We start from the raw sequence: 72,089 nt of genomic DNA, 5'->3' as shown, positions 1-72,089 counted from the left end.
TTTGTAGACATTCTTTTTCCCAATATAGGCCTCCTAGCGCTCAGAATGTCCAATTGCAGTTTCTACAGAAAGAGTATTTCAGAACGGCTCAATCAAAAGTAAGGTTCAACTCTGTTAGTTGAATGCACAGAACAGAAAGAAGTTTCATACAATGCTTCTGTGTAGTTTATATTTGAACATATTCTTTTTTCCACTATTACCCACTTAGCGCTACGAATGTCCAGTTGCATTTTCTACAGACAGACTGTTTCAAAACTGCTCAATCAAAAGTATGGTTTAACTCTGTTAGCTGAATGCTCAGATCAGAAAGAAGTTTCACAGAATGCTTCTGTGTAGTTTATATTTGAATATATTCCTTTTTCCACTACTACGCTCTTAGCGCTCCAAATGTCCAGTTGCATTTTCTACAGAAAGAGTGTTCAGATCTGCTCAATAAAAAGTATGGTTTAACTCTGTTAGCTGAATGCACAGATCAGAAAGAAGTTTCACCGAATGATTCTGTGTAGTTTATATTTGAAGACATTCCTTTTTCCACTATTACCCTCTTAGCGCTCCGAATCTCCACTTGCATTTTCTACAAAAAGAGTGTTTCATAACTGCTCAATCAAAAATATGCTTTATCTCTGTTAACTGAATTTACAGATCAGAAATAAGTTTCACAGAATGCATCTGTGTAGTTTTTATTTGAAGATATTCTTTTTCCCAATGTAGGCCTCTTAGCGCTTAGCATGTCCAATTGCAGTTTCTACAGAAAGCGTGTTTCAGAACGGCTCAATCAAAAGTAAGGTTCAACTCTGTTAGTTGAATGCACAGAACAGAAAGAATTTTCACAGAATGCTACTGTGTAGTTTATATTTGAATATATTCCTTTTTCCACTATTACCCTCTTAGCGCTCCGAATGTCCACTTGCATTTTCTACAGAAAGAGTGTTCAGAACTGCGCAATCAAAAGTATGGTTTAACTCTGTTAGCTTAATGAACATATCAGAAATAAGTTTCACACAATGCATCTGTGTAGTTTTTATTTGAAGATATTATTTTTCCCAATAGAGGCCTCTTAGCGCTCAGAATGTCCAATTGCAGTTTCTACAGAAAGAGTGTTTCAGAAAGGCTCAATCAAAAGTAAGGTTCAACTCTGTTAGTTGAATGCACAGAACAGAAAGAAGTTTCATACAATGCTTCTGTGTAGTTTATATTTGAACGTATTCTTTTTTCCACTATTACCCACTTAGCGCTACGAATGTCCAGTTGCATTTTCTACAGACAGAGTGTTTCAAAACTGCTCAATCAAAAGTATGGTTTAACTCTGTAAGCTGAATGCTCAGATCAGAAAGAAGTTTCACAGAATGCTTCTGTGTAGTTTATATTTGAATATATTACTTTTTCCACTACTACTCTCTTAGCGCTCCAAATGTCCAGTTGCATTTTCTACAGAAAGAGTGTTCAGATCTGCTCAATCAAAAGTATGGTTTAACTCTGTTAGCTGAATGCACAGATCAGAAAGAAGTTTCACAGAATGATTCTGTGTAGTTTATATTTGGAGACATTCCTTTTTCCACTATTACCCTCTTAGCGCTCCGAATCTCCACTTGCATTTTCTACAGAAAGAGTGTTTCAGAACGGCTCTATCAAAACTAAGTTTCAACTCTTTTAGATGAACAAACAGAACAGAAAGTAGTTTCACACAATTCTTCTGTGTAGTTTTTATTTGTAGACATTCTTTTTCCCAATATAGGCCTCCTAGCGCTCAGAATGTCCAATTGCAGTTTCTACAGAAAGAGTGTTTCAGAAAGGCTCAATCAAAAGTAAGGTTCAACTCTGTTAGTTGAATGCACAGAACAGAAAGAAGTTTCATACAATGCTTCTGTGTAGTTTATATTTGAACATATTCTTTTTTCCACTATTACCCACTTAGCGCTACGAATGTCCAGTTGCATTTTCTACAGACAGAGTGTTTCCAAACTGCTCAATCAAAAGTATGGTTTAACTCTGTTAGCTGAATGCTCAGATCAGAAAGAAGTTTCACAGAATGCTTCTGTGTAGTTTATATTTGAATATATTCCTTTTTCCACTAGTACTCTCTTAGCGCTCCAAATGTCCAGTTGCATTTTCTACAGAAAGAGTGTTCAGATCTGCTCAATCAAAAGTATGGTTTAACTCTGTTAGCTGAATGCACAGATCAGAAAGAAGTTTCACAGAATGATTCTGTGTAGTTTATATTTGGAGACATTCCTTTTTCCACTATTACCCTCTTAGCGCTCCGAATCTCCACTTGCATTTTCTACAGAAAGAGTGTTTCAGAACGGCTCAATCAAAACTAAGTTTCAACTCTTTTAGTTGAACAAACAGAACAGAAAGTAGTTTCACACAATTCTTCTGTGTAGTTTTTATTTGTAGACATTCTTTTTCCCAATATAGGCCTCCTAGCGCTCAGAATGTCCAATTGCAGTTTCTACAGAAAGAGTGTTTCAGAAAGGCTCAATCAAAAGTAAGGTTCAACTCTGTTAGTTGAATGCACAGAACAGAAAGAAGTTTCATACAATGCCTCTGTGTAGTTTATATTTGAACATATTCTTTTTTCCACTATTACCCACTTAGCGCTACGAATGTCCAGTTGCATTTTCTACAGACAGAGTGTTTCAAAACTGCTCAATCAAAAGTATGGTTTAACTCTGTTAGCTGAATGCTCAGATCAGAAAGAAGTTTCACAGAATGCTTCTGTGTAGTTTATATTTGAATATATTCCTTTTTCCACTAGTACTCTCTTAGCGCTCCAAATGTCCAGTTGCATTTTCTACAGAAAGAGTGTTCAGATCTGCTCAATCAAAAGTATGGTTTAACTCTGTTAGCTGAATGCACAGATCAGAAAGAAGTTTCACAGAATGATTCTGTGTAGTTTATATTTGGAGACATTCCTTTTTCCACTATTACCCTCTTAGCGCTCCGAATCTCCACTTGCATTTTCTACAGAAAGAGTGTTTCAGAACGGCTCAATCAAAACTAAGGTTCAACTCTTTTAGTTGAACAAACTGAAGAGAAAGAAGTTTCACACAATTCTTCTGTGTAGTTTTTATTTGTAGACATTCTTTTTCCCAATATAGGCCTCCTAGCGCTCAGAATGTCCAATTGCAGTTTCTACAGAAAGAGTATTAAAGAACGGCTCAATCAAAAGTAAGGTTCAACTCTGTTAGTTGAATGCACAGAACAGAAAGAAGTTTCATACAATGCTTCTGTGTAGTTTATATTTGAACATATTCTTTTTTCCACTATTACCCACTTAGCGCTACGAATGTCCAGTTGCATTTTCTACAGACAGACTGTTTCAAAACTGCTCAATCAAAAGTATGGTTTAACTCTGTTAGCTGAATGCTCAGATCAGAAAGAAGTTTCACAGAATGCTTCTGTGTAGTTTATATTTGAATATATTCCTTTTTCCACTATTACGCTCTTAGCGCTCCAAATGTCCAGTTGCATTTTCTACAGAAAGAATGTTCAGATCTGCTCAATCAAAAGTATGGTTTAACTCTGTTAGCTGAATGCACAGATCAGAAAGAAGTTTCACCGAATGATTCTGTGTTGTTTATATTTGAAGACATTCCTTTTTCCACTATTACCCTCTTAGCGCTCCGAATCTCCACTTGCATTTTCTACAAAAAGAGTGTTTCATAACTGCTCAATCAAAAATATGTTTTATCTCTGTTAACTGAATTTACAGATCAGAAATAAGTTTCACAGAATGCATCTGTGTAGTTTTTATTTGAAGATATTCTTTTTCCCAATGTAGGCCTCTTAGCGCTTAGCATGTCCAATTGCAGTTTCTACAGAAAGAGTATTTCAGAACGGCTCAGTCAAAAGTAAGGTTCAACTCTGTCAGTTGAATGCACAGAACAGAAAGAATTTTCACAGAATGCTACTGTGTAGTTTATATTTGAATATATTCCTTTTTCCACTATTACCCTCTTAGCGCTCCGAATGTCCACTTGCATTTTCTACAGAAAGAGTGTTCAGAACTGCGCAATCAAAAGTATGGTTTAACTCTGTTAGCTTAATGAACATATCAGAAATAAGTTTCACACAATGCTTCTGTGTAGTTTTTATTTGAAGATATTATTTTTCCCAATAGAGGCCTCTTAGCGCTCAGAATGTCCAATTGCAGTTTCTACAGAAAGAGTGTTTCAGAAAGGCTCAATCAAAAGTAAGGTTCAACTCTGTTAGTTGAATGCACAGAACAGAAAGAAGTTTCATACAATGCTTCTGTGTAGTTTATATTTGAACATATTCTTTTTTCCACTATTACCCACTTAGCGCTACGAATGTCCAGTTGCATTTTCTACAGACAGAGTGTTTCAAAACTGCTCAATCAAAAGTATGGTTTAACTCTGTTAGCTGAATGCTCAGATCAGAAAGAAGTTTCACAGAATGCTTCTGTGTAGTTTATATTTGAATATATTCCTTTTTCCACTACTACGCTCTTAGCACTCCAAATGTCCAGTTGCATTTTCTACAGAAAGAGTGTTCAGTTCTGCTCAATCAAAAGTATGGTTTAACTCTGTTAGCTGAATGCACAGATCAGAAAGAAGTTTCACTGAATGATTCTGTGTTGTTTATATTTGAAGACATTCCTTTTTCCACTATTACCCTCTTAGCGCTCCGAATCTCCACTTGCATTTTCTACAAAAAGAGTGTTTCATAACTGCTCAATCAAAAATATGTTTTATCTCTGTTAACTGAATTTACAGATCAGAAATAAGTTTCACAGAATGCATCTGTGTAATTTTTATTTGAAGATATTCTTTTTCCCAATGTAGGCCTCTTAGCGCTTAGCATGTCCAATTGCAGTTTCTACAGAAAGAGTATTTCAGAACGGCTCAATCAAAAGTAAGGTTCAACTCTGTCAGTTGAATGCACAGAACAGAAAGAATTTTCACAGAATGCTACTGTGTAGTTTATATATGAATATATTCCTTTTTCCACTATTACCCTCTTAGCGCTCCGAATGTCCACTTGCATTTTCTACAGATAGAGTGTTCAGAACTGCGCAATCAAAAGTATGGTTTAACTCTGTTAGCTTAATGAACATATCAGAAATAAGTTTCACACAATGCTTCTGTGTAGTTTTTATTTGAAGATATTATTTTTCCCAATAGAGGCCTCTTAGCGCTCAGAATGTCCAATTGCAGTTTCTACAGAAAGAGTGTTTCAGAAAGGCTCAATCAAAAGTAAGATTCAACTCTGTTAGTTGAATGCACAGAACAGAAAGAAGTTTCATACAATGCTTCTGTGTAGTTTATATTTGAACGTATTCTTTTTTCCACTATTACCCACTTAGCGCTACGAATGTCCAGTTGCATTTTCTACAGACAGAGTGTTTCAAAACTGCTCAATCAAAAGTATGGTTTAACTCTGTTAGCTGAATGCTCAGATCAGAAAGAAGTTTCACAGAATGCTTCTGTGTAGTTTATATTTGAATATATTCCTTTTTCCACTACTACTCTCTTAGCGCTCCAAATGTCCAGTTGCATTTTCTACAGAAAGAGTGTTCAGATCTGCTCAATCAAAAGTATGGTTTAACTCTGTTAGCTGAATGCACAGATCAGAAAGAAGTTTCACAGAATGATTCTGTGTAGTTTATATTTGGAGACATTCCTTTTTCCACTATTACCCTCTTAGCGCTCCGAATATCCACTTGCATTTTCTACAGAAAGAGTGTTTCAGAACGGCTCAATCAAAACTAAGTTTCAACTCTTTTAGTTGAACAAACAGAACAGAAAGTAGTTTCACACAATTCTTCTGTGTAGTTTTTATTTGTAGACATTCTTTTTCCCAATATAGGCCTCCTAGCGCTCAGAATGTCCAATTGCAGTTTCTACAGAAAGAGTGTTTCAGAAAGGCTCAATCAAAAGTAAGGTTCAACTCTGTTAGTTGAATGCACAGAACAGAAAGAAGTTTCATACAATGCTTCTGTGTAGTTTATATTTGAACATATTCTTTTTTCCACTATTACCCACTTAGCGCTACGAATGTCCAGTTGCATTTTCTACAGACAGAGTGTTTCAAAACTGCTCAATCAAAAGTATGGTTTAACTCTGTTAGCTGAATGCTCAGATCAGAAAGAAGTTTCACAGAATGCTTCTGTGTAGTTTATATTTGAATATATTCCTTTTTCCACTAGTACTCTCTTAGCGCTCCAAATGTCCAGTTGCATTTTCTACAGAAAGAGTGTTCAGATCTGCTCAATCAAAAGTATGGTTTAACTCTGTTAGCTGAATGCACAGATCAGAAAGAAGTTTCACAGAATGATTCTGTGTAGTTTATATTTGGAGACATTCCTTTTTCCACTATTACCCTCTTAGCGCTCCGAATCTCCACTTGCATTTTCTACAGAAAGAGTGTTTCAGAACGGCTCAATCAAAACTAAGGTTCAACTCTTTTAGTTGAACAAACTGAAGAGAAAGAAGTTTCACACAATTCTTCTGTGTAGTTTTTATTTGTAGACATTCTTTTTCCCAATATAGGCCTCCTAGCGCTCAGAATGTCCAATTGCAGTTTCTACAGAAAGAGTATTTCAGAACGGCTCAATCAAAAGTAAGGTTCAACTCTGTTAGTTGAATGCACAGAACAGAAAGAAGTTTCATACAATGCTTCTGTGTAGTTTATATTTGAACATATTCTTTTTTCCACTATTACCCACTTAGCGCTACGAATGTCCAGTTGCATTTTCTACAGACAGACTGTTTCAAAACTGCTCAATCAAAAGTATGGTTTAACTCTGTTAGCTGAATGCTCAGATCAGAAAGAAGTTTCACAGAATGCTTCTGTGTAGTTTATATTTGAATATATTCCTTTTTCCACTACTACGCTCTTAGCGCTCCAAATGTCCAGTTGCATTTTCTACAGAAAGAATGTTCAGATCTGCTCAATCAAAAGTATGGTTTAACTCTGTTAGCTGAATGCACAGATCAGAAAGAAGTTTCACCGAATGATTCTGTGTTGTTTATATTTGAAGACATTCCTTTTTCCACTATAACCCTCTTAGCGCTCCGAATCTCCACTTGCATTTTCTACAAAAAGAGTGTTTCATAACTGCTCAATCAAAAATATGTTTTATCTCTGTTAACTGAATTTACAGATCAGAAATAAGTTTCACAGAATGCATCTGTGTAATTTTTATTTGAAGATATTCTTTTTCCCAATGTAGGCCTCTTAGCGCTTAGCATGTCCAATTGCAGTTTCTACAGAAAGAGTATTTCAGAACGGCTCAATCAAAAGTAAGGTTCAACTCTGTCAGTTGAATGCACAGAACAGAAAGAATTTTCACAGAATGCTACTGTGTAGTTTATATTTGAATATATTCCTTTTTCCACTATTACCCTCTTAGCGCTCCGAATGTCCACTTGCATTTTCTACAGAAAGAGTGTTCCGAACTGCGCAATCAAAAGTATGGTTTAACTCTGTTAGCTTAATGAACATATCAGAAATAAGTTTCACACAATGCTTCTGTGTAGTTTTTATTTGAAGATATTATTTTTCCCAATAGAGGCCTCTTAGCGCTCAGAATGTCCAATTGCAGTTTCTACAGAAAGAGTGTTTCAGAAAGGCTCAATCAAAAGTAAGGTTCAACTCTGTTAGTTGAATGCACAGAACAGAAAGAAGTTTCATACAATGCTTTTGTGTAGTTTATATTTGAACATATTCTTTTTTCCACTATTACCCACTTAGCGCTACGAATGTCCAGTTGCATTTTCTACAGACAGAGTGTTTCAAAACTGCTCAATCAAATGTATGGTTTAACTCTGTTAGCTGAATGCTCAGATCAGAAAGAAGTTTCACAGAATGCTTCTGTGTAGTTTATATTTGAATATATTCCTTTTTCCACTACTACGCTCTTAGCGCTCCAAATGTCCAGTTGCATTTTCTACAGAAAGAGTGTTCAGATCTGCTCAATCAAAAGTATGGTTTAACTCTGTTAGCTGAATGCACAGATCAGAAAGAAGTTTCACCGAATGATTCTGTGTAGTTTATATTTGAAGACATTCCTTTTTCCACTATTACCCTCTTAGCGCTCAGAATCTCCACTTGCATTTTCTACAAAAAGAGTGTTTCATAACTGCTCAATCAAAAATATGCTTTATCTCTGTTAACTGAATTTACAGATCAGAAATAAGTTTCACAGAATGCATCTGTGTAGTTTTTATTTGAAGATATTCTTTTTCCCAATGTAGGCCTCTTAGCGCTTAGCATGTCCAATTGCAGTTTCTACAGAAAGAGTGTTTCAGAACGGCTCAATCAAAAGTAAGGTTCAACTCTGTTAGTTGAATGCACAGAACAGAAAGAATTTTCACAGAATGCTACTGTGTAGTTTATATTTGAATATATTCCTTTTTCCACTATTACCCTCTTAGCGCTCCGAATGTCCACTTGCATTTTCTACAGAAAGAGTGTTCAGAACTGCGCAATCAAAAGTATGGTTTAACTCTGTTAGCTTAATGAACATATCAGAAATAAGTTTCACACAATGCTTCTGTGTAGTTTTTATTTGAAGATATTATTTTTCCCAATAGAGGCCTCTTAGCGCTCAGAATGTCCAATTGCAGTTTCTACAGAAAGAGTGTTTCAGAAAGGCTCAATCAAAAGTGAGGTTCAACTCTGTTAGTTGAATGCACAGAACAGAAAGAAGTTTCATACAATGCTTCTGTGTAGTTTATATTTGAACGTATTCTTTTTTCCACTATTACCCACTTAGCGCTACGAATGTCCAGTTGCATTTTCTACAGACAGAGTGTTTCAAAACTGCTCAATCAAAAGTATGGTTTAACTCTGTTAGCTGAATGCTCAGATCAGAAAGAAGTTTCACAGAATGCTTCTGTGTAGTTTATATTTGAATATATTCCTTTTTCCACTACTACTCTCTTAGCGCTCCAAATGTCCAGTTGCATTTTCTACAGAAAGAGTGTTCAGATCTGCTCAATCAAAAGTATGGTTTAACTCTGTTAGCTGAATGCACAGATCAGAAAGAAGTTTCACAGAATGATTCTGTGTAGTTTATATTTGGAGACATTCCTTTTTCCACTATTACCCTCTTAGCGCTCCGAATCTCCACTTGCATTTTCTACAGAAAGAGTGTTTCAGAACGGCTCTATCAAAACTAAGTTTCAACTCTTTTAGATGAACAAACAGAACAGAAAGTAGTTTCACACAATTCTTCTGTGTAGTTTTTATTTGTAGACATTCTTTTTCCCAATATAGGCCTCCTAGCGCTCAGAATGTCCAATTGCAGTTTCTACAGAAAGAGTGTTTCAGAAAGGCTCAATCAAAAGTAAGGTTCAACTCTGTTAGTTGAATGCACAGAACAGAAAGAAGTTTCATACAATGCTTCTGTGTAGTTTATATTTGAACATATTCTTTTTTCCACTATTACCCACTTAGCGCTACGAATGTCCAGTTGCATTTTCTACAGACAGAGTGTTTCAAAACTGCTCAATCAAAAGTATGGTTTAACTCTGTTAGCTGAATGCTCAGATCAGAAAGAAGTTTCACAGAATGCTTCTGTGTAGTTTATATTTGAATATATTCCTTTTTCCACTAGTACTCTCTTAGCGCTCCAAATGTCCAGTTGCATTTTCTACAGAAAGAGTGTTCAGATCTGCTCAATCAAAAGTATGGTTTAACTCTGTTAGCTGAATGCACAGATCAGAAAGAAGTTTCACAGAATGATTCTGTGTAGTTTATATTTGGAGACATTCCTTTTTCCACTATTACCCTCTTAGCGCTCCGAATCTCCACTTGCATTTTCTACAGAAAGAGTGTTTCAGAACGGCTCAATCAAAACTAAGTTTCAACTCTTTTAGTTGAACAAACAGAACAGAAAGTAGTTTCACACAATTCTTCTGTGTAGTTTTTATTTGTAGACATTCTTTTTCCCAATATAGGCCTCCTAGCGCTCAGAATGTCCAATTGCAGTTTCTACAGAAAGAGTGTTTCAGAACGGCTCAATCAAAAGTAAGGTTCAACTCTGTTAGTTGAATGCACAGAACAGAAAGAAGTTTCATACAATGCCTCTGGGTAGTTTATATTTGAACATATTCTTTTTTCCACTATTACCCACTTAGCGCTACGAATGTCCAGTTGCATTTTCTACAGACAGAGTGTTTCAAAACTGCTCAATCAAAAGTATGGTTTAACTCTGTTAGCTGAATGCTCAGATCAGAAAGAAGTTTCACAGAATGCTTCTGTGTAGTTTATATTTGAATATATTCCTTTTTCCACTAGTACTCTCTTAGCGCTCCAAATGTCCAGTTGCATTTTCTACAGAAAGAGTGTTCAGATCTGCTCAATCAAAAGTATGGTTTAACTCTGTTAGCTGAATGCACAGATCAGAAAGAAGTTTCACAGAATGATTCTGTGTAGTTTATATTTGGAGACATTCCTTTTTCCACTATTACCGTCTTAGCGCTCCGAATCTCCACTTGCATTTTCTACAGAAAGAGTGTTTCAGAACGGCTCAATCAAAACTAAGGTTCAACTCTTTTAGTTGAACAAACTGAAGAGAAAGAAGTTTCACACAATTCTTCTGTGTAGTTTTTATTTGTAGACATTCTTTTTCCCAATATAGGCCTCCTAGCGCTCAGAATGTCCAATTGCAGTTTCTACAGAAAGAGTATTAAAGAACGGCTCAATCAAAAGTAAGGTTCAACTCTGTTAGTTGAATGCACAGAACAGAAAGAAGTTTCATACAATGCTTCTGTGTAGTTTATATTTGAACATATTCTTTTTTCCACTATTACCCACTTAGCGCTACGAATGTCCAGTTGCATTTTCTACAGACAGACTGTTTCAAAACTGCTCAATCAAAAGTATGGTTTAACTCTGTTAGCTGAATGCTCAGATCAGAAAGAAGTTTCACAGAATGCTTCTGTGTAGTTTATATTTGAATATATTCCTTTTTCCACTATTACGCTCTTAGCGCTCCAAATGTCCAGTTGCATTTTCTACAGAAAGAATGTTCAGATCTGCTCAATCAAAAGTATGGTTTAACTCTGTTAGCTGAATGCACAGATCAGAAAGAAGTTTCACCGAATGATTCTGTGTTGTTTATATTTGAAGACATTCCTTTTTCCACTATTACCCTCTTAGCGCTCCGAATCTCCACTTGCATTTTCTACAAAAAGAGTGTTTCATAACTGCTCAATCAAAAATATGTTTTATCTCTGTTAACTGAATTTACAGATCAGAAATAAGTTTCACAGAATGCATCTGTGTAGTTTTTATTTGAAGATATTCTTTTTCCCAATGTAGGCCTCTTAGCGCTTAGCATGTCCAATTGCAGTTTCTACAGAAAGAGTATTTCAGAACGGCTCAATCAAAAGTAAGGTTCAACTCTGTCAGTTGAATGCACAGAACAGAAAGAATTTTCACAGAATACTACTGTGTAGTTTATATTTGAATATATTCCTTTTTCCACTATTACCCTCTTAGCGCTCCGAATGTCCACTTGCATTTTCTACAGAAAGAGTGTTCAGAACTGCGCAATCAAAAGTATGGTTTAACTCTGTTAGCTTAATGAACATATCAGAAATAAGTTTCACACAATGCTTCTGTGTAGTTTTTATTTGAAGATATTATTTTTCCCAATAGAGGCCTCTTAGCGCTCAGAATGTCCAATTGCAGTTTCTACAGAAAGAGTGTTTCAGAAAGGCTCAATCAAAAGTAAGGTTCAACTCTGTTAGTTGAATGCACAGAACAGAAAGAAGTTTCATACAATGCTTCTGTGTAGTTTATATTTTAACATATTCTTTTTTCCACTATTACCCACTTAGCGCTACGAATGTCCAGTTGCATTTTCTACAGACAGAGTGTTTCAAAACTGCTCAATCAAAAGTATGGTTTAACTCTGTTAGCTGAATGCTCAGATCAGAAAGAAGTTTCACAGAATGCTTCTGTGTAGTTTATATTTGAATATATTCCTTTTTCCACTACTACGCTCTTAGCACTCCAAATGTCCAGTTGCATTTTCTACAGAAAGAGTGTTCAGTTCTGCTCAATCAAAAGTATGGTTTAACTCTGTTAGCTGAATGCACAGATCAGAAAGAAGTTTCACTGAATGATTCTGTGTTGTTTATATTTGAAGACATTCCTTTTTCCACTATTACCCTCTTAGCGCTCCGAATCTCCACTTGCATTTTCTACAAAAAGAGTGTTTCATAACTGCTCAATCAAAAATATGTTTTATCTCTGTTAACTGAATTTACAGATCAGAAATAAGTTTCACAGAATGCATCTGTGTAATTTTTATTTGAAGATATTCTTTTTCCCAATGTAGGCCTCTTAGCGCTTAGCATGTCCAATTGCAGTTTCTACAGAAAGAGTATTTCAGAACGGCTCAATCAAAAGTAAGGTTCAACTCTGTCAGTTGAATGCACAGAACAGAAAGAATTTTCACAGAATGCTACTGTGTAGTTTATATATGAATATATTCCTTTTTCCACTATTACCCTCTTAGCGCTCCGAATGTCCACTTGCATTTTCTACAGATAGAGTGTTCAGAACTGCGCAATCAAAAGTATGGTTTAACTCTGTTAGCTTAATGAACATATCAGAAATAAGTTTCACACAATGCTTCTGTGTAGTTTTTATTTGAAGATATTATTTTTCCCAATAGAGGCCTCTTAGCGCTCAGAATGTCCAATTGCAGTTTCTACAGAAAGAGTGTTTCAGAAAGGCTCAATCAAAAGTAAGATTCAACTCTGTTAGTTGAATGCACAGAACAGAAAGAAGTTTCATACAATGCTTCTGTGTAGTTTATATTTGAACGTATTCTTTTTTCCACTATTACCCACTTAGCGCTACGAATGTCCAGTTGCATTTTCTACAGACAGAGTGTTTCAAAACTGCTCAATCAAAAGTATGGTTTAACTCTGTTAGCTGAATGCTCAGATCAGAAAGAAGTTTCACAGAATGCTTCTGTGTAGTTTATATTTGAATATATTCCTTTTTCCACTACTACTCTCTTAGCGCTCCAAATGTCCAGTTGCATTTTCTACAGAAAGAGTGTTCAGATCTGCTCAATCAAAAGTATGGTTTAACTCTGTTAGCTGAATGCACAGATCAGAAAGAAGTTTCACAGAATGATTCTGTGTAGTTTATATTTGGAGACATTCCTTTTTCCACTATTACCCTCTTAGCGCTCCGAATCTCCACTTGCATTTTCTACAGAAAGAGTGTTTCAGAACGGCTCAATCAAAACTAAGTTTCAACTCTTTTAGTTGAACAAACAGAACAGAAAGTAGTTTCACACAATTCTTCTGTGTAGTTTTTATTTGTAGACATTCTTTTTCCCAATATAGGCCTCCTAGCGCTCAGAATGTCCAATTGCAGTTTCTACAGAAAGAGTGTTTCAGAAAGGCTCAATCAAAAGTAAGGTTCAACTCTGTTAGTTGAATGCACAGAACAGAAAGAAGTTTCATACAATGCCTCTGTGTAGTTTATATTTGAACATATTCTTTTTTCCACTATTACCCACTTAGCGCTACGAATGTCCAGTTGCATTTTCTACAGACAGAGTGTTTCAAAACTGCTCAATCAAAAGTATGGTTTAACTCTGTTAGCTGAATGCTCAGATCAGAAAGAAGTTTCACAGAATGCTTCTGTGTAGTTTATATTTGTATATATTCCTTTTTCCACTAGTACTCTCTTAGCGCTCCAAATGTCCAGTTGCATTTTCTACAGAAAGAGTGTTCAGATCTGCTCAATCAAAAGTATGGTTTAACTCTGTTAGCTGAATGCACAGATCAGAAAGAAGTTTCACAGAATGATTCTGTGTAGTTTATATTTGGAGACATTCCTTTTTCCACTATTACCCTCTTAGCGCTCCGAATCTCCACTTGCATTTTCTACAGAAAGAGTGTTTCAGAACGGCTCAATCAAAACTAAGGTTCATCTCTTTTAGTTGAACAAACTGAAGAGAAAGAAGTTTCACACAATTCTTCTGTGTAGTTTTTATTTGTAGACATTCTTTTTCCCAATATAGGCCTCCTAGCGCTCAGAATGTCCAATTGCAGTTTCTACAGAAAGAGTATTAAAGAACGGCTCAATCAAAAGTAAGGTTCAACTCTGTTAGTTGAATGCACAGAACAGAAAGAAGTTTCATACAATGCTTCTGTGTAGTTTATATTTGAACATATTCTTTTTTCCACTATTACCCACTTAGCGCTACGAATGTCCAGTTGCATTTTCTACAGACAGACTGTTTCAAAACTGCTCAATCAAAAGTATGGTTTAACTCTGTTAGCTGAATGCTCAGATCAGAAAGAAGTTTCACAGAATGCTTCTGTGTAGTTTATATTTGAATATATTCCTTTTTCCACTATTACGCTCTTAGCGCTCCAAATGTCCAGTTGCATTTTCTACAGAAAGAATGTTCAGATCTGCTCAATCAAAAGTATGGTTTAACTCTGTTAGCTGAATGCACAGATCAGAAAGAAGTTTCACCGAATGATTCTGTGTTGTTTATATTTGAAGACATTCCTTTTTCCACTATTACCCTCTTAGCGCTCCGAATCTCCACTTGCATTTTCTACAAAAAGAGTGTTTCATAACTGCTCAATCAAAAATATGTTTTATCTCTGTTAACTGAATTTACAGATCAGAAATAAGTTTCACAGAATGCATCTGTGTAGTTTTTATTTGAAGATATTCTTTTTCCCAATGTAGGCCTCTTAGCGCTTAGCATGTCCAATTGCAGTTTCTACAGAAAGAGTATTTCAGAACGGCTCAATCAAAAGTAAGGTTCAACTCTGTCAGTTGAATGCACAGAACAGAAAGAATTTTCACAGAATGCTACTGTGTAGTTTATATTTGAATATATTCCTTTTTCCACTATTACCCTCTTAGCGCTCCGAATGTCCACTTGCATTTTCTACAGAAAGAGTGTTCAGAACTGCGCAATCAAAAGTATGGTTTAACTCTGTTAGCTTAATGAACATATCAGAAATAAGTTTCACACAATGCTTCTGTGTAGTTTTTATTTGAAGATATTATTTTTCCCAATAGAGGCCTCTTAGCGCTCAGAATGTCCAATTGCAGTTTCTACAGAAAGAGTGTTTCAGAAAGGCTCAATCAAAAGTAAGGTTCAACTCTGTTAGTTGAATGCACAGAACAGAAAGAAGTTTCATACAATGCTTCTGTGTAGTTTATATTTGAACATATTCTTTTTTCCACTATTACCCACTTAGCGCTACGAATGTCCAGTTGCATTTTCTACAGACAGAGTGTTTCAAAACTGCTCAATCAAAAGTATGGTTTAACTCTGTTAGCTGAATGCTCAGATCAGAAAGAAGTTTCACAGAATGCTTCTGTGTAGTTTATATTTGAATATATTCCTTTTTCCACTACTACGCTCTTAGCACTCCAAATGTCCAGTTGCATTTTCTACAGAAAGAGTGTTCAGTTCTGCTCAATCAAAAGTATGGTTTAACTCTGTTAGCTGAATGCACAGATCAGAAAGAAGTTTCACTGAATGATTCTGTGTTGTTTATATTTGAAGACATTCCTTTTTCCACTATTACCCTCTTAGCGCTCCGAATCTCCACTTGCATTTTCTACAAAAAGAGTGTTTCATAACTGCTCAATCAAAAATATGTTTTATCTCTGTTAACTGAATTTACAGATCAGAAATAAGTTTCACAGAATGCATCTGTGTAATTTTTATTTGAAGATATTCTTTTTCCCAATGTAGGCCTCTTAGCGCTTAGCATGTCCAATTGCAGTTTCTACAGAAAGAGTATTTCAGAACGGCTCAATCAAAAGTAAGGTTCAACTCTGTCAGTTGAATGCACAGAACAGAAAGAATTTTCACAGAATGCTACTGTGTAGTTTATATATGAATATATTCCTTTTTCCACTATTACCCTCTTAGCGCTCCGAATGTCCACTTGCATTTTCTACAGATAGAGTGTTCAGAACTGCGCAATCAAAAGTATGGTTTAACTCTGTTAGCTTAATGAACATATCAGAAATAAGTTTCACACAATGCTTCTGTGTAGTTTTTATTTGAAGATATTATTTTTCCCAATAGAGGCCTCTTAGCGCTCAGAATGTCCAATTGCAGTTTCTACAGAAAGAGTGTTTCAGAAAGGCTCAATCAAAAGTAAGATTCAACTCTGTTAGTTGAATGCACAGAACAGAAAGAAGTTTCATACAATGCTTCTGTGTAGTTTATATTTGAACGTATTCTTTTTTCCACTATTACCCACTTAGCGCTACGAATGTCCAGTTGCATTTTCTACAGCCAGAGTGTTTCAAAACTGCTCAATCAAAAGTATGGTTTAACTCTGTTAGCTGAATGCTCAGATCAGAAAGAAGTTTCACAGAATGCTTCTGTGTAGTTTATATTTGAATATATTCCTTTTTCCACTACTACTCTCTTAGCGCTCCAAATGTCCAGTTGCATTTTCTACAGAAAGAGTGTTCAGATCTGCTCAATCAAAAGTATGGTTTAACTCTGTTAGCTGAATGCACAGATCAGAAAGAAGTTTCACAGAATGATTCTGTGTAGTTTATATTTGGAGACATTCCTTTTTCCACTATTACCCTCTTAGCGCTCCGAATATCCACTTGCATTTTCTACAGAAAGAGTGTTTCAGAACGGCTCAATCAAAACTAAGTTTCAACTCTTTTAGTTGAACAAACAGAACAGAAAGTAGTTTCACACAATTCTTCTGTGTAGTTTTTATTTGTAGACATTCTTTTTCCCAATATAGGCCTCCTAGCGCTCAGAATGTCCAATTGCAGTTTCTACAGAAAGAGTGTTTCAGAAAGGCTCAATCAAAAGTAAGGTTCAACTCTGTTAGTTGAATGCACAGAACAGAAAGAAGTTTCATACAATGCTTCTGTGTAGTTTATATTTGAACATATTCTTTTTTCCACTATTACCCACTTAGCGCTACGAATGTCCAGTTGCATTTTCTACAGACAGAGTGTTTCAAAACTGCTCAATCAAAAGTATGGTTTAACTCTGTTAGCTGAATGCTCAGATCAGAAAGAAGTTTCACAGAATGCTTCTGTGTAGTTTATATTTGAATATATTCCTTTTTCCACTAGTACTCTCTTAGCGCTCCAAATGTCCAGTTGCATTTTCTACAGAAAGAGTGTTCAGATCTGCTCAATCAAAAGTATGGTTTAACTCTGTTAGCTGAATGCACAGATCAGAAAGAAGTTTCACAGAATGATTCTGTGTAGTTTATATTTGGAGACATTCCTTTTTCCACTATTACCCTCTTAGCGCTCCGAATCTCCACTTGCATTTTCTACAGAAAGAGTGTTTCAGAACGGCTCAATCAAAACTAAGGTTCAACTCTTTTAGTTGAACAAACTGAAGAGAAAGAAGTTTCACACAATTCTTCTGTGTAGTTTTTATTTGTAGACATTCTTTTTCCCAATATAGGCCTCCTAGCGCTCAGAATGTCCAATTGCAGTTTCTACAGAAAGAGTATTTCAGAACGGCTCAATCAAAAGTAAGGTTCAACTCTGTTAGTTGAATGCACAGAACAGAAAGAAGTTTCATACAATGCTTCTGTGTATTTTATATTTGAACATATTCTTTTTTCCACTATTACCCACTTAGCGCTACGAATGTCCAGTTGCATTTTCTACAGACAGACTGTTTCAAAACTGCTCAATCAAAAGTATGGTTTAACTCTGTTAGCTGAATGCTCAGATCAGAAAGAAGTTTCACAGAATGCTTCTGTGTAGTTTATATTTGAATATATTCCTTTTTCCACTACTACGCTCTTAGCGCTCCAAATGTCCAGTTGCATTTTCTACAGAAAGAAAGTTCAGATCTGCTCAATCAAAAGTATGGTTTAACTCTGTTAGCTGAATGCACAGATCAGAAAGAAGTTTCACCGAATGATTCTGTGTTGTTTATATTTGAAGACATTCCTTTTTCCACTATAACCCTCTTAGCGCTCCGAATCTCCACTTGCATTTTCTACAAAAAGAGTGTTTCATAACTGCTCAATCAAAAATATGTTTTATCTCTGTTAACTGAATTTACAGATCAGAAATAAGTTTCACAGAATGCATCTGTGTAATTTTTATTTGAAGATATTCTTTTTCCCAATGTAGGCCTCTTAGCGCTTAGCATGTCCAATTGCAGTTTCTACAGAAAGAGTATTTCAGAACGGCTCAATCAAAAGTAAGGTTCAACTCTGTCAGTTGAATGCACAGAACAGAAAGAATTTTCACAGAATGCTACTGTGTAGTTTATATTTGAATATATTCCTTTTTCCACTATTACCCTCTTAGCGCTCCGAATGTCCACTTGCATTTTCTACAGAAAGAGTGTTCAGAACTGCGCAATCAAAAGTATGGTTTAACTCTGTTAGCTTAATGAACATATCAGAAATAAGTTTCACACAATGCTTCTGTGTAGTTTTTATTTGAAGATATTATTTTTCCCAATAGAGGCCTCTTAGCGCTCAGAATGTCCAATTGCAGTTTCTACAGAAAGAGTGTTTCAGAAAGGCTCAATCAAAAGTAAGGTTCAACTCTGTTAGTTGAATGCACAGAACAGAAAGAAGTTTTATACAATGCTTTTGTGTAATTTATATTTGAACATATTCTTTTTTCCACTATTACCCACTTAGCGCTACGAATGTCCAGTTGCATTTTCTACAGACAGAGTGTTTCAAAACTGCTCAATCAAATGTATGGTTTAACTCTGTTAGCTGAATGCTCAGATCAGAAAGAAGTTTCACAGAATGCTTCTGTGTAGTTTATATTTGAATATATTCCTTTTTCCACTACTACGCTCTTAGCGCTCCAAATGTCCAGTTGCATTTTCTACAGAAAGAGTGTTCAGATCTGCTCAATCAAAAGTATGGTTTAACTCTGTTAGCTGAATGCACAGATCAGATAGAAGTTTCACCGAATGATTCTGTGTAGTTTATATTTGAAGACATTCCTTTTTCCACTATTACCCTCTTAGCGCTCAGAATCTCCACTTGCATTTTCTACAAAAAGAGTGTTTCATAACTGCTCAATCAAAAATATGCTTTATCTCTGTTAACTGAATTTACAGATCAGAAATAAGTTTCACAGAATGCATCTGTGTAGTTTTTATTTGAAGATATTCTTTTTCCCAATGTAGGCCTCTTAGCGCTTAGCATGTCCAATTGCAGTTTCTACAGAAAGAGTGTTTCAGAACGGCTCAATCAAAAGTAAGGTTCAACTCTGTTAGTTGAATGCACAGAACAGAAAGAATTTTCACAGAATGCTACTGTGTAGTTTATATTTGAATATATTCCTTTTTCCACTATTACCCTCTTAGCGCTCCGAATGTCCACTTGCATTTTCTACAGAAAGAGTGTTCAGAACTGCGCAATCAAAAGTATGGTTTAACTCTGTTAGCTTAATGAACATATCAGAAATAAGTTTCACACAATGCTTCTGTGTAGTTTTTATTTGAAGATATTATTTTTCCCAATAGAGGCCTCTTAGCGCTCAGAATGTCCAATTGCAGTTTCTACAGAAAGAGTGTTTCAGAAAGGCTCAATCAAAAGTGAGGTTCAACTCTGTTAGTTGAATGCACAGAACAGAAAGAAGTTTCATACAATGCTTCTGTGTAGTTTATATTTGAACGTATTCTTTTTTCCACTATTACCCACTTAGCGCTACGAATGTCCAGTTGCATTTTCTACAGACAGAGTGTTTCAAAACTGCTCAATCAAAAGTATGGTTTAACTCTGTTAGCTGAATGCTCAGATCAGAAAGAAGTTTCACAGAATGCTTCTGTGTAGTTTATATTTGAATATATTCCTTTTTCCACTACTACTCTCTTAGCGCTCCAAATGTCCAGTTGCATTTTCTACAGAAAGAGTGTTCAGATCTGCTCAATCAAAAGTATGGTTTAACTCTGTTAGCTGAATGCACAGATCAGAAAGAAGTTTCACAGAATGATTCTGTGTAGTTTATATTTGGAGACATTCCTTTTTCCACTATTACCCTCTTAGCGCTCCGAATCTCCACTTGCATTTTCTACAGAAAGAGTGTTTCAGAACGGCTCAATCAAAACTAAGTTTCAACTCTTTTAGTTGAACAAACAGAACAGAAAGTAGTTTTACACAATTCTTCTGTGTAGTTTTTATTTGTAGACATTCTTTTTCCCAATATAGGCCTCCTAGCGCTCAGAATGTCCAATTGCAGTTTCTACAGAAAGAGTGTTTCAGAAAGGCTCAATCAAAAGTAAGGTTCACCTCTGTTAGTTGAATGCACAGAACAGAAAGAAGTTTCATACAATGCTTCTGTGTAGTTTATATTTGAACATATTCTTTTTTCCACTATTACCCACTTAGCGCTACGAATGTCCAGTTGCATTTTCTACAGACAGAGTGTTTCAAAACTGCTCAATCAAAAGTATGGTTTAACTCTGTTAGCTGAATGCTCAGATCAGAAAGAAGTTTCACAGAATGCTTCTGTGTAGTTTATATTTGAATATATTCCTTTTTCCACTACTACGCTCTTAGCACTCCAAATGTCCAGTTGCATTTTCTACAGAAAGAGTGTTCAGTTCTGCTCAATCAAAAGTATGGTTTAACTCTGTTAGCTGAATGCACAGATCAGAAAGAAGTTTCACTGAATGATTCTGTGTTGTTTATATTTGAAGACATTCCTTTTTCCACTATTACCCTCTTAGCGCTCCGAATCTCCACTTGCATTTTCTACAAAAAGAGTGTTTCATAACTGCTCAATCAAAAATATGTTTTATCTCTGTTAACTGAATTTACAGATCAGAAATAAGTTTCACAGAATGCATCTGTGTAATTTTTATTTGAAGATATTCTTTTTCCCAATGTAGGCCTCTTAGCGCTTAGCATGTCCAATTGCAGTTTCTACAGAAAGAGTATTTCAGAACGGCTCAATCAAAAGTAAGGTTCAACTCTGTCAGTTGAATGCACAGAACAGAAAGAATTTTCACAGAATGCTACTGTGTAGTTTATATATGAATATATTCCTTTTTCCACTATTACCCTCTTAGCGCTCCGAATGTCCACTTGCATTTTCTACAGATAGAGTGTTCAGAACTGCGCAATCAAAAGTATGGTTTAACTCTGTTAGCTTAATGAACATATCAGAAATAAGTTTCACACAATGCTTCTGTGTAGTTTTTATTTGAAGATATTATTTTTCCCAATAGAGGCCTCTTAGCGCTCAGAATGTCCAATTGCAGTTTCTACAGAAAGAGTGTTTCAGAAAGGCTCAATCAAAAGTAAGATTCAACTCTGTTAGTTGAATGCACAGAACAGAAAGAAGTTTCATACAATGCTTCTGTGTAGTTTATATTTGAACGTATTCTTTTTTCCACTATTACCCACTTAGCGCTACGAATGTCCAGTTGCATTTTCTACAGCCAGAGTGTTTCAAAACTGCTCAATCAAAAGTATGGTTTAACTCTGTTAGCTGAATGCTCAGATCAGAAAGAAGTTTCACAGAATGCTTCTGTGTAGTTTATATTTGAATATATTCCTTTTTCCACTACTACTCTCTTAGCGCTCCAAATGTCCAGTTGCATTTTCTACAGAAAGAGTGTTCAGATCTGCTCAATCAAAAGTATGGTTTAACTCTGTTAGCTGAATGCACAGATCAGAAAGAAGTTTCACAGAATGATTCTGTGTAGTTTATATTTGGAGACATTCCTTTTTCCACTATTACCCTCTTAGCGCTCCGAATATCCACTTGCATTTTCTACAGAAAGAGTGTTTCAGAACGGCTCAATCAAAACTAAGTTTCAACTCTTTTAGTTGAACAAACAGAACAGAAAGTAGTTTCACACAATTCTTCTGTGTAGTTTTTATTTGTAGACATTCTTTTTCCCAATATAGGCCTCCTAGCGCTCAGAATGTCCAATTGCAGTTTCTACAGAAAGAGTGTTTCAGAAAGGCTCAATCAAAAGTAAGGTTCAACTCTGTTAGTTGAATGCACAGAACAGAAAGAAGTTTCATACAATGCTTCTGTGTAGTTTATATTTGAACATATTCTTTTTTCCACTATTACCCACTTAGCGCTACGAATGTCCAGTTGCATTTTCTACAGACAGAGTGTTTCAAAACTGCTCAATCAAAAGTATGGTTTAACTCTGTTAGCTGAATGCTCAGATCAGAAAGAAGTTTCACAGAATGCTTCTGTGTAGTTTATATTTGAATATATTCCTTTTTCCACTAGTACTCTCTTAGCGCTCCAAATGTCCAGTTGCATTTTCTACAGAAAGAGTGTTCAGATCTGCTCAATCAAAAGTATGGTTTAACTCTGTTAGCTGAATGCACAGATCAGAAAGAAGTTTCACAGAATGATTCTGTGTAGTTTATATTTGGAGACATTCCTTTTTCCACTATTACCCTCTTAGCGCTCCGAATCTCCACTTGCATTTTCTACAGAAAGAGTGTTTCAGAACGGCTCAATCAAAACTAAGGTTCAACTCTTTTAGTTGAACAAACTGAAGAGAAAGAAGTTTCACACAATTCTTCTGTGTAGTTTTTATTTGTAGACATTCTTTTTCCCAATATAGGCCTCCTAGCGCTCAGAATGTCCAATTGCAGTTTCTACAGAAAGAGTATTTCAGAACGGCTCAATCAAAAGTAAGGTTCAACTCTGTTAGTTGAATGCACAGAACAGAAAGAAGTTTCATACAATGCTTCTGTGTATTTTATATTTGAACATATTCTTTTTTCCACTATTACCCACTTAGCGCTACGAATGTCCAGTTGCATTTTCTACAGACAGACTGTTTCAAAACTGCTCAATCAAAAGTATGGTTTAACTCTGTTAGCTGAATGCTCAGATCAGAAAGAAGTTTCACAGAATGCTTCTGTGTAGTTTATATTTGAATATATTCCTTTTTCCACTACTACGCTCTTAGCGCTCCAAATGTCCAGTTGCATTTTCTACAGAAAGAATGTTCAGATCTGCTCAATCAAAAGTATGGTTTAACTCTGTTAGCTGAATGCACAGATCAGAAAGAAGTTTCACCGAATGATTCTGTGTTGTTTATATTTGAAGACATTCCTTTTTCCACTATAACCCTCTTAGCGCTCCGAATCTCCACTTGCATTTTCTACAAAAAGAGTGTTTCATAACTGCTCAATCAAAAATATGTTTTATCTCTGTTAACTGAATTTACAGATCAGAAATAAGTTTCACAGAATGCATCTGTGTAATTTTTATTTGAAGATATTCTTTTTCCCAATGTAGGCCTCTTAGCGCTTAGCATGTCCAATTGCAGTTTCTACAGAAAGAGTATTTCAGAACGGCTCAATCAAAAGTAAGGTTCAACTCTGTCAGTTGAATGCACAGAACAGAAAGAATTTTCACAGAATGCTACTGTGTAGTTTATATTTGAATATATTCCTTTTTCCACTATTACCCTCTTAGCGCTCCGAATGTCCACTTGCATTTTCTACAGAAAGAGTGTTCAGAACTGCGCAATCAAAAGTATGGTTTAACTCTGTTAGCTTAATGAACATATCAGAAATAAGTTTCACACAATGCTTCTGTGTAGTTTTTATTTGAAGATATTATTTTTCCCAATAGAGGCCTCTTAGCGCTCAGAATGTCCAATTGCAGTTTCTACAGAAAGAGTGTTTCAGAAAGGCTCAATCAAAAGTAAGGTTCAACTCTGTTAGTTGAATGCACAGAACAGAAAGAAGTTTTATACAATGCTTTTGTGTAGTTTATATTTGAACATATTCTTTTTTCCACTATTACCCACTTAGCGCTACGAATGTCCAGTTGCATTTTCTACAGACAGAGTGTTTCAAAACTGCTCAATCAAATGTATGGTTTAACTCTGTTAGCTGAATGCTCAGATCAGAAAGAAGTTTCACAGAATGCTTCTGTGTAGTTTATATTTGAATATATTCCTTTTTCCACTACTACGCTCTTAGCGCTCCAAATGTCCAGTTGCATTTTCTACAGAAAGAGTGTTCAGATCTGCTCAATCAAAAGTATGGTTTAACTCTGTTAGCTGAATGCACAGATCAGATAGAAGTTTCACCGAATGATTCTGTGTAGTTTATATTTGAAGACATTCCTTTTTCCACTATTACCCTCTTAGCGCTCAGAATCTCCACTTGCATTTTCTACAAAAAGAGTGTTTCATAACTGCTCAATCAAAAATATGCTTTATCTCTGTTAACTGAATTTACAGATCAGAAATAAGTTTCACAGAATGCATCTGTGTAGTTTTTATTTGAAGATATTCTTTTTCCCAATGTAGGCCTCTTAGCGCTTAGCATGTCCAATTGCAGTTTCTACAGAAAGAGTGTTTCAGAACGGCTCAATCAAAAGTAAGGTTCAACTCTGTTAGTTGAATGCACAGAACAGAAAGAATTTTCACAGAATGCTACTGTGTAGTTTATATTTGAATATATTCCTTTTTCCACTATTACCCTCTTAGCGCTCCGAATGTCCACTTGCATTTTCTACAGAAAGAGTGTTCAGAACTGCGCAATCAAAAGTATGGTTTAACTCTGTTAGCTTAATGAACATATCAGAAATAAGTTTCACACAATGCTTCTGTGTAGTTTTTATTTGAAGATATTATTTTTCCCAATAGAGGCCTCTTAGCGCTCAGAATGTCCAATTGCAGTTTCTACAGAAAGAGTGTTTCAGAAAGGCTCAATCAAAAGTGAGGTTCAACTCTGTTAGTTGAATGCACAGAACAGAAAGAAGTTTCATACAATGCTTCTGTGTAGTTTATATTTGAACGTATTCTTTTTTCCACTATTACCCACTTAGCGCTACGAATGTCCAGTTGCATTTTCTACAGACAGAGTGTTTCAAAACTGCTCAATCAAAAGTATGGTTTAACTCTGTTAGCTGAATGCTCAGATCAGAAAGAAGTTTCACAGAATGCTTCTGTGTAGTTTATATTTGAATATATTCCTTTTTCCACTACTACTCTCTTAGCGCTCCAAATGTCCAGTTGCATTTTCTACAGAAAGAGTGTTCAGATCTGCTCAATCAAAAGTATGGTTTAACTCTGTTAGCTGAATGCACAGATCAGAAAGAAGTTTCACAGAATGATTCTGTGTAGTTTATATTTGGAGACATTCCTTTTTCCACTATTACCCTCTTAGCGCTCCAAATCTCCACTTGCATTTTCTACAGAAAGAGTGTTTCAGAACGGCTCAATCAAAACTAAGTTTCAACTCTTTTAGTTGAACAAACAGAACAGAAAGTAGTTTTACACAATTCTTCTGTGTAGTTTTTATTTGTAGACATTCTTTTTCCCAATATAGGCCTCCTAGCGCTCAGAATGTCCAATTGCAGTTTCTACAGAAAGAGTGTTTCAGAAAGGCTCAATCAAAAGTAAGGTTCACCTCTGTTAGTTGAATGCACAGAACAGAAAGAAGTTTCATACAATGCTTCTGTGTAGTTTATATTTGAACATATTCTTTTTTCCACTATTACCCACTTAGCGCTACGAATGTCCAGTTGCATTTTCTACAGACAGAGTGTTTCAAAACTGCTCAATCAAAAGTATGGTTTAACTCTGTTAGCTGAATGCTCAGATCAGAAAGAAGTTTCACAGAATGCTTCTGTGTAGTTTATATTTGAATATATTCCTTTTTCCACTAGTACTCTCTTAGCGCTCCAAATGTCCAGTTGCATTTTCTACAGAAAGAGTGTTCAGATCTGCTCAATCAAAAGTATGGTTTAACTCTGTTAGCTGAATGCACAGATCAGAAAGAAGTTTCACAGAATGATTCTGTGTAGTTTATATTTGGAGACATTCCTTTTTCCACTATTACCCTCTTAGCGCTCCGAATCTCCACTTGCATTTTCTACAGAAAAAGTGTTTCAGAACGGCTCAATCAAAACTAAGGTTCAACTCTTTTAGTTGAACAAACAGAACAGAAAGAAGTTTCACACAATTCTTCTGTGTAGTTTTTATTTGTAGACATTCTTTTTCCCAATATAGGCCTCCTAGCGCTCAGAATGTCCAATTGCAGTTTCTACAGAAAGAGTGTTTCAGAACGGCTCAATCAAAAGTAAGGTTCAACTCTGTTAGTTGAATGCACAGAACAGAAAGAAGTTTCATACAATGCTTCTGTGTAGTTTATATTTGAACATATTCTTTTTTCCACTATTACCCACTTAGCGCTACGAATGTCCAGTTGCATTTTCTACAGACAGACTGTTTCAAATCTGCTCAATCAAAAGTATGGTTTAACTCTGTTAGCTGAATGCTCAGATCAGAAAGAAGTTTCACAGAATGCTTCTGTGTAGTTTATATTTGAATATATTCCTTTTTCCACTACTACGCTCTTAGCGCTCCAAATGTCCAGTTGCATTTTCTACAGAAAGAATGTTCAGATCTGCTCAATCAAAAGTATGGTTTAACTCTGTTAGCTGAATGCACAGATCAGAAAGAAGTTTCACCGAATGATTCTGTGTTGTTTATATTTGAAGACAATCCTTTTTCCACTAATACCCCCTTAGCGCTCCGAATCTCCACTTGCATTTTCTACAAAAAGAGTGTTTCATAACTGCTCAATCAAAAATATGTTTTATCTCTGTTAACTGAATTTACAGATCAGAAATAAGTTTCACAGAATGCATCTGTGTAGTTTTTATTTGAAGATATTCTTTTTCCCAATGTAGGCCTCTTAGCGCTTAGCATGTCCAATTGCAGTTTCTACAGAAAGAGTGTTTCAGAACGGCTCAATCAAAAGTAAGGTTCAACTCTGTTAGTTGAATGCACAGAACAGAAAGAATTTTCACAGAATGCTACTGTGTAGTTTATATTTGAATATATTCCTTTTTCCACTATTACCCTCTAAGCGCTCCGAATGTCCACTTGCATTTTCTACAGAAAGAGTGTTCAGAACTGCGCAATCAAAAGTATGGTTTAACTCTGTTAGCTTAATGAACATATCACAAATATGTTTCACACAATGCTTCTGTGTAGTTTTTATTTGAAGATATTATTTTTCCCAATAGAGGCCTCTTAGCGCTCAGAATGTCCAATTGCAGTTTCTACAGAAAGAGTGTTTCAGAAAGGCTCAATCAAAAGTAAGGTTCAACTCTGTTAGTTGAATGCACAGAACAGAAAGAAGTTTCATACAATGCTTCTGTGTAGTTTATATTTGAACATATTCTTTTTTCCACTATTACCCACTTAGCGCTACGAATGTCCAGTTGCATTTTCTACAGACAGAGTGTTTCAAAACTGCTCAATTAAAAGTAAGGTTTAACTCTGTTAGCTGAATGCTCAGATCAGAAAGAAGTTTCACAGAATGCTTCTGTGTAGTTTATATTTGAATATATTCCTTTTTCCACTAGTACTCTCTTAGCGCTCCAAATGTCCAGTTGCATTTTCTACAGAAAGAGTGTTCAGATCTGCTCAATCAAAAGTATAGTTTAACTCTGTTAGCTGAATGCACAGATCAGAAAGAAGTTTCACAGAATGATTCCGTGTAGTTTATATTTGGAGACATTCCTTTTTCCACTATTACCCTCTTAGCGCTCCGAATCTCCACTTGCATTTTCTACAGAAAGATTGTTTCAGAACGGCTCAATCAAAACTAAGGTTCAACTCTTTTAGTTGAACAAACAGAACAGAAAGAAGTTTCACACAATTCTTCTGTGTAGTTTTTATTTGTAGACATTCTTTTTCCCAATATAGGCCTCCTAGCGCTCAGAATGTCCAATTGCAGTTTCTACAGAAAGAGTGTTTCAGAAAGGCTCAATCAAAAGTAAGGTTCAACTCTGTTAGTTGAATGCACAGAACAGAAAGAAGTTTCATACAATGCTTCTGTGCAGTTTATATTTGAACATATTCTTTTTTCCACTATTACCCACTTAGCGCTACGAATGTCCAGTTGCATTTTCTACAGACAGAGTGTTTCAAAACTGCTCAATCAAAAGTATGGTTTAACTCTGTTAGCTGAATGCTCAAATCAGAAAGAAGTTTCACAGAATGCTTCTGTGTTGTTTATATTTGAATATATTCCTTTTTCCACTACTACGCTCTTAGCGCTCCAAATGTCCAGTTGCATTTTCTACAGAAAGAGTGTTCTGATCTGCTCAATCAAAAGTATCGTTTAACTCTGTTAGCTGAATGCACAGATCAGAAAGAAGTTTCACCGAATGATTCTGTGTAGTTTATATTTGAAGACATTCCTTTTTCCACTATTACCCTCTTAGCGCTCCGAATCTCCACTCGCATTTTCTACAAAAAGAATCTTTCATAACTGCTCAATCAAAAATATGTTTTATCTCTGTTAACTGAATTTACAGATCAGAAATAACTTTCACAGAATGCATCTGTGTAGTTTTTATTTGAAGATATTCTTTTTCCCAATGTAGGCCTCTTAGCGCTTAGCATGTCCAATTGCAGTTTCTACAGAAAGAGTGTTTCAGAACGGCTCAATCAAAAGTAAGGTTCAACTCTGTTAGTTGAATGCACAGAACAGAAAGAATTTTCACAGAATGCTACTGTGTAGTTTATATTTGAATATATTCCTTTTTCCACTATTACCCTCTTAGCGCTCCGAATGTCCACTTGCATTTTCTACAGAAAGAGTGTTCAGAACTGCGCAATCAAAAGTATGGTTTAACTCTGTTAGCTTAATGAACATATCAGAAATAAGTTTCACACAATGCTTCTGTGTAGTTTTTATTTGAAGATATTATTTTTCCCAATAGAGGCCTCTTAGCGCTCAGAATGTCCAATTGCAGTTTCTACAGAAAGAGTGTTTCAGAAAGGCTCAATCAAAAGTGAGGTTCAACTCTGTTAGTTGAATGCACAGAACAGAAAGAAGTTTCATACAATGCTTCTGTGTAGTTTATATTTGAACGTATTCTTTTTTCCACTATTACCCACTTAGCGCTACGAAGGTCCAGTTGCATTTTCTACAGACAGAGTGTTTCAAAACTGCTCAATCAAAAATATGGTTTAACTCTGTTAGCTGAATGCTCAGATCAGAAAGAAATTTCACAGAATGCTTCTGTGTAGTTTATATTTGAATATATTCCTTTTTCCACTACTACTCTCTTAGCGCTCCAAATGTCCAGTTGCATTTTCTACAGAAAGAGTGTTCAGATCTGCTCAATCAAAAGTATGGTTTAACTCTGTTAGCTGAATGCACAGATCAGAAAGAAGTTTCACAGAATGATTCTGTGTAGTTTATATTTGGAGACATTCCTTTTTCCACTATTACCCTCTTAGCGCTCCGAATCTCCACTTGCATTTTCTACAGAAAGAGTGTTTCAGAACGGCTCAATCAAAACTAAGTTTCAAATCTTTTAGTTGAACAAACAGAACAGAAAGTAGTTTCACACAATTCTTCTGTGTAGTTTTTATTTGTAGACATTCTTTTTCCCAATATAGGCCTCCTAGCGCTCAGAATGTCCAATTGCAGTTTCTACAGAAAGAGTGTTTCAGAAAGGCTCAATCAAAAGTAAGGTTCACCTCTGTTAGTTGAATGCACAGAACAGAAAGAAGTTTCATACAATGCTTCTGTGTAGTTTATATTTGAACATATTCTTTTTTCCACTATTACCCACTTAGCGCTACGAATGTCCAGTTGCATTTTCTACAGACAGAGTGTTTCAAAACTGCTCAATCAAAAGTATGTTTTAACTCTGTTAGCTGAATGCTCAGATCAGAAAGAAGTTTCACAGAATGCTTCTGTGTAGTTTATATTTGAATATATTCCTTTTTCCACTAGTACTCTCTTAGCGCTCCAAATGTCCAGTTGCATTTTCTACAGAAAGAGTGTTCAGATCTGCTCAATCAAAAGTATGGTTTAACTCTGTTAACTGAATGCACAGATCAGAAAGAAGTTTCACAGAATGATTCTGTGTAGTTTATATTTGGAGACATTCCTTTTTCCACTATTACCCTCTTAGCGCTCCGAATCTCCACTTGCATTTTCTACAGAAAGAGTGTTTCAGAACGGCTCAATCAAAACTAAGGTTCAACTCTTTTAGTTGAACAAACAGAACAGAAAGAAGTTTCACACAATTCTTCTGTGTAGTTTTTATTTGTAGACATTCTTTTTCCCAATATAGGCCTCCTAGCGCTCAGAATGTCCAATTGCAGTTTCTACAGAAAGAGTGTTTCAGAACGGCTCAATCAAAAGTAAGGTTCAACTCTGTTAGTTGAATGCACAGAACAGAAAGAAGTTTCATACAATGCTTCTGTGTAGTTTATATTTGAACATATTCTTTTTTCCACTATTACCCACTTAGCGCTACGAATGTCCAGTTGCATTTTCTACAGACAGACTGTTTCAAATCTGCTCAATCAAAAGTATGGTTTAACTCTGTTAGCTGAATGCTCAGATCAGAAAGAAGTTTCACAGAATGCTTCTGTGTAGTTTATATTTGAATATATTCCTTTTTCCACTACTACGCTCTTAGCGCTCCAAATGTCCAGTTGCATTTTCTACAGAAAGAATGTTCAGATCTGCTCAATCAAAAGTATGGTTTAACTCTGTTAGCTGAATGCACAGATCAGAAAGAAGTTTCACCGAATGATTCTGTGTTGTTTATATTTGAAGACAATCCTTTTTCCACTAATACCCCCTTAGCGCTCCGAATCTCCACTTGCATTTACTACAAAAAGAGTGTTTCATAACTGCTCAATCAAAAATATGTTTTATCTCTGTTAACTGAATTTACAGATCAGAAATAAGTTTCACAGAATGCATCTGTGTAGTTTTTATTTGAAGATATTCTTTTTCCCAATGTAGGCCTCTTAGCGCTTAGCATGTCCAATTGCAGTTTCTACAGAAAGAGTGTTTCAGAACGGCTCAATCAAAAGTAAGGTTCAACTCTGTTAGTTGAATGCACAGAACAGAAAGAATTTTCACAGAATGCTACTGTGTAGTTTATATTTGAATATATTCCTTTTTCCACTATTACCCTCTAAGCGCTCCGAATGTCCACTTGCATTTTCTACAGAAAGAGTGTTCAGAACTGCGCAATCAAAAGTATGGTTTAACTCTGTTAGCTTAATGAACATATCAGAAATAAGTTTCACACAATGCTTCTGTGTAGTTTTTATTTGAAGATATTATTTTTCCCAATAGAGGCCTCTTAGCGCTCAGAATGTCCAATTGCAGTTTCTACAGAAAGAGTGTTTCAGAAAGGCTCAATCAAAAGTAAGGTTCAACTCTGTTAGTTGAATGCACAGAACAGAAAGAAGTTTCATACAATGCTTCTGTGTAGTTTATATTTGAACATATTCTTTTTTCCACTATTACCCACTTAGCGCTACGAATGTCCTGTTGCATTTTCTACCGACAGACAGTTTCAAAACTGCTCAATCAAAAGTATGGTTTAACTCTGTTAGCTGAATGCTCAGATCAGAAAGATGTTTCACAGAATGCTTCTGTGTAGTTTATATTTGAATATATTCCTTTTTCCACTACTACGCTCTTATCGCTCCAAGTGTCCAGTTGCATTTTCTACAGAAAGAATGTTCAGATCTGCTCAATCAAAAGTATGGTTTAACTCTGTTAGCTGAATGCACAGATCAGAAAGAAGTTTCACCGAATGTTTCTGTGTTGTTTATATTTGAAGACATTCCTTTTTCCACTATTACCCTCTTAGCGCTCCGAATCTCCAATTGCATTTACTACAGAAAGAGTGTTTCAGAACGGATCAATCAAAACTAAGGTTCAACTCTTTTAGTTGAATGAACAGAACAGAAAGAAGTTTCACAGAATGCTTCTGTGTAGTTTTCATTTGTAGATATTCTTTTTCCCAATATAGTCCTCTTAGAGCTCAGAATGTCCAATTGCAGTTTCTACAGAAAGAGTGTTTCAGAACGGCTCAATCAAAAGTAAGGTTCAACCGTGGTAGTTGAATGCACAGAACAGAAAGAAGTTTCACAGAATGCTTCTGTGTAGTTTATATTTGAATATATTCCTTTTTCCACTATTACCATCTTAGCGCTCCGAATGTCCACTTGCATTTTCTACAGAAAGAGTGTTCTGAACTTCGCAATCAAAAGTATGGTTTAACTCTGTTAGCTGAATGCACATATCAGAAATAAGTTTCAAACAATGCTTCTGTGTAGTTTTTATTTGAAGATATTATTTTTCCAAATATAGGCCTCTTAACGCCCAGAATGTCCAATTGCTGTTTCTACAGAAAGAGTGTTTCAGAACGGCTCAATCAAACGTAAGGTTCAACACTCTTAGTTGAATGCACAGAACAGAAAGAAGTTTCATACAATGCTTCTGTGTAGTTTATATTTGAACATATTGTTTTTTCCACTACTACCCTCTTAGCGCTCCAAATGTCCAGTTGCATTTTCTACAGAAAGAGTGTTCAGATCTGCTCAATCAAAATTATGTTTTAACTCTGTTAGCTGAATGCACAGATCAGAAAAAAGTTATACAGAATGATTCTGTGTAGTTTATATTTGAAGACATTCCTTTTTCCACTATTACCCTCTTAGCGCTCCAAATCTCCACTTGCATTTTCTACAGAAAGAGTGTTTCAGAATGGCTCAATCAAAACTAAGGTTCAAATCTTTTAGTTGAATGAACAGAACAGAAAGTAGTTTCACAGAATAGTTCTGTGTAGTTTTTATTTGTAGACATTCTTTTTCCCAATATAGGCCTCTTAGCGCTCAGAATGTCCAATTGCATTTTCTACAGAAAGAGTGTTTCAGAACGGCTCAATCAAAAGTAAGGTTCAACTCTGTTTGTTGAATGCAGAGAACAGAAAGAAGTTTCATACAATGCTTCTGTGTAGTTTATATTTGAACATATTCTTTTTTCCACTATTACCCAGTTAGCGCTACGAATGTCCAGTTGCATTTTCTACAGACAGAGTGTTTCAAAACTGCTCAATCAATCGTATGGTTTAACTCTGTTAGCTGAATGCTAAGATCAGAAAGAAGTTTCACAGAATGCTTCTGTGTAGTTTATATTTGAATATATTACTTTTTCCACTACTACGCTCTTAGCGCTCCAATTGTCCAGTTGCATTTTCTACAGAAAGAGTGTTCAGATCTGATCAATCAAAAGTATGGTTTAAATCTGTTAGCTGAATGCACAGATCAGAAAGAAGTTTCATAGAATGATTCTGTGTAGTTTATATTTGAAGACATTCCTTTTTCCACTATTACCCACTTAGCGCTCCGAATATCCACTTGCATTTTCTACAGAAAGAGTGTTTCAGAACGGCTCAATCAAAACTAAGGTTCAACTCTTTTAGTTGAATGAACTGAACAGAAAGGAGTTTCACAGAATGCTTCTGTGTAGTTTTTATTTGTAGATATTCTTTTTCCCAATATAGGCCTCTTAGCGCTCAGAATGTCCAATTGCAGTTTCTACAGAAAGAGTGTTTCAGAACGGCTCAATCAAAAGTAAGGTTCAACCCTGGTAGTTGAATGCACAGAACAGAAAGAAGTTTCACAGAATGCTTCTGTGTAGTTTATATTTGAATATATTCCTTTTTCCACTATTACCCTCTTAGCGCTCCGAATGTCCACTTGCATTTTCTACAGAAAGAGTGTTCTGAACTGCGCAATCAAAAGTATGGTTTAACTCTGTTAGCTGAATGCACATATCAGAAATATGTTTCAAAAAATGCTTCTGTGTAGTTTTTATTTGAAGATATTATTTTTCCCAATATAGGCCTCTTAGCGCTCAGAATGTCCAATTGCAGTTTCTACAGAAAGAGTGTTTCAGAACGGCTCAATCAAATGTAAGGTTCAACTCTCTTAGTTGAATGCACAGAACAGAAAGAAGTTTCACAGAATGATTCTGTGTAGCATTTAGTTGAAGATACTCCTTTTTGGACTATTACCCACTTAGCGCTCCGAATATCCACTGGCAGTTTCTACACAAAGAGTGTTTCAGAACTGCTCCTTCAAAAGTAAGGCTCAACTCTGTTATTTGAATGCGGAGAACAGAAAGGTGTTTCAGAGAATGCTTCTCTGTAGTTTTTAATTGGAGATATTCTTTTTCCTCTATTACAATCTTAGCGCTCCGAATGTCCACTTGCATTTTCTACAAAAAGAGAGTTTCATAACTGCTCAATCAAAAATATGGTTTAGCTCTGTTAACTGAATTTACAGATCAGAAATAAGTTTCACAGAATGCATCTGTGTAGTTTTTATTTGAAGATATTCTTTTTCCCAATGTAGGCTCCTTAGCGCTTAGCATGTCCAATTGCAGTTTCTACAGAAAGAGTGTTTCAGAACGGCTCAATCAAAAGTAAGGTTCAACTCTGTTAGATGAATGCACAGAACAGAAAGAAGTTTCACAGAATGCTACCGTGTAGTTTATATTTGAATATATTGCTTTTTCCACTATTAACCTCTTAGCGCTCCGAATGTCCACTTGCCTTTTCTACGGAAAGATTGTTCGGAACTGCGCAATCAAAAGTATGGTTTAACTCTGTTAGCTGAATGCACAGATCAGAAATATGTTTCAAAAAATGCTTCTGTGTAGTTTTTATTTGAAGATATTATTTTTCCCAATATAGGCCTCTTAGCGCTCAGAATGTCCAATTGCAGTTTCTACAGAAAGACGGTTTCAGAACGGCTCAATCAAAAGTAAGGTTCAACTCTGTTAGTTGAATGCACAGAACAGAAAGAAGTTTCATACAATGCTTCTGTGTAGTTTATATTTGAACATATTCTTTTTTCCACTATTACCCACTTAGCGCTACGAATGTCCAGTTGCATTTTCTACAGACAGTGTGTTTCAAAACTCCTCAATCAAAAGTATGGTTTAACTCTGTTAGCTGAATGCTCAGATCAGAAAGAAGTTTCACAGAATGCTTCTGTGTAGTTTATATTTGAATATATTCCTTTTTCCACTACTACCCTCTTAGCGCTCCAAATGTCCAGTTGCATTATCTACAGAAAGAATGTTCAGATCTGCTCAATCAAAAGTATGGTTTAAATCTGTTAGCTGAATGCACATATCAGAAATAAGTTTCACACAATGCTTCTGTGTACTTTTTATTTGAAGATATTATTTTTCCCAATATAGGCCTCTTAGCGCTCAGAATGTCCAATTGCAGTTTCTACAGAAAGAGTATTTCAGAACGGCTCAATCAAATGTAAGGTTCAACTCTCTTAGTTGAATGCACAGAACAGAAAGTTGTTTCACAGAATGCTTCTGTGTAGTTTATATTTGAATATATTCCTTTTTCCACTAGTACTCTCTTAGCGCTCCAAATGTCCAGTTGCATTTTCTACAGAAAGAGTGTTCAGATCTGCTCAATCAAAAGTATGGTTTAACTCTGTTAGCTGAATGCACAGATCAGAAAGAAGTTTCACAGAATGATTCTGTGTAGTTTATATTTGGAGACATTCCTTTTTCCACTATTACCCTCTTAGCGCTCCGAATCTCCACTTGCATTTTCTACAGAAAGAGTGTTTCAGAACGGCTCAATCAAAACTAAGGTTCAACTCTTTTAGTTGAACAAACAGAACAGAAAGAAGTTTCACACAATTCTTCTGTGTAGTTTTTATTTGTAGACATTCTTTTTCCCAATATAGGCCTCCTAGCGCTCAGAATGTCCAATTGCAGTTTCTACAGAAAGAGTGTTTCAGAACGGCTCAATCAAAAGTAAGGTTCAACTCTGTTAGTTGAATGCACAGAACAGAAAGAAGTTTCATACAATGCTTCTGTGTAGTTTATATTTGAACATATTCTTTTTTCCACTATTACCCACTTAGCGCTACGAATGTCCAGTTGCATTTTCTACAGACAGACTGTTTCAAATCTGCTCAATCAAAAGTATGGTTTAACTCTGTTAGCTGAATGCTCAGATCAGAAAGAAGTTTCACAGAATGCTTCTGTGTAGTTTATATTTGAATATATTCCTTTTTCCACTACTACGCTCTTAGCGCTCCAAATGTCCAGTTGCATTTTCTACAGAAAGAATGTTCAGATCTGCTCAATCAAAAGTATGGTTTAACTCTGTTAGCTGAATGCACAGATCAGAAAGAAGTTTCACCGAATGATTCTGTGTTGTTTATATTTGAAGACAATCCTTTTTCCACTAATACCCCCTTAGCGCTCCGAATCTCCACTTGCATTTTCTACAAAAAGAGTGTTTCATAACTGCTCAATCAAAAATATGTTTTATCTCTGTTAACTGAATTTACAGATCAGAAATAAGTTTCACAGAATGCATCTGTGTAGTTTTTATTTGAAGATATTCTTTTTCCCAATGTAGGCCTCTTAGCGCTTAGCATGTCCAATTGCAGTTTCTACAGAAAGAGTGTTTCAGAACGGCTCAATCAAAAGTAAGGTTCAACTCTGTTAGTTGAATGCACAGAACAGAAAGTATTTTCACAGAATGCTACTGTGTAGTTTATATTTGAATATATTCCTTTTTCCACTATTACCCTCTAAGCGCTCCGAATGTCCACTTGCATTTTCTACAGAAAGAGTGTTCAGAACTGTGCAATCAAAAGTATGGTTTAACTCTGTTAGCTTAATGAACATATCAGAAATAAGTTTCACACAATGCTTCTGTGTAGTTTTTATTTGAAGATATTATTTTTCCCAATAGAGGCCTCTTAGCGCTCAGAATGTCCAATTGCAGTTTCTACAGAAAGAGTGTTTCAGAAAGGCTCAATCAAAAGTAAGGTTCAACTCTGTTAGTTGAATGCACAGAACAGAAAGAAGTTTCATACAATGCTTCTGTGTAGTTTATATTTGAACATATTCTTTTTTCCACTATTACCCACTTAGCGCTACGAATGTCCAGTTGCATTTTCTACAGACAGAGTGTTTCAAAACTGCTCAATTAAAAGTATGGTTTAACTCTGTTAGCTGAATGCTCAGATCAGAAAGAAGTTTCACAGAATGCTTCTGTGTAGTTTATATTTGAATATATTCCTTTTTCCACTAGTACTCTCTTAGCGCTCCAAATGTCCAGTTGCATTTTCTACAGAAAGAGTGTTCAGATCTGCTCAATCAAAAGTATAGTTTAACTCTGTTAGCTGAATGCACAGATCAGAAAGAAGTTTCACAGAATGATTCCGTGTAGTTTATATTTGGAGACATTCCTTTTTCCACTATTACCCTCTTAGCGCTCCGAATCTCCACTTGCATTTTCTACAGAAAGATTGTTTCAGAACGGCTCAATCAAAACTAAGGTTCAACTCTTTTAGTTGAACAAACAGAACAGAAAGAAGTTTCACACAATTCTTCTGTGTAGTTTTTATTTGTAGACATTCTTTTTCCCAATATAGGCCTCCTAGCGCTCAGAATGTCCAATTGCAGTTTCTACAGAAAGAGTGTTTCAGAAAGGCTCAATCAAAAGTAAGGTTCAACTCTGTTAGTTGAATGCACAGAACAGAAAGAAGTTTCATACAATGCTTCTGTGCAGTTTATATTTGAACATATTCTTTTTTCCACTATTACCCACTTAGCGCTACGAATGTCCAGTTGCATTTTCTACAGACAGAGTGTTTCAAAACTGCTCAATCAAAAGTATGGTTTAACTCTGTTAGCTGAATGCTCAAATCAGAAAGAAGTTTCACAGAATGCTTCTGTGTAGTTTATATTTGAATATATTCCTTTTTCCACTACTACGCTCTTAGCGCTCCAAATGTCCAGTTGCATTTTCTACAGAAAGAGTGTTCTGATCTGCTCAATCAAAAGTATCGTTTAACTCTGTTAGCTGAATGCACAGATCAGAAAGAAGTTTCACCGAATGATTCTGTGTAGTTTATATTTGAAGACATTCCTTTTTCCACTATTACCCTCTTAGCGCTCCGAATCTCCACTCGCATTTTCTACAAAAAGAATCTTTCATAACTGCTCAATCAAAAATATGTTTTATCTCTGTTAACTGAATTTACAGATCAGAAATAACTTTCACAGAATGCATCTGTGTAGTTTTTATTTGAAGATATTCTTTTTCCCAATGTAGGCCTCTTAGCGCTTAGCATGTCCAATTGCAGTTTCTACAGAAAGAGTGTTTCAGAACGGCTCAATCAAAAGTAAGGTTCAACTCTGTTAGTTGAATGCACAGAACAGAAAGAATTTTCACAGAATGCTACTGTGTAGTTTATATTTGAATATATTCCTTTTTCCACTATTACCCTCTTAGCGCTCCGAATGTCCACTTGCATTTTCTACAGAAAGAGTGTTCAGAACTGCGCAATCAAAAGTATGGTTTAACTCTGTTAGCTTAATGAACATATCAGAAATAAGTTTCACACAATGCTTCTGTGTAGTTTTTATTTGAAGATATTATTTTTCCCAATAGAGGCCTCTTAGCGCTCAGAATGTCCAATTGCAGTTTCTACAGAAAGAGTGTTTCAGAAAGGCTCAATCAAAAGTGAGGTTCAACTCTGTTAGTTGAATGCACAGAACAGAAAGAAGTTTCATACAATGCTTCTGTGTAGTTTATATTTGAACGTATTCTTTTTTCCACTATTACCCACTTAGCGCTACGAAGGTCCAGTTGCATTTTCTACAGACAGAGTGTTTCAAAACTGCTCAATCAAAAATATGGTTTAACTCTGTTAGCTGAATGCTCAGATCAGAAAGAAATTTCACAGAATGCTTCTGTGTAGTTTATATTTGAATATATTCCTTTTTCCACTACTACTCTCTTAGCGCTCCAAATGTCCAGTTGCATTTTCTACAGAAAGAGTGTTCAGATCTGCTCAATCAAAAGTATGGTTTAACTCTGTTAGCTGAATGCACAGATCAGAAAGAAGTTTCACACAATAATTCTGTGTAGTTTATATTTGGAGACATTCCTTTTTCCACTATTACCCTCTTAGCGCTCCGAATCTCCACTTGCATTTTCTACAGAAAGAGTGTTTCAGAACGGCTCAATCAAAACTAAGGTTCAACTCTTTTAGTTGAACAAACAGAACAGAAAGTAGTTTCACACAATTCTTCTGTGTAGTTTTTATTTGTAGACATTCTTTTTCCCAATATAGGCCTCCTAGCGCTCAGAATGTCCAATTGCAGTTTCTACAGAAAGAGTGTTTCAGAAAGGCTCAATCAAAGGTAAGGTTCAACTCTGTTAGTTGAATGCACAGAACAGAAAGAAGTTTCATACAATGCTTCTGTGTAGTTTATATTTGAACATATTCTTTTTTCCACTATTACCCACCTAGCGCTACGAATGTCCTGTTGCATTTTCTACCGACAGACTGTTTCAAAACTGCTCAATCAAAAGTATGGTTTAACTCTGTTAGCTGAATGCTCAGATCAGAAAGATGTTTCACAGAATGCTTCTGTGTAGTTTATATTTGAATATATTCCTTTTTCCACTACTACGCTCTTAGCGCTCCAAGTGTCCAGTTGCATTTTCTACAGAAAGAATGTTCAGATCTGCTCAATCAAAAGTATGGTTTAACTCTGTTAGCTGAATGCACAGATCAGAAAGAAGTTTCACCGAATGTTTCTGTGTTGTTTATATTTGAAGACATTCCTTTTTCCACTATTACCCTCTTAGCGCTCCGAATCTCCACTTGCATTTACTACAGAAAGAGTGTTTCAGAACGGATCAATCAAAACTAAGGTTCAACTCTTTTAGTTGAATGAACAGAACAGAAAGAAGTTTCACAGAATGCTTCTGTGTAGTTTTCATTTGTAGATATTCTTTTTCCCAATATAGTCCTCTTAGAGCTCAGAATGTCCAATTGCAGTTTCTACAGAAAGAGTGTTTCAGAACGGCTCAATCAAAAGTAAGGTTCAACCGTGGTAGTTGAATGCACAGAACAGAAAGAAGTTTCACAGAATGCTTCTGTGTAGTTTATATTTGAATATATTCCTTTTTCCACTATTACCATCTTAGCGCTCCGAATGTCCACTTGCATTTTCTACAGAAAGAGTGTTCTGAACTTCGCAATCAAAAGTATGGTTTAACTCTGTTAGCTGAATGCACATATCAGAAATAAGTTTCAAACAATGCTTCTGTGTAGTTTTTATTTGAAGATATTATTTTTCCAAATATAGGCCTCTTAACGCCCAGAATGTCCAATTGCTGTTTCTACAGAAAGAGTGTTTCAGAACGGCTCAATCAAACGTAAGGTTAAACACTCTTAGTTGAATGCACAGAACAGAAAGAAGTTTCATACAATGCTTCTGTGTAGTTTATATTTGAACATATTGTTTTTTCCACTACTACCCTCTTAGCGCTCCAAATGTCCAGTTGCATTTTCTACAGAAAGAGTGTTCAGATCTGCTCAATCAAAATTATGTTTTAACTCTGTTAGCTGAATGCACAGATCAGAAAAAAGTTATACAGAATGATTCTGTGTAGTTTATATTTGAAGACATTCCTTTTTCCACTATTACCCTCTTAGCGCTCCAAATCTCCACTTGCATTTTCTACAGAAAGAGTGTTTCAGAATGGCTCAATCAAAACTAAGGTTCAAATCTTTTAGTTGAATGAACAGAACAGAAAGTAGTTTCACAGAATAGTTCTGTGTAGTTTTTATTTGTAGACATTCTTTTTCCCAATATAGGCCTCTTAGCGCTCAGAATGTCCAATTGCATTTTCTACAGAAAGAGTGTTTCAGAACGGCTCAATCAAAAGTAAGGTTCAACTCTGTTTGTTGAATGCAGAGAACAGAAAGAAGTTTCATACAATGCTTCTGTGTAGTTTATATTTGAACATATTCTTTTTTCCACTATTACCCAGTTAGCGCTACGAATGTCCAGTTGCATTTTCTACAGACAGAGTGTTTCAAAACTGCTCAATCAATCGTATGGTTTAACTCTGTTAGCTGAATGCTAAGATCAGAAAGAAGTTTCACAGAATGCTTCTGTGTAGTTTATATTTGAATATATTACTTTTTCCACTACTACGCTCTTAGCGCTCCAATTGTCCAGTTGCATTTTCTACAGAAAGAGTGTTCAGATCTGATCAATCAAAAGTATGGTTTAAATCTGTTAGCTGAATGCACAGATCAGAAAGAAGTTTCATAGAATGATTCTGTGTAGTTTATATTTGAAGACATTCCTTTTTCCACTATTACCCACTTAGCGCTCCGAATATCCACTTGCATTTTCTACAGAAAGAGTGTTTCAGAACGGCTCAATCAAAACTAAGGTTCAACTCTTTTAGTTGAATGAACTGAACAGAAAGGAGTTTCACAGAATGCTTCTGTGTAGTTTTTATTTGTAGATATTCTTTTTCCCAATATAGGCCTCTTAGCGCTCAGAATGTCCAATTGCAGTTTCTACAGAAAGAGTGTTTCAGAACGGCTCAATCAAAAGTAAGGTTCAACCCTGGTAGTTGAATGCACAGAACAGAAAGAAGTTTCACAGAATGCTTCTGTGTAGTTTATATTTGAATATATTCCTTTTTCCACTATTACCCTCTTAGCGCTCCGAATGTCCACTTGCATTTTCTACAGAAAGAGTGTTCTGAACTGCGCAATCAAAAGTATGGTTTAACTCTGTTAGCTGAATGCACATATCAGAAATATGTTTCAAAAAATGCTTCTGTGTAGTTTTTATTTGAAGATATTATTTTTCCCAATATAGGCCTCTTAGCGCTCAGAATGTCCAATTGCAGTTTCTACAGAAAGAGTGTTTCAGAACGGCTCAATCAAATGTAAGGTTCAACTCTCTTAGTTGAATGCACAGAACAGAAAGAAGTTTCACAGAATGATTCTGTGTAGCATTTAGTTGAAGATACTCCTTTTTGGACTATTACCCACTTAGCGCTCCGAATATCCACTGGCAGTTTCTACACAAAGAGTGTTTCAGAACTGCTCCTTCAAAAGTAAGGCTCAACTCTGTTATTTGAATGCGGAGAACAGAAAGGTGTTTCAGAGAATGCTTCTCTGTAGTTTTTAATTGGAGATATTCTTTTTCCTCTATTACAATCTTAGCGCTCCGAATGTCCACTTGCATTTTCTACAAAAAGAGAGTTTCATAACTGCTCAATCAAAAATATGGTTTAGCTCTGTTAACTGAATTTACAGATCAGAAATAAGTTTCACAGAATGCATCTGTGTAGTTTTTATTTGAAGATATTCTTTTTCCCAATGTAGGCCCCTTAGCGCTTAGCATGTCCAATTGCAGTTTCTACAGAAAGAGTGTTTCAGAACGGCTCAATCAAAAGTTAGGTTCAACTCTGTTAGATGAATGCACAGAACAGAAAGAAGTTTCACAGAATGCTACCGTGTAGTTTATATTTGAATATATTGCTTTTTCCACTATTAACCTCTTAGCGCTCCGAATGTCCACTTGCCTTTTCTACGGAAAGAGTGTTCGGAACTGCGCAATCAAAAGTATGGTTTAACTCTGTTAGCTGAATGCACAGATCAGAAATATGTTTCAAAAAATGCTTCTGTGTAGTTTTTATTTGAAGATATTATTTTTCCCAATATAGGCCTCTTAGCGCTCAGAATGTCCAATTGCAGTTTCTATAGAAAGACGGTTTCAGAACGGCTCAATCAAAAGTAAGGTTCACCTCTGTTAGTTGAATGCACAGAACAGAAAGAAGTTTCATACAATGCTTCTGTGTAGTTTATATTTGAACATATTCTTTTTTCCACTATTACCCACTTAGCGCTACGAATGTCCAGTTGCATTTTCTACAGACAGAGTGTTTCAAAACTGCTCAATCAAAAGTATGGTTTAACTCTGTTAGCTGAATGCTCAGATCAGAAAGAAGTTTCACAGAATGCTTCTGTGTAGTTTATATTTGAATATATTCCTTTTTCCACTACTACCCTCTTAGCGCTCCAAATGTCCAGTTGCATTATCTACAGAAAGAGTGTTCAGATCTGCTCAATCAAAAGTATGGTTTAAATCTGTTAGCTGAATGCACATATCAGAAATAAGTTTCACACAATGCTTCTGTGTACTTTTTATTTGAAGATATTATTTTTCCCAATATAGGCCTCTTAGCGCTCAGAATGTCCAATTGCAGTTTCTACAGAAAGAGTATTTCAGAACGGCTCAATCAAATGTAAGGTTCAACTCTCTTAGTTGAATGCACAGAACAGAAAGTTGTTTCACAGAATGCTTCTGTGTAGTTTTTATTTGTAGATATTCTTTTTCCAATATAGGCCTCTTAGTGCTCAGAATGTCCAATTGCAGTTTCTCCAGAAAGAGTGTTTCAGAACGGCTCAATCAAAAGTAGGGTTCAACACTGGTAGTTGAATGCACAGAACAGAAAGAAGTTTCACAGAATGCTTCTGTGTATTTTATATTTGAATATATTCTTTTTTCCACTATTACCCTCTTAGCGCTCCGAATGTCCACTTGCCTTTTCTACGGAAAGAGTGTTCGCAACTGCGCAATCAAAAGTATGGTTTAACTCTGTTAGCTGAATGCACATATCAGAAATAAGTTTCACACAATGCTTCTGTGTAGTTTTTATTTGAAGATATTATTTTTCCCAATATAGGCCTCTTAGCGCTCAGAATGTCCAATTGCAGTTTCTACAGAAGGAGTGTTTCAGAACGGCTCAATCAAAAGTAAGGTTCAACTCTGTTAGTTGAATGCACAGAACAGAAAGAAGTTTCATACAATGCTTCTGTGTAGTTTATATTTGAACATATTTTTTTCCACTATTACCCACTTAGCGCTACGAATGTCCAGTTGCATTTTCTACAGACAGAGTGTTTCAAATCTGCTCTATCAAAAATATCGTTTAACTCTGTTAGCTGAATGCTCAGATCAGAAAGAAGTTTCACAGAATGCTTCTGTGTAGTTTGTATTTGAATATATTCCTTTTTCCACTACTATCCTCTTAGCGCTCCAAATGTCCAGTTGCATTTTCTACAGAAAGAGTGTTCAGATCTGCTCAATCAAAAGTATGGTTTAACTCTGTTAGTTGAATGCACAGATCAGAAAGAAGTTTCACAGAATGATTCTGTGTAGTTGATATTTGAAGACATTCCTTTATCCACTATTACCCTCTTAGCGCTCCGAATCTCCACTTGCATTTTCTACAGAAAGAGTGTTTCAGAACGGCTCAGTCAAATCTAAGGTTCAACTCTTTTAGTTGAATGAACAGAACAGAAAGGAGTTTCACAGAATGCTTCTGTGTAGTTTTTATTTGTAGATATTCTTTTTCCCAATATAGGCCTCTTAGCGCTCAGAATGTCCAATTGCAGTCTCTTCACAAAGACTGTTTCAGAATGGCTCAATCAAAAGTAAGTTTCAACCCTGTTAGTTGAATGCACAGAACAGAAAGAAGTTTCACAGAATGCTTCTGTGTAGTATTTAGTTGAAGATACTCCTTTTTGGACTATTATCCACATAGCAATCCGAATATCCCCTGGCAGTTTCTACACAAAGAGTGTTTCAGAACTGCACCTTCAAAAGTAAGGCTCAACTCTGTTAGTTGAATGCGGAGAACAGAAAGGGGTTTCAGAGAATGCTTCTGTGTAGTTTTTAATTGGAGATATTCCTTTTTCCTCTGTTACAATCTTAGCGCACCGAATGTCCACTTGCATTTTCTACAAAAAGCGTGTTTCATAACTGCTCAATCAAAAATATGGTTTAGCTCTGTTAACTGAAATTACAGATCAGAAATAAGTTTCACAGAATGCATCTGTGTAGTTTTTATTTGAAGATATTCTTTTTCCCAATGTAGGCCTCTTAGCGCTTAGAATGTCCAATTGCAGTTTCTACAGAAAGAGTGTTTCAGAACGGCTCAATCAAAAGTAAGGTTCAACTCTGTTAGTTGAATGCACAGAACAGAAAGTATTTTCACAGAATGCTACTGTGTAGTTTATTTTTGAATATATTCCTTTTTCCACTATTACCTTCTTAGCGCTCCGAATGTCCACTTGGATTTTCTACAGAAAGAGTGTTCGGAACTGCGCAATCAAAAGTATGGTTTAACTCTGTTAGCTGAATGCACATATCAGAAATAAGTTTCACACAATGCTTCTGTGTAGTTTTTATTTGAAGATATTATTTTTCCCAATGTAGGCCTCTTAGCGCTCAGAATGTCCAATTGCAGTTTCTACAGAAAGAGCGTTTCAGAACGGCTCAATCAAAAGTAAGGTTCAACTCTGTTAGTTGAATGCACAGAACAGAAAGATGTTTCATACAATGCTTCTGTGTAGTTTATATTTGAACATATTCTTTTTTCCACTATTACCCACTTAGCGCTACGAATGTCCAGTTGCATTTTCTACAGACAGAGTGTTTCAAAACTGCTCAATGAAATGTATGGTTTAACTCTGTTAGCTGAATGCTCAGATCAGAAAGAAGTTTCACAGAGTGCTTCTGTGTAGTTTGTATTTGAATATATTCCTTTTTCCACAACTACCCTCGGAGCGCTCCAAATGTCCAGTTGCATTTTCTACAGAAAGAGTGTTCAGATCTGCTCAATCAAAAGTATGGTTTAACTCTGTTAGCTGAATGCACAGATCAGAAAGAAGTTTCACAGAATGATTCTGTGTAGTTTATATTTGGAGACATTCCTTTTTCCACTATTACCCTCTTAGCGCTCTGAATCTCCACTTGCATTTTCTACAGAAAGAGTGTTTCAGAACGGCTCAATCAAAACTAAGGTTCAACTCTTTTAGTTGAATGAACAGAACAGAAACAAGTTTCACAGAATGCTTCTGTGTAGTTTTTATTTGTAGATATTCTTTTTCCCAGTATAGGCCTCTTAGCGCTCAGAATGTCCAATTGCAGTTTCTACAGAAAGAGTGTTTCAGAACGGCTCAATCAAAAGTAAGGTTCAACCCTGGTAGTTGAATGCACAGAACAGAAAGAAGTTTCACAGAATGCTTCTGTGTAGTATTTAGTTGAAGATACTCCTTTTTGGACTATTGCCCACTTAGTGCTCTGAATATCCACTGGCAGTCTCTACACGAAGAGTGTTTCAGAACTGCTCCTTCAAAAGTAAGGCTCAACTCTGTTAGTTGAATGCGGAGAACAGAAAGGTGTTTTAGAGAATGCTTCTCTGTAGTTTTTAATTGGAGATATTCCTTTTTCCTCTATTACAATCTTAGCGCTCCGAATGTCCACTTGCATTTTCTACAAAAAGAGATTTTCATAACTGCTCAATCAAAAATATGGTTTAGCTCTGTTAACTGAACTTACAGATCAGAAATAAGTTTCACAGAATGCATCTGTGTAGCTTTTATTTGAAGATATTCTTTTTCCCAATGTGGGCCTCTTAGCGCTTAGAATATCCAATTGCAGTTTCCACAGAAAGAGTGTTTCAGAACGGCTCAATCAAAAGTAAGGTTCAACTCTGTTAGTTGAATGAACATATCAGAAAGATGTTTCACAGAATGCTACTGTGTATTTTATATTTGAATATATTCCTTTTTCCACTATTACCCTCTTAGCGCTCCGAATGTCCACTTGCATTTTCTACGGAAAGAGTGTTCGGAACTGCGCAATCAAAAGTATGGTTTAACTCTGTTAGCTGAATGCACATATCAGAAATAAGTTTCACAAAATGCTTCAGTGTAGTTTTTATTTGAAGATATTATTTTTCCCAATAGAGGCCTCTTAGCGCTCAGAATGTCCAATTGCAGTTTCTACAGAAAGAGTGTTTCAGAACGGCTCAATCAAAAGTATGGTTTAACTCTGTTAGCTGAATGCACATATCAGAAATAAGTTTCAAACAATGCTTCTGTGTAGTTTTTATTTGAAGATATTATTTTTCCAAATATAGGCCTCTTAACGCCCAGAATGTCCAATTGCTGTTTCTACAGAAAGAGTGTTTCAGAACGGCTCAATCAAACGTAAGGTTAAACACTCTTAGTTGAATGCACAGAACAGAAAGAAGTTTCATACAATGCTTCTGTGTAGTTTATATTTGAACATATTGTTTTTTCCACTACTACCCTCTTAGCGCTCCAAATGTCCAGTTGCATTTTCTACAGAAAGAGTGTTCAGATCTGCTCAATCAAAATTATGTTTTAACTCTGTTAGCTGAATGCACAGATCAGAAAAAAGTTATACAGAATGATTCTGTGTAGTTTATATTTGAAGACATTCCTTTTTCCACTATTACCCTCTTAGCGCTCCAAATCTCCACTTGCATTTTCTACAGAAAGAGTGTTTCAGAATGGCTCAATCAAAACTAAGGTTCAAATCTTTTAGTTGAATGAACAGAACAGAAAGTAGTTTCACAGAATAGTTCTGTGTAGTTTTTATTTGTAGACATTCTTTTTCCCAATATAGGCCTCTTAGCGCTCAGAATGTCCAATTGCATTTTCTACAGAAAGAGTGTTTCAGAACGGCTCAATCAAAAGTAAGGTTCAACTCTGTTTGTTGAATGCAGAGAACAGAAAGAAGTTTCATACAATGCTTCTGTGTAGTTTATATTTGAACATATTCTTTTTTCCACTATTACCCAGTTAGCGCTACGAATGTCCAGTTGCATTTTCTACAGACAGAGTGTTTCAAAACTGCTCAATCAATCGTATGGTTTAACTCTGTTAGCTGAATGCTAAGATCAGAAAGAAGTTTCACAGAATGCTTCTGTGTAGTTTATATTTGAATATATTACTTTTTCCACTACTACGCTCTTAGCGCTCCAATTGTCCAGTTGCATTTTCTACAGAAAGAGTGTTCAGATCTGATCAATCAAAAGTATGGTTTAAATCTGTTAGCTGAATGCACAGATCAGAAAGAAGTTTCATAGAATGATTCTGTGTAGTTTATATTTGAAGACATTCCTTTTTCCACTATTACCCACTTAGCGCTCCGAATATCCACTTGCATTTTCTACAGAAAGAGTGTTTCAGAACGGCTCAATCAAAACTAAGGTTCAACTCTTTTAGTTGAATGAACTGAACAGAAAGGAGTTTCACAGAATGCTTCTGTGTAGTTTTTATTTGTAGATATTCTTTTTCCCAATATAGGCCTCTTAGCGCTCAGAATGTCCAATTGCAGTTTCTACAGAAAGAGTGTTTCAGAACGGCTCAATCAAAAGTAAGGTTCAACCCTGGTAGTTGAATGCACAGAACAGAAAGAAGTTTCACAGAATGCTTCTGTGTAGTTTATATTTGAATATATTCCTTTTTCCACTATTACCCTCTTAGCGCTCCGAATGTCCACTTGCATTTTCTACAGAAAGAGTGTTCTGAACTGCGCAATCAAAAGTATGGTTTAACTCTGTTAGCTGAATGCACATATCAGAAATATGTTTCAAAAAATGCTTCTGTGTAGTTTTTATTTGAAGATATTATTTTTCCCAATATAGGCCTCTTAGCGCTCAGAATGTCCAATTGCAGTTTCTACAGAAAGAGTGTTTCAGAACGGCTCAATCAAATGTAAGGTTCAACTCTCTTAGTTGAATGCACAGAACAGAAAGAAGTTTCACAGAATGATTCTGTGTAGCATTTAGTTGAAGATACTCCTTTTTGGACTATTACCCACTTAGCGCTCCGAATATCCACTGGCAGTTTCTACACAAAGAGTGTTTCAGAACTGCTCCTTCAAAAGTAAGGCTCAACTCTGTTATTTGAATGCGGAGAACAGAAAGGTGTTTCAGAGAATGCTTCTCTGTAGTTTTTAATTGGAGATATTCTTTTTCCTCTATTACAATCTTAGCGCTCCGAATGTCCACTTGCATTTTCTACAAAAAGAGAGTTTCATAACTGCTCAATCAAAAATATGGTTTAGCTCTGTTAACTGAATTTACAGATCAGAAATAAGTTTCACAGAATGCATCTGTGTAGTTTTTATTTGAAGATATTCTTTTTCCCAATGTAGGCCCCTTAGCGCTTAGCATGTCCAATTGCAGTTTCTACAGAAAGAGTGTTTCAGAACGGCTCAATCAAAAGTTAGGTTCAACTCTGTTAGATGAATGCACAGAACAGAAAGAAGTTTCACAGAATGCTACCGTGTAGTTTATATTTGAATATATTCCTTTTTCCACTATTAACCTCTTAGCGCTCCGAATGTCCACTTGCCTTTTCTACGGAAAGAGTGTTCGGAACTGCGCAATCAAAAGTATGGTTTAACTCTGTTAGCTGAATGCACAGATCAGAAATATGTTTCAAAAAATGCTTCTGTGTAGTTTTTATTTGAAGATATTATTTTTCCCAATATAGGCCTCTTAGCGCTCAGAATGTCCAATTGCAGTTTCTATAGAAAGACGGTTTCAGAACGGCTCAATCAAAAGTAAGGTTAAACTCTGTTAGTTGAATGCACAGAACAGAAAGAAGTTTCATACAATGCTTCTGTGTAGTTTATATTTGAACATATTCTTTTTTCCACTATTACCCACTTAGCGCTACGAATGTCCAGTTGCATTTTCTACAGACAGTGTGTTTCAAAACTCCTCAATCAAAAGTATGGTTTAACTCTGTTAGCTGAATGCTCAGATCAGAAAGAAGTTTCACAGAATGCTTCTGTGTAGTTTATATTTGAATATATTCCTTTTTCCACTACTACCCTCTTAGCGCTCCAAATGTCCAGTTGCATTATCTACAGAAAGAGTGTTCAGATCTGCTCAATCAAAAGTATGGTTTAAATCTGTTAGCTGAATGCACATATCAGAAATAAGTTTCACACAATGCTTCTGTGTACTTTTTATTTGAAGATATTATTTTTCCCAATATAGGCCTCTTAGCGCTCAGAATGTCCAATTGCAGTTTCTACAGAAAGAGTATTTCAGAACGGCTCAATCAAATGTAAGGTTCAACTCTCTTAGTTGAATGCACAGAACAGAAAGTTGTTTCACAGAATGCTTCTGTGTAGTTTTTATTTGTAGATATTCTTTTTCCAATATAGGCCTCTTAGTGCTCAGAATGTCCAATTGCAGTTTCTCCAGAAAGAGTGTTTCAGAACGGCTCAATCAAAAGTAGGGTTCAACACTGGTAGTTGAATGCACAGAACAGAAAGAAGTTTCACAGAATGCTTCTGTGTATTTTATATTTGAATATATTCTTTTTTCCACTATTACCCTCTTAGCGCTCCGAATGTCCACTTGCCTTTTCTACGGAAAGAGTGTTCGCAACTGCGCAATCAAAAGTATGGTTTAACTCTGTTAGCTGAATGCACATATCAGAAATAAGTTTCACACAATGCTTCTGTGTAGTTTTTATTTGAAGATATTATTTTTCCCAATATAGGCCTCTTAGCGCTCAGAATGTCCAATTGCAGTTTCTACAGAAGGAGTGTTTCAGAACGGCTCAATCAAAAGTAAGGTTCAACTCTGTTAGTTGAATGCACAGAACAGAAAGAAGTTTCATACAATGCTTCTGTGTAGTTTATATTTGAACATATTTTTTTCCACTATTACCCACTTAGCGCTACGAATGTCCAGTTGCATTTTCTACAGACAGAGTGTTTCAAATCTGCTCTATCAAAAATATCGTTTAACTCTGTTAGCTGAATGCTCAGATCAGAAAGAAGTTTCACAGAATGCTTCTGTGTAGTTTGTATTTGAATATATTCCTTTTTCCACTACTATCCTCTTAGCGCTCCAAATGTCCAGTTGCATTTTCTACAGAAAGAGTGTTCAGATCTGCTCAATCAAAAGTATGGTTTAACTCTGTTAGTTGAATGCACAGATCAGAAAGAAGTTTCACAGAATGATTCTGTGTAGTTGATATTTGAAGACATTCCTTTATCCACTATTACCCTCTTAGCGCTCCGAATCTCCACTTGCATTTTCTACAGAAAGAGTGTTTCAGAACGGCTCAGTCAAATCTAAGGTTCAACTCTTTTAGTTGAATGAACAGAACAGAAAGGAGTTTCACAGAATGCTTCTGTGTAGTTTTTATTTGTAGATATTCTTTTTCCCAATATAGGCCTCTTAGCGCTCAGAATGTCCAATTGCAGTCTCTTCACAAAGACTGTTTCAGAATGGCTCAATCAAAAGTAAGTTTCAACCCTGTTAGTTGAATGCACAGAACAGAAAGAAGTTTCACAGAATGCTTCTGTGTAGTATTTAGTTGAAGATACTCCTTTTTGGACTATTATCCACATAGCAATCCGAATATCCCCTGGCAGTTTCTACACAAAGAGTGTTTCAGAACTGCACCTTCAAAAGTAAGGCTCAACTCTGTTAGTTGAATGCGGAGAACAGAAAGTGGTTTCAGAGAATGCTTCTGTGTAGTTTTTAATTGGAGATATTCCTTTTTCCTCTGTTACAATCTTAGCGCACCGAATGTCCACTTGCATTTTCTACAAAAAGCGTGTTTCATAACTGCTCAATCAAAAATATGGTTTAGCTCTGTTAACTGAAATTACAGATCAGAAATAAGTTTCACAGAATGCATCTGTGTAGTTTTTATTTGAAGATATTCTTTTTCCCAATGTAGGCCTCTTAGCGCTTAGAATGTCCAATTGCAGTTTCTACAGAAAGAGTGTTTCAGAACGGCTCAATCAAAAGTAAGGTTCAACTCTGTTAGTTGAATGCACAGAACAGAAAGTATTTTCACAGAATGCTACTGTGTAGTTTATTTTTGAATATATTCCTTTTTCCACTATTACCTTCTTAGCGCTCCGAATGTCCACTTGGATTTTCTACAGAAAGAGTGTTCGGAACTGCGCAATCAAAAGTATGGTTTAACTCTGTTAGCTGAATGCACATATCAGAAATAAGTTTCACACAATGCTTCTGTGTAGTTTTTATTTGAAGATATTATTTTTCCCAATGTAGGCCTCTTAGCGCTCAGAATGTCCAATTGCAGTTTCTACAGAAAGAGCGTTTCAGAACGGCTCAATCAAAAGTAAGGTTCAACTCTGTTAGTTGAATGCACAGAACAGAAAGATGTTTCATACAATGCTTCTGTGTAGTTTATATTTGAACATATTCTTTTTTCCACTATTACCCACTTAGCGCTACGAATGTCCAGTTGCATTTTCTACAGACAGAGTGTTTCAAAACTGCTCAATGAAATGTATGGTTTAACTCTGTTAGCTGAATGCTCAGATCAGAAAGAAGTTTCACAGAGTGCTTCTGTGTAGTTTGTATTTGAATATATTCCTTTTTCCACAACTACCCTCGGAGCGCTCCAAATGTCCAGTTGCATTTTCTACAGAAAGAGTGTTCAGATCTGCTCAATCAAAAGTATGGTTTAACTCTGTTAGCTGAATGCACAGATCAGAAAGAAGTTTCACAGAATGATTCTGTGTAGTTTATATTTGGAGACATTCCTTTTTCCACTATTACCCTCTTAGCGCTCCGAATCTCCACTTGCATTTTCTACAGAAAGATTGTTTCAGAACGGCTCAATCAAAACTAAGGTTCAACTCTTTTAGTTGAACAAACAGAACAGAAAGAAGTTTCACACAATTCTTCTGTGTAGTTTTTATTTGTAGACATTCTTTTTCCCAATATAGGCCTCTTAGCGCTCAGAATGTCCAATTGCAGTTTCTACAGAAAGAGTGTTTCAGAAAGGCTCAATCAAAAGTAAGTTTCAACCCTGTTAGTTGAATGCACAGAACAGAAAGAAGTTTCACAGAATGCTTCTGTGTAGTATTTAGTTGAAGATACTCCTTTTTGGACTATTATCCACATAGCAATCCGAATATCCCCTGGCAGTTTCTACACAAAGAGTGTTTCAGAACTGCACCTTCAAAAGTAAGGCTCAACTCTGTTAGTTGAATGCGGAGAACAGAAAGGGGTTTCAGAGAATGCTTCTGTGTAGTTTTTAATTGGAGATATTCCTTTTTCCTCTGTTACAATCTTAGCGCACCGAATGTCCACTTGCATTTTCTACAAAAAGCGTGTTTCATAACTGCTCAATCAAAAATATGGTTTAGCTCTGTTAACTGAAATTACAGATCAGAAATAAGTTTCACAGAATGCATCTGTGTAGTTTTTATTTGAAGATATTCTTTTTCCCAATGTAGGCCTCTTAGCGCTTAGAATGTCCAATTGCAGTTTCTACAGAAAGAGTGTTTCAGAACGGCTCAATCAAAAGTAAGGTTCAACTCTGTTAGTTGAATGCACAGAACAGAAAGTATTTTCACAGAATGCTACTGTGTAGTTTATTTTTGAATATATTCCTTTTTCCACTATTACCTTCTTAGCGCTCCGAATGTCCACTTGGATTTTCTACAGAAAGAGTGTTCGGAACTGCGCAATCAAAAGTATGGTTTAACTCTGTTAGCTGAATGCACATATCAGAAATAAGTTTCACACAATGCTTCTGTGTAGTTTTTATTTGAAGATATTATTTTTCCCAATGTAGGCCTCTTAGCGCTCAGAATGTCCAATTGCAGTTTCTACAGAAAGAGCGTTTCAGAACGGCTCAATCAAAAGTAAGGTTCAACTCTGTTAGTTGAATGCACAGAACAGAAAGATGTTTCATACAATGCTTCTGTGTAGTTTATATTTGAACATATTCTTTTTTCCACTATTACCCACTTAGCGCTACGAATGTCCAGTTGCATTTTCTACAGACAGAGTGTTTCAAAACTGCTCAATGAAATGTATGGTTTAACTCTGTTAGCTGAATGCTCAGATCAGAAAGAAGTTTCACAGAGTGCTTCTGTGTAGTTTGTATTTGAATATATTCCTTTTTCCACAACTACCCTCGGAGCGCTCCAAATGTCCAGTTGCATTTTCTACAGAAAGAGTGTTCAGATCTGCTCAATCAAAAGTATGGTTTAACTCTGTTAGCTGAATGCACAGATCAGAAAGAAGTTTCACAGAATGATTCTGTGTAGTTTATATTTGGAGACATTCCTTTTTCCACTATTACCCTCTTAGCGCTCTGAATCTCCACTTGCATTTTCTACAGAAAGAGTGTTTCAGAACGGCTCAATCAAAACTAAGGTTCAACTCTTTTAGTTGAATGAACAGAACAGAAACAAGTTTCACAGAATGCTTCTGTGTAGTTTTTATTTGTAGATATTCTTTTTCCCAGTATAGGCCTCTTAGCGCTCAGAATGTCCAATTGCAGTTTCTACAGAAAGAGTGTTTCAGAACGGCTCAATCAAAAGTAAGGTTCAACCCTGGTAGTTGAATGCACAGAACAGAAAGAAGTTTCACAGAATGCTTCTGTGTAGTATTTAGTTGAAGATACTCCTTTTTGGACTATTGCCCACTTAGTGCTCTGAATATCCACTGGCAGTCTCTACACGAAGAGTGTTTCAGAACTGCTCCTTCAAAAGTAAGGCTCAACTCTGTTAGTTGAATGCGGAGAACAGAAAGGTGTTTTAGAGAATGCTTCTCTGTAGTTTTTAATTGGAGATATTCCTTTTTCCTCTATTACAATCTTAGCGCTCCGAATGTCCACTTGCATTTTCTACAAAAAGAGATTTTCATAACTGCTCAATCAAAAATATGGTTTAGCTCTGTTAACTGAACTTACAGATCAGAAATAAGTTTCACAGAATGCATCTGTGTAGCTTTTATTTGAAGATATTCTTTTTCCCAATGTGGGCCTCTTAGCGCTTAGAATATCCAATTGCAGTTTCCACAGAAAGAGTGTTTCAGAACGGCTCAATCAAAAGTAAGGTTCAACTCTGTTAGTTGAATGAACATATCAGAAAGATGTTTCACAGAATGCTACTGTGTATTTTATATTTGAATATATTCCTTTTTCCACTATTACCCTCTTAGCGCTCCGAATGTCCACTTGCATTTTCTACGGAAAGAGTGTTCGGAACTGCGCAATCAAAAGTATGGTTTAACTCTGTTAGCTGAATGCACATATCAGAAATAAGTTTCACAAAATGCTTCAGTGTAGTTTTTATTTGAAGATATTATTTTTCCCAATAGAGGCCTCTTAGCGCTCAGAATGTCCAATTGCAGTTTCTACAGAAAGAGTGTTTCAGAACGGCTCAATCAAAAGTATGGTTTAACTCTGTTAGCTGAATGCACATATCAGAAATAAGTTTCAAACAATGCTTCTGTGTAGTTTTTATTTGAAGATATTATTTTTCCAAATATAGGCCTCTTAACGCCCAGAATGTCCAATTGCTGTTTCTACAGAAAGAGTGTTTCAGAACGGCTCAATCAAACGTAAGGTTAAACACTCTTAGTTGAATGCACAGAACAGAAAGAAGTTTCATACAATGCTTCTGTGTAGTTTATATTTGAACATATTGTTTTTTCCACTACTACCCTCTTAGCGCTCCAAATGTCCAGTTGCATTTTCTACAGAAAGAGTGTTCAGATCTGCTCAATCAAAATTATGTTTTAACTCTGTTAGCTGAATGCACAGATCAGAAAAAAGTTATACAGAATGATTCTGTGTAGTTTATATTTGAAGACATTCCTTTTTCCACTATTACCCTCTTAGCGCTCCAAATCTCCACTTGCATTTTCTACAGAAAGAGTGTTTCAGAATGGCTCAATCAAAACTAAGGTTCAAATCTTTTAGTTGAATGAACAGAACAGAAAGTAGTTTCACAGAATAGTTCTGTGTAGTTTTTATTTGTAGACATTCTTTTTCCCAATATAGGCCTCTTAGCGCTCAGAATGTCCAATTGCATTTTCTACAGAAAGAGTGTTTCAGAACGGCTCAATCAAAAGTAAGGTTCAACTCTGTTTGTTGAATGCAGAGAACAGAAAGAAGTTTCATACAATGCTTCTGTGTAGTTTATATTTGAACATATTCTTTTTTCCACTATTACCCAGTTAGCGCTACGAATGTCCAGTTGCATTTTCTACAGACAGAGTGTTTCAAAACTGCTCAATCAATCGTATGGTTTAACTCTGTTAGCTGAATGCTAAGATCAGAAAGAAGTTTCACAGAATGCTTCTGTGTAGTTTATATTTGAATATATTACTTTTTCCACTACTACGCTCTTAGCGCTCCAATTGTCCAGTTGCATTTTCTACAGAAAGAGTGTTCAGATCTGATCAATCAAAAGTATGGTTTAAATCTGTTAGCTGAATGCACAGATCAGAAAGAAGTTTCATAGAATGATTCTGTGTAGTTTATATTTGAAGACATTCCTTTTTCCACTATTACCCACTTAGCGCTCCGAATATCCACTTGCATTTTCTACAGAAAGAGTGTTTCAGAACGGCTCAATCAAAACTAAGGTTCAACTCTTTTAGTTGAATGAACTGAACAGAAAGGAGTTTCACAGAATGCTTCTGTGTAGTTTTTATTTGTAGATATTCTTTTTCCCAATATAGGCCTCTTAGCGCTCAGAATGTCCAATTGCAGTTTCTACAGAAAGAGTGTTTCAGAACGGCTCAATCAAAAGTAAGGTTCAACCCTGGTAGTTGAATGCACAGAACAGAAAGAAGTTTCACAGAATGCTTCTGTGTAGTTTATATTTGAATATATTCCTTTTTCCACTATTACCCTCTTAGCGCTCCGAATGTCCACTTGCATTTTCTACAGAAAGAGTGTTCTGAACTGCGCAATCAAAAGTATGGTTTAACTCTGTTAGCTGAATGCACATATCAGAAATATGTTTCAAAAAATGCTTCTGTGTAGTTTTTATTTGAAGATATTATTTTTCCCAATATAGGCCTCTTAGCGCTCAGAATGTCCAATTGCAGTTTCTACAGAAAGAGTGTTTCAGAACGGCTCAATCAAATGTAAGGTTCAACTCTCTTAGTTGAATGCACAGAACAGAAAGAAGTTTCACAGAATGATTCTGTGTAGCATTTAGTTGAAGATACTCCTTTTTGGACTATTACCCACTTAGCGCTCCGAATATCCACTGGCAGTTTCTACACAAAGAGTGTTTCAGAACTGCTCCTTCAAAAGTAAGGCTCAACTCTGTTATTTGAATGCGGAGAACAGAAAGGTGTTTCAGAGAATGCTTCTCTGTAGTTTTTAATTGGAGATATTCTTTTTCCTCTATTACAATCTTAGCGCTCCGAATGTCCACTTGCATTTTCTACAAAAAGAGAGTTTCATAACTGCTCAATCAAAAATATGGTTTAGCTCTGTTAACTGAATTTACAGATCAGAAATAAGTTTCACAGAATGCATCTGTGTAGTTTTTATTTGAAGATATTCTTTTTCCCAATGTAGGCCCCTTAGCGCTTAGCATGTCCAATTGCAGTTTCTACAGAAAGAGTGTTTCAGAACGGCTCAATCAAAAGTTAGGTTCAACTCTGTTAGATGAATGCACAGAACAGAAAGAAGTTTCACAGAATGCTACCGTGTAGTTTATATTTGAATATATTCCTTTTTCCACTATTAACCTCTTAGCGCTCCGAATGTCCACTTGCCTTTTCTACGGAAAGAGTGTTCGGAACTGCGCAATCAAAAGTATGGTTTAACTCTGTTAGCTGAATGCACAGATCAGAAATATGTTTCAAAAAATGCTTCTGTGTAGTTTTTATTTGAAGATATTATTTTTCCCAATATAGGCCTCTTAGCGCTCAGAATGTCCAATTGCAGTTTCTATAGAAAGACGGTTTCAGAACGGCTCAATCAAAAGTAAGGTTAAACTCTGTTAGTTGAATGCACAGAACAGAAAGAAGTTTCATACAATGCTTCTGTGTAGTTTATATTTGAACATATTCTTTTTTCCACTATTACCCACTTAGCGCTACGAATGTCCAGTTGCATTTTCTACAGACAGTGTGTTTCAAAACTCCTCAATCAAAAGTATGGTTTAACTCTGTTAGCTGAATGCTCAGATCAGAAAGAAGTTTCACAGAATGCTTCTGTGTAGTTTATATTTGAATATATTCCTTTTTCCACTACTACCCTCTTAGCGCTCCAAATGTCCAGTTGCATTATCTACAGAAAGAGTGTTCAGATCTGCTCAATCAAAAGTATGGTTTAAATCTGTTAGCTGAATGCACATATCAGAAATAAGTTTCACACAATGCTTCTGTGTACTTTTTATTTGAAGATATTATTTTTCCCAATATAGGCCTCTTAGCGCTCAGAATGTCCAATTGCAGTTTCTACAGAAAGAGTATTTCAGAACGGCTCAATCAAATGTAAGGTTCAACTCTCTTAGTTGAATGCACAGAACAGAAAGTTGTTTCACAGAATGCTTCTGTGTAGTTTTTATTTGTAGATATTCTTTTTCCAATATAGGCCTCTTAGTGCTCAGAATGTCCAATTGCAGTTTCTCCAGAAAGAGTGTTTCAGAACGGCTCAATCAAAAGTAGGGTTCAACACTGGTAGTTGAATGCACAGAACAGAAAGAAGTTTCACAGAATGCTTCTGTGTATTTTATATTTGAATATATTCTTTTTTCCACTATTACCCTCTTAGCGCTCCGAATGTCCACTTGCCTTTTCTACGGAAAGAGTGTTCGCAACTGCGCAATCAAAAGTATGGTTTAACTCTGTTAGCTGAATGCACATATCAGAAATAAGTTTCACACAATGCTTCTGTGTAGTTTTTATTTGAAGATATTATTTTTCCCAATATAGGCCTCTTAGCGCTCAGAATGTCCAATTGCAGTTTCTACAGAAGGAGTGTTTCAGAACGGCTCAATCAAAAGTAAGGTTCAACTCTGTTAGTTGAATGCACAGAACAGAAAGAAGTTTCATACAATGCTTCTGTGTAGTTTATATTTGAACATATTTTTTTCCACTATTACCCACTTAGCGCTACGAATGTCCAGTTGCATTTTCTACAGACAGAGTGTTTCAAATCTGCTCTATCAAAAATATCGTTTAACTCTGTTAGCTGAATGCTCAGATCAGAAAGAAGTTTCACAGAATGCTTCTGTGTAGTTTGTATTTGAATATATTCCTTTTTCCACTACTATCCTCTTAGCGCTCCAAATGTCCAGTTGCATTTTCTACAGAAAGAGTGTTCAGATCTGCTCAATCAAAAGTATGGTTTAACTCTGTTAGTTGAATGCACAGATCAGAAAGAAGTTTCACAGAATGATTCTGTGTAGTTGATATTTGAAGACATTCCTTTATCCACTATTACCCTCTTAGCGCTCCGAATCTCCACTTGCATTTTCTACAGAAAGAGTGTTTCAGAACGGCTCAGTCAAATCTAAGGTTCAACTCTTTTAGTTGAATGAACAGAACAGAAAGGAGTTTCACAGAATGCTTCTGTGTAGTTTTTATTTGTAGATATTCTTTTTCCCAATATAGGCCTCTTAGCGCTCAGAATGTCCAATTGCAGTCTCTTCACAAAGACTGTTTCAGAATGGCTCAATCAAAAGTAAGTTTCAACCCTGTTAGTTGAATGCACAGAACAGAAAGAAGTTTCACAGAATGCTTCTGTGTAGTATTTAGTTGAAGATACTCCTTTTTGGACTATTATCCACATAGCAATCCGAATATCCCCTGGCAGTTTCTACACAAAGAGTGTTTCAGAACTGCACCTTCAAAAGTAAGGCTCAACTCTGTTAGTTGAATGCGGAGAACAGAAAGTGGTTTCAGAGAATGCTTCTGTGTAGTTTTTAATTGGAGATATTCCTTTTTCCTCTGTTACAATCTTAGCGCACCGAATGTCCACTTGCATTTTCTACAAAAAGCGTGTTTCATAACTGCTCAATCAAAAATATGGTTTAGCTCTGTTAACTGAAATTACAGATCAGAAATAAGTTTCACAGAATGCATCTGTGTAGTTTTTATTTGAAGATATTCTTTTTCCCAATGTAGGCCTCTTAGCGCTTAGAATGTCCAATTGCAGTTTCTACAGAAAGAGTGTTTCAGAACGGCTCAATCAAAAGTAAGGTTCAACTCTGTTAGTTGAATGCACAGAACAGAAAGTATTTTCACAGAATGCTACTGTGTAGTTTATTTTTGAATATATTCCTTTTTCCACTATTACCTTCTTAGCGCTCCGAATGTCCACTTGGATTTTCTACAGAAAGAGTGTTCGGAACTGCGCAATCAAAAGTATGGTTTAACTCTGTTAGCTGAATGCACATATCAGAAATAAGTTTCACACAATGCTTCTGTGTAGTTTTTATTTGAAGATATTATTTTTCCCAATGTAGGCCTCTTAGCGCTCAGAATGTCCAATTGCAGTTTCTACAGAAAGAGCGTTTCAGAACGGCTCAATCAAAAGTAAGGTTCAACTCTGTTAGTTGAATGCACAGAACAGAAAGATGTTTCATACAATGCTTCTGTGTAGTTTATATTTGAACATATTCTTTTTTCCACTATTACCCACTTAGCGCTACGAATGTCCAGTTGCATTTTCTACAGACAGAGTGTTTCAAAACTGCTCAATGAAATGTATGGTTTAACTCTGTTAGCTGAATGCTCAGATCAGAAAGAAGTTTCACAGAGTGCTTCTGTGTAGTTTGTATTTGAATATATTCCTTTTTCCACAACTACCCTCGGAGCGCTCCAAATGTCCAGTTGCATTTTCTACAGAAAGAGTGTTCAGATCTGCTCAATCAAAAGTATGGTTTAACTCTGTTAGCTGAATGCACAGATCAGAAAGAAGTTTCACAGAATGATTCTGTGTAGTTTATATTTGGAGACATTCCTTTTTCCACTATTACCCTCTTAGCGCTCTGAATCTCCACTTGCATTTTCTACAGAAAGGGTGTTTCAGAACGGCTCAATCAAAACTAAGGTTCAACTCTTTTAGTTGAATGAACAGAACAGAAACAAGTTTCACAGAATGCTTCTGTGTAGTTTTTATTTGTAGATATTCTTTTTCCCAGTATAGGCCTCTTAGCGCTCAGAATGTCCAATTGCAGTTTCTACAGAAAGAGTGTTTCAGAACGGCTCAATCAAAAGTAAGGTTCAACCCTGGTAGTTGAATGCACAGAACAGAAAGAAGTTTCACAGAATGCTTCTGTGTAGTATTTAGTTGAAGATACTCCTTTTTGGACTATTGCCCACTTAGTGCTCTGAATATCCACTGGCAGTCTCTACACGAAGAGTGTTTCAGAACTGCTCCTTCAAAAGTAAGGCTCAACTCTGTTAGTTGAATGCGGAGAACAGAAAGGTGTTTTAGAGAATGCTTCTCTGTAGTTTTTAATTGGAGATATTCCTTTTTCCTCTATTACAATCTTAGCGCTCCGAATGTCCACTTGCATTTTCTACAAAAAGAGATTTTCATAACTGCTCAATCAAAAATATGGTTTAGCTCTGTTAACTGAACTTACAGATCAGAAATAAGTTTCACAGAATGCATCTGTGTAGCTTTTATTTGAAGATATTCTTTTTCCCAATGTGGGCCTCTTAGCGCTTAGAATATCCAATTGCAGTTTCCACAGAAAGAGTGTTTCAGAACGGCTCAATCAAAAGTAAGGTTCAACTCTGTTAGTTGAATGAACATATCAGAAAGATGTTTCACAGAATGCTACTGTGTATTTTATATTTGAATATATTCCTTTTTCCACTATTACCCTCTTAGCGCTCCGAATGTCCACTTGCATTTTCTACAGAAAGAGTGTTCGGAACTGCGCAATCAAAAGTATGGTTAAACTCTGTTAGCTGAATGCACATATCAGAAATAAGTTTCACAAAATGCTTCAGTGTAGTTTTTATTTGAAGATATTATTTTTCCCAATATAGTCCTCTTAGCGCTCAGAATGTCCAATTGCAGTTTCTACAGAAATACTGTTTCAGAATGGCTCAATCAAAAGTAAGGTTCAACTCTGTTAGTTGAATGCACAGAACAGAAAGAAGTTTCATACAATGCTTCTGTGTAGTTTATATTTGAACATATTCTTTTTTCCACTATTACCCACTTAGCGCTACGAATGTCCAGTTGCATTTTCTACAGACAGAGTGTTTCAAAACTGCTCAATCAAAAGTATGGTTTAACTCTGTTAGCTGAATGCTCAGATCAGAAAGAAGTTTCACAGAATGCTTCTGTGTAGTTTTTATTTGTAGATATTCTTTTTCCCAATATAGGCCTCTTAGCGCTCAGAATGTCCAATTGCATTTTCTACAGAAAGAGTGTTTCAGAACGGCTCAATCAAAAGTAAGGTTCAACCCTGGTAGTTGAATGCACAGAACAGAAAGAAGTTTCACAGAATGCTTCTGTGTAGTATTAAGTTGAAGATACTCCTTTTTGGACTATTGCCCACTTAGTGCTCTGAATATCCACTGGCAGTTTCTACACGAAGAGTGTTTCAGAACTGCTCCTTCAAAAGTAAGGCTCAACTCTGTTAGTTGAATGCGGAGAACAGAAAGGTGTTTCAGAGAATGCTTCTCTGTAGTTTTTAATTGGAGATATTCCTTTTTCCTCTATTATAATCTTAGCGCTCCGAATGTCCACTTGCATTTTCTACAAAAAGAGAGTTTCATAACTGCTCAATCAAAAATATGGTTTAGCTCTGTTAACTGAACTTACAGATCAGAAATAAGTTTCACAGAATGCATCTGTGTAGCTTTTATTTGAAGATATTCTTTTTCCCAATGTGGGCCTCTTAGCACTTAGAATATCCAATTGCAGTTTCCACAGAAAGAGTGTTTCAGAACGGCTCAATCAAAAGTAAGGTTCAACTCTGTTAGTTGAATGAACATATCAGAAAGATGTTTCACAGAATGCTACTGTGTATTTTATATTTGAATATATTCCTTTTTCCACTATTACCCTCTTAGCACTCGGAATGTCCACTTGCATTTTCTACGGAAAGAGTGTTCGGAACTGCGCAATCAAAAGTATGGTTTAACTCTGTTAGCTGAATGCACATATCAGAAATAAGTTTCACACAATGCTTCAGTGTAGTTTTTATTTGAAGATATTATTTTTCCCAATATAGGCCTCTTAGCGCTCAGAACGTCCAATTGCAGTTTCTACAGAAAGACTGTTTCAGAACGGCTCAATCAAAAGTAAGGTTCAACTCTGTTAGTTGAATGCACAGAACAGAAAGAAGTTTCATACAATGCTTCTGTCTAGTTTATATTTGAACATATTCTTTTTTCCACTATTACCCACTTAGCGCTACGAATGTCCAGTTGCATTTTCTACAGACAGAGTGTTTCAAAACTGCTCAATCAAAAGTATGGTTTAACTCTGTTAGCTGAATGCTCAGATCAGAAAGAAGTTTCACAGAATGCTTCTTTGTAGTTTATATTTGAATATATTCCTTTTTCCACTACTACTCTCTTAGCGCTCCAAATGTCCAGTTGCATTTTCTTCAGAAAGAGTGTTCAGATCTGCTCAATCAAAAGTATGGTTTAACTCTGTTAGCTGAATGCACAGAACAGGAAGAAGTTTCAGAGAATGATTCTGTGTAGTTTATATTTGAAGACATTCGTTTTTCCACTATTATCCTCTTAGCGCTCCGAATCTCCAATTGCATTTTCTACAGAAAGAGTGTTTCAGAACTGCTCAATCAAAACTAAGGTTCAAATCTTTTAATTGAATGAACAGAAAAGAAAGAAGTTTCACAGAATGCTTCTGTGTAGTTTTTATTTGTAGATATTCTTTTTCCCAATATAGGCCTCTTAGCGCTCAGAATGTCCAATTGAAGGTTCTACAGAAAGAGTGTTTCAGAACGGCTCAATCAAAAGTAAGGTTCAAACCTGGTAGTCGAATGCACAGAAGAGAAAGAAGTTTCACAGCATGATTCTGTGTGGTTTATATTTGAAGACATTCCTTTTTCCACTATTACCCTCTTAACGCTCTGAATCCCACTTGCATTTTCTACAGAAAGAGTGTTTCAGAACGGCTCAATCAAAACTAAGGTTCAACTCTATTAGTTGAACGAACAGAACAGAAAGAAGTTTCACAGAATGCTTCTGTGTAGTTTTTATTTGTAGATATTCTTTTCCCAATATAGGCCTCTTAGCGCTCAGAATGTCCAATTGCAGTTTCTACAGAAAGAGTGTTTCAGAACGGCTCAATCAAAAGTAAGGTTCAACCCTGGTAATTGAATGCACAGAACGGAAACAAGTTTCAAAGAATGCTTCTGTGTAGTTTATATTTGAATATATTCCTTTTTCCACTACTACTCTCTTAGCGCTCCAAATGTCCAGTTGCATTTTCTACAGAAAGAATGTTCAGATCTGCTCAATCAAAAGTATGGTTTAACTCTGTTAGCTGAATGCACAGATCAGAAAGATGTTTCACAGTATGATTCTGTGTAGTTTATATTTGAAGACATTACTTTTTCCACTATTACCCTCTTAGCGCTCAGAATGTCCAATTGCAGTTTCTACAGAAAGAGTGTTTCAGAACGGCTCAATCAAAAGTAAGGTTCAACCCTGGTAGTTGAATGCCCAGAACAGAAAGAAGTTTCACAGAATGCTTCTGTGTAGTTTATATTGGAATATATTCCTTTTTCCACTATTACCCTATTAGCGCTCCGAAAGTCCACTTGCATTTTCTACAGAAAGAGTGTTCTGAACTGTGCAATCAAAAGTATGGATTAACTCTGTTAGCTGAATGCACATATCAGAAATAAGTTTCAAACAATGCTTCTGTGTAGTTTTTATTTGAAGATATTATTTTTCCCAATATAGGCCTCTTAGCGCTCAGAATGTCCAATTGCAGTTTCTACAGAAAGAGTGTTTCAGAACGGCTCAATCAAATGTAAGGTTCAACTCTCTTAGCTGAATGCACAGAACAGACAGAAGTTTCACAGAACGCTTCTGTGTAGTATTTAGTTGAAGATACTCCTTTTTGGACTATTACCCACTTAGCGCTCCGAATATCCACTGGCAGTTTCTACACAAAGTGTGTTTCAGAACTGCTCTTTCAAAAGTAAGGCTCAACCCTGTTAGTTGAATTCGGAGAACAGAAAGTGGTTTCAGAGAATGCTTCTGTGTAGTTTTTAATTGGAGATATTCCTTTTTCCTCTATTACAATCTTAGCGCTACGAATGTCCACTTGCATTTTCTACAAAAAGTGTGTTTCTTAACTGCTCAATCAAAAATATGATTTAGCTCTGTTAACTGAATTTATAGATCAGAAATAAGTTTCACAGAATGCATCTGTGTAGTTTTTATTTGAAGATATTCTTTTTCCCAATGTAGGCCTCTTAGCGCTTAGAATGTCCAATAGCAGTTTCTACAGAAAGAGTGTTTCAGAACAGCTCAATCAAAAGTAAGGTTCAACTCTGTTAGTTGAATGCACAGAACAGAAAGAAGTTTCATACAATGCTTCTGTGTAGTTTATATTTGAACATATTCTTTTTTCCACTATTACCCACTTAGCGCTACGAATGTCCAGTTGCATTTTCTACAGACAGAGTGTTTCAAAACTGCTCAATCAAAAGTATGGTTTAACTCTGTTAGCTGAATGCTCAGATCAGAAAGAAGTTTCACAGAATGCTTCTGTGTAGTTTATATTTGAATATATTCCTTTTTCCACGACTACCCTCTTAGCGCTCCAAATGTCCAGTTGCATTTTCTACAGAAAGAGTGTTCAGATCTGCTCAATCAAAAGTATGGTTTAACTCTGTTAGCTGAATGCACAGATCAGAAAGAAGTTTCACAGAATGATTCTGTGTAGTTTATATTTGAAGACATTCCTTTTTCCACTATTATCCTCTTAGCGCTCTGAATCCAACTTGCATTTTCTACAGAAAGAGTGTTTCAGAACGGCTCAATCAAAACTAAAGTTCAACTCTATTAGTTGAATGAACAGAACAGAAAGAAGTTTCACAGAATGCTTCTGTGTAGTTTTTATTTGTAGATATTCTTTTCCCAATATAGGCCTCTGAGCGCTCAGAATATCCAGTTGCAGTTTATACAGAAAGAGTGTTTCAGAACGGCTCAATCAAAAGTAAGGTTCAACCCTGGTAGTTGAATGCACAGAACAGAAAAAATTTTCACAAAATGCTTCTGTGTAGTTTATATTTGAATATATTTCTTTTTCCACTATTACCCTCTTAGCGCTCCGAATGTCCACTTGCATTTTCTACAGAAAGTGTGTTCTGAACTGCGCAATCAAAAGTATGGTTTAACTCTGTTAGCTGAATGCACATATCAGAAATAAATTTCAAACAATGCTTCTGTGTAGTTTTTATTTGAAGATATTATTTTTCCCAATTTAGGCCTCTTAGCGCTCAGAATGTCCAATTGCAGTTTCTACAGAAAGAGTGTTTCAGAACGGCTCAATCAAATGTAAGGTTCAACTCTGTTAGTTGAATGCACAGAACAGACAGAAGTTTCACAGAATTCTTCTGTGTAGTATTTAGTTGAAGATACTACTTTTTGGACTATTACCCACTTAGCGCTCCGAATATCCACTGTCAGTTTCTACACAAAGAGTGTTTCAGAACTGCTCCTTCAAAAGTAAGGCTCAACTCTGTTAGTTGAATGCGGAGAACAGAAAGGGGTTTCAGAGAATGCTTCTGTGTAGTTTTTAATTGGAGATATTCCTTTTTCCTCTATTACAATCTTAGCGCTCCGAATGTCCACTTGCATTTTCTACAAAAAGAATGTTTCATAACTGCACAATCAAAAATATGGCTTAGCTCTGTTAACTGAATTTACAGATCCGAAGTAAGTTTCACATAATGCATCTGTTTAGTTTTTATTTGAAGATATTCTTTTTCCCAATGTAGGCCTCTTAGCGCTTAGAATGTCCAATTGCAGTTTCTACAGAAAGAGTGTTTCAGAACGGCTCAATTAAAAGTAAGGTTCAACTCTGTTAGTTGAATGCACAGAACAGAAAGAAGTTTCACAGAATGCTACTGTGTAGTGTATATTTGAATATATTCCTTTTTCCAATATTACCCTCTTAGCGCTCCGAATGTCCACTTGCATTTTCTACAGAAAGAGTGTTCGGAACTGCACAATCAAAAGTATGGTTTAACTCTGTTTGCTGAATGCACATATCAGAAATATGTTTCACACAATGCTTCTGTGTAGTTTTTATTTGAAGATATTATTTTTCCCAATATAGGCCTCTTAGCGCTCAGAATGTCCAATTGCAGTTTCTACAGAAAGAGTGTTTCAGAACGGCTCAATCAAAAGTAAGGTTCAACTCTGTTATTTGAATGCACAGAACAGAAAGAAGTTTCATACAATGTTTCTGTGTAGTTTATATTTGAACATATTCCTGTTTCCACTATTACACTCTTAGCGCTCCAAATGTCCAGTTGCATTTTCTACAGAAAGAGTGTTCAGATATGCTCAATCAAAAGTATGGTTTAATTCTGTTAGCTGAATGCACAGATCAGAAATATGTTTCACAGTATGATTCTGTGTAGTTTATATTTGAAGACATTCCTTTTTCCACTATTACCCTCTTAGCGCTCCGAATCTCCACTTGCATTTTCTACAGAAAGAGTGTTTCAGAGCGGCTCAATCAAAACTAATGTTCAACTCTTTTAGTTGAATGAACAGAACAGAAAGAGGATTCACAGAATGCTTCTGTGTAGTTTACATTTGAATATATTCCTTTTTCCACTATTACCCTCTTAGCGCTCCGAATGTCCACTTGCATTTTCTACAGAAATAGTGTTCTGAACTGCGCAATCAAAAGTATGGTTTATCTCTGTTAGCTGAATGCACATATCAGAAATAAGTTTCAAACAATGCTTCTGTGTAGTTTTTATTTGAAGATATTATTTTTCCCAATATAGGTCTCTTAGCGCTCAGAATGTCCAATTGCAGTTTCTACAGAAAGAGTGTTTCAGAAAGGCTCAATCAAAGGTAAGTTTCAACTCTCTTAGTTGAATGCACAGAACAGAAAGAAGTTTCACAGAATGCTTCTGTGTAGTATTTAGTTGAAGATACTCCTTTTTGGACTATTTCCCACTTCGCGCTCCGAATATCCACTGGCAGTTTCTACACAAAGAGTGTTTCAGAACTGCTCCTTCAAAAGTAAGGCTCAACACTGTTAGTTGAATGCGGATAACAGAAAGGGGTTTCAGAGAATGATTCTGTGTAGTTTTTAATTGGAGATATTCCTTTTTCCTCTATTACAATCTTAGCACTACGAATGTCCACTTGCATTTTCTACAAAAAGTGTGTTTCATAACTGCTCAATCAAAAATATGGTTTAGCTCTGTTAACTGAATTTACAGATCAGAAATAAGTTTCACAGAATGAATCTGTGTAGTTTTTATTTGAAGATATTCTTTTTCCCAATGTAGGCCTCTTAGCGCTTAGAATGTCCAATTGCAGTTTCTACAGAAAGAGTGTTTCAGAACGGCTCAATCAAAAGTAAGGTTCAACTCTGTTAGTTGAATGCACAGAACAGAAAGAAGTTTCAGAGAATTCTACTGTGTAGTTTATATTTGAATATATTCCTTTTTCCACTATTACCCTCTTAGCGCTCCGAATGTCCACTTGCATTTTCTACAGAAAGAGTGTTCGGAACTGCGCAATCAAAAGTATGGTTTAACTCTGTTAGCTGAATGCACATATCAGAAATAAGTTTCACACAATGCTTCTGTGTAGTTTTTATTTGAAGATATTGTTTTTCTCCATATAGGCCTCTTAGCGGTCAGAATGTCCAATTGCAGTTTCTACAGAAAGAGTGTTTCAGAACGGCTCAATCAAAAGTAAGTTTCAACTCTGTTAGTTGAATGCACAGAACAGAAAGAAGTTTCACACAATGCTTCTGTGTAGTTTATATTTGAACATATTCTTTTTTCCACTATTACCCACTTAGCGCTACGAATGTCCAGTTGCATTTCCTACAGACAGAGTGTTTCAAAACTGCTTAATCAAAAGTATGGTTTAACTCTGTTAGCTGAATGCTCAGATCAGAAAGAAGTTTCACAGAATGCTTCTGTGTAGTTTATATTTGAATATATTACTTTTTCCACGACTACACTCTTAGGGCTCCAAATGTCCAGTTGCATTTTCTACAGAAAGACTGTTCAGATCTGCTCAATCAAACGTATGGTTTAACTCTGTTAGCTGAATGCACAGATCAGAAAGAAGTTTCACAGAATGATTCTGTGTAGTTTATATTTGAAGACATTCCTTTTTCCACTATTACCCTCTTAGCGCTCAGAATCCCACTTGCATTTTCTACAGAAAGAGTGTTTCAGAACGGCTCAATCAAAACTAAGGTTCAACACTTTTAGTTGTATGAACAGAACAGAAAGAAGTTTCACACAATGCTTCTGTGTAGTTTTTATTTGAAGATATTATTTTTCCCAATATAGGCCTCTTAGCGCTCAGAATGTCCAATTGCAGTTTCTACAGAAAGAGTGTTTCAGAAAGGCTCAATCAAAAGTAAGGTTCAACTCTGTTAGTTGAATGCACAGAACAGAAAGAAGTTTCATACAATGCTTCTGTGTAGTTTATATTTGAACATATTCTTTTTTCCACTATTACCCAGTTAGCGCTACGAATGTCCAGTTGCATTTTCTACAGACAGAGTGTTTCAAAACTGCTCAATCAAAAGTATGGTTTAACTCTGTTAGCTGAATGCACAGATCAGAAATATGTTTCACAGTATGATTCTGTGTAGTTTATATTTGAAGACATTCCTTTTTCCACTATTACCCTCTTAGCGCTCTGAATCCCACTTGCATTTTCTACAGAAAGAGTGTTTCAGAACGGCTCAATCAAAACTAAGGTTCAACACTGGTAGTTGAATGCCCAGAACAGAAAGAAGTTTCACAGAATGCTTCTGTGTAGTTTATATTTGAATATATTCCTTTTTCCACTATTACCCTCTTAGCTCTCCGAAAGTCCACTTGCATTTTCTACAGAAAGAGTGTTCTGAACTGCGCAATCAAAAGTATGGTTTAACTCTGTTAGCTGAATGCACATATCAGAAATAAGTTTCAAACAATGCTTCTGTGTAATTTTTATTTGAAGATATTATTTTTCCCAATATAGGCCCCTAAGCGCTCAGAATGTCCTATTGCAGTTTCTACAGAAAGAGTGTTTCAGAATGGCTCAATCAAATGTAAGTTTCAGCTCTCTTAGCTGAATGCACAGAACAGACAGAAGTTTCACAGAATGCTTCTGTGTAGTATTTAGTTGAAGATACTACTTTTTGGACTATTACCCACTTAGCGCTCCGAATATCCACTGGCAGTTTCTACACAAAGAGTGTTTCAGAACTGCACTTTCAAAAGTAAGGCTGAACTCTGTTAGTTGAATGCGTAGAACAGAAAGTGGTTTCAGAGAATGCTTCTGTGTAGTTTTTAATTGGAGATATTACTTTTTCCTATATTACAATCTTAGCGCTATGAATGTCCACTTGCATTTTCTACAAAAAGTGTGTTTCTTAACTGCTCAATCAAAAATATGATTTAGCTCTGTTAACTGAATTTACAGATCAGAAATAAGTTTCACAGAATGAATCTGTGTAGTTTTTATTTGAAGATATTCTTTTTCCCAATGTAGGCCTCTTAGCGCTTAGAATGTCCAATTGCAGTTTCTACAGAAAGAGTGTTTCAGAACGGCTCAATCAAAAGTAAGGTTCAACACTGTTAGTTGAATGCACAGCACAGAAAGAAGTTTCACAGAATGCTACTGTGTAGTTTATATTTCAATATATTCCTTTTTCCACTATTACCCTCTTAGCGCTCCGAATGTCCACTTGCATTTTCTACAGAAAGAGTGTTCGGAACTGCGCAATCAAAAGTATGGATTAACTCTGTTAGCTGAATGCACATATCAGAAATAAGCTTCACACAATGCTTCTGTGTAGTTTTTATTTGAAGATATTATTTTTCCCAATATAGGCCTCTTAGCGCTCAGAATGTCCAATTGCAGTTTCTACAGAAAGAGTGTTTCAGAACGGCTCAATCAAAAGTAAGGTTCAACTCTGTTATTTGAATGCACAGAACAGAAAGAAGTTTCATACAATGCTTCTGTGTAGTTTATATTTGAACATATTCTTTTTTCCACTATTACCCACTTAGCGCTACGAATGTCCAGTTGCATTTTCTACAGACAGAGTGTTTCAAAACTGCTCAATCAAAAGTATGGTTTAACTCTGTTAGCTGAATGCTCAGATCAGAAAGAAGTTTCACAGAATGCTTCTGTGTAGTTTATATTTGAATATATTCCTTTTTCCACGACTACCCTCTTAGCACTCCAAATGTCCAGTTGCATTTTCTACAGAAAGAGTGTTCAGATCTGCTCAATCAAAAGTATGGTTTAACTCTGTTAGCTGAATGCACAGATCAGAAAGAAGTTTCACAAAATGATTCTGTGTAGTTTATATTTGAAGACATTCCTTTTTCCACTATTATCCTCTTAGCGCTCTGAATCCCACTTACATTTTCTACAGAAAGAGTGTTTCAGAACGGCTCAATCAAAACTAAGATTCAACTCTATTAGTTGAATGAACAGAACAGAAAGAAGTTTCACAGAATGCTTCTGTGTAGTTTTTATTTGTAGATATTCTTTTCCCAATATAGGCCTCTTATCGCTCAGAATGTCCAATTGCAGTTTCTACAGAAAGAGTGTTTCAGAACGGCTCAATCAAAAGTAAGGTTCAACCCTGGTAGTTGAATGCACAAAACAGAAAGAATTTTCACTAAATGCTTCTGTGTAGTTTATATTTGAATATACTCCTTTTTTCACTATTACCCTCTTAGCGCTCCGAATGTCCACTTGCATTTTCTACAGAAAGAGTGTTCTGAACTGCGCAATCAAAAGTATGGTTTAACTCTGTTAGCTGAATGCACATATCAGAAATAAGTTTCAAACAATGCTTCTGTGTAGTTTTTATTTGAAGATATTATTTTTCCCAATATAGGCCTCTTAGGGCTCAGAATGTCCAATTGCAGTTTCTACAGAAAGATTGTTTCAGAACGGCTCAATCAAATGTAAGGTTCAACTCTGTTAGTTGAATGCACAGAACAGACAGAAGTTTCACAGAATGCTTCTGTGTAGTATTTAGTTGAAGATACTCCTTTTTGGACTATTACCCACTTGGCGCTCCGAATATCCACTGGCAGTTTCTACACAAAGAGTGTTTCAGAACTGCTCCTTCAAAAGTAAGGCTCAACTCTGTTAGTTGAATGCGGAGAACAGAAATGGGTTTCAGAGAATGCTTCTGTGTAGTTTTTAATTGGAGATATTCCTTTTTCCTCTATTACAATCTTAGCGCTCCGAATGTCCACTTGCATTTTCTACAAAAAGAGTGTTTCATAACTGCTCAATCAAAAATATGGTTTAGCTCTGTTAACTGAATTTACAGATCAGAAATAAGTTTCACAGAATGCATCTGTGTAGTTTTTATTTGAAGTTATTCTTTTTCCCAATGTAGGCCTCTTAGCGCTTAGAATGTCCAATTGCAGTTTCTACAGAAAGAGTGTTTCAGAACGGCTCAATCAAAAGTAAGGTTCAACTCTGTTAGCTGAATGCACAGAACAGAAAGAAGTTTCACAGAATGCTACTGTGTAGTTTATATTTGAATATATTCCTTTTTCCACTATTACCCTCTTAGCGCTCCGAATGTCCACTTGCATTTTCTA

The sequence above is a fragment of the Symphalangus syndactylus genome, chromosome 7 (assembly GCF_028878055.3).
Source record: "Symphalangus syndactylus isolate Jambi chromosome 7, NHGRI_mSymSyn1-v2.1_pri, whole genome shotgun sequence".
NCBI classification, from domain to species: Eukaryota; Metazoa; Chordata; class Mammalia; order Primates; family Hylobatidae; genus Symphalangus; species Symphalangus syndactylus.
The sequence above is the reverse complement of the archived record's forward strand: the minus strand, read 5'-3'. Positions refer to the sequence as shown.